This window comes from Cebus imitator, unplaced genomic scaffold, assembly GCF_001604975.1.
Source record: "Cebus imitator isolate Cc_AM_T3 unplaced genomic scaffold, Cebus_imitator-1.0 Scaffold193, whole genome shotgun sequence".
Lineage (NCBI taxonomy): Eukaryota > Metazoa > Chordata > Mammalia > Primates > Cebidae > Cebus > Cebus imitator.
Window position 1 is genome coordinate 3,724,988 of NW_016107508.1, and position 64,193 is coordinate 3,789,180.

At 43.6% G+C, this 64,193-nt stretch overlaps 2 protein-coding genes across 2 annotated transcripts; both read right to left on the bottom strand.

The window, feature by feature from the left end:
• Nucleotides 1–30,010: 30,010 nt before the first annotated feature.
• SERPINA11 (serpin family A member 11) lies at nt 30,011–42,307 on the bottom strand. Its single transcript, XM_017547027.2, has 5 exons — nt 42,167–42,307; nt 37,325–37,970; nt 35,551–35,824; nt 32,428–32,575; nt 30,011–30,356 (listed from the first exon to the last, which is right to left on the bottom strand). The coding sequence occupies exons 2-5, from the start codon at nt 37,965–37,967 to the stop codon at nt 30,153–30,155; spliced, it is 1,269 nt and encodes a 422-aa protein (XP_017402516.1). The 5' UTR covers nt 37,968–37,970; nt 42,167–42,307; the 3' UTR covers nt 30,011–30,152.
• Nucleotides 42,308–45,236: 2,929 nt separating this feature from the next.
• SERPINA9 (serpin family A member 9) lies at nt 45,237–60,642 on the bottom strand. The gene is made up of 5 exons (XM_017547040.2): nt 60,484–60,642; nt 51,420–52,064; nt 49,204–49,477; nt 47,131–47,278; nt 45,237–45,798 (listed from the first exon to the last, which is right to left on the bottom strand). The coding sequence occupies exons 1-5, from the start codon at nt 60,500–60,502 to the stop codon at nt 45,595–45,597; spliced, it is 1,290 nt and encodes a 429-aa protein (XP_017402529.2). The 5' UTR covers nt 60,503–60,642; the 3' UTR covers nt 45,237–45,594.
• Between the last annotated feature and the right edge of the window lie 3,551 nt (nt 60,643–64,193).

Below are 64,193 nucleotides of genomic sequence, written 5' to 3' on the forward strand. Positions count from 1 at the left end.
AGACGCTTCACCCAAATACAGAAAAGAGAGAAGAACATGAGGGAATATTTTCAGGAATGTAGAAGAATGTTGAGCTGGAAGCATATAGAAGTTCTCTCCTGATTGCTTTAATTTTCTCAGTGCAGCAAGAAGTAATGTCATTGGCTTAGAATAAGAATGGAGGAGGAGGTTTTGGAAATCTGAGGAAACAGGGAAAAACATGAACTTGTCACCTAGGAGAATGGGAAAGAATGGATTAGAGAATGGATTAGGGTGGATTATTGCAGAGAATGGATTCAAGAAATACAGTCTGATTGCTAAGTAGCATTAGGAGTCCTCTGCGATTGTAAAGTGAAAGCATGGCCAATCACGGTGGAGGTGCTGCCCTCCCATCTCTTTAGCTCTATAAAAGCACACATAGGACAGGGAAAATGTGGCACATATACACCGTGGAATATTATGCAGCCATCAAAAACGATGAGTTTGTGTCCTTTGATAGGGACATGGATGAACCTGGAAAGCATCATTCTCAGCAAACTGACACAAGAGCAGAAGATCAAACACCGCATATTCTCACTCATAGGTGGGTGTTGAACAATGAGAACATGTGGACACAGGGAGGGGAGCACTACACACTGGGATCTGTTCGGAGGAAATAGGGGAGGGTCAGTGGGGAGTGGGGAGTTGGGGAGAAATAGCATGGGGAGAAATGCCAGATATAGGTGATGGGGAGGAAGGCAGCAAATCACAATGCCACGTGTGTGCCTATGCAACAATCTTGCGTGTTCTTCACATGTACCCCAAAACCTAAAATGCAATAAAATAAATTTTTTAAAAAAGCACACATGGAGTACACGAACAGGAGGATTTAATCAGGCTTTGGTTTTGCTAGTACAATAAGGGAAAGAGGAACACGGTAGTTGAGCGATTATAATGCTGCGTCACACAGCATTGGCAATTATAAGATCAAGGCTGTGACCGTGGGAGTGAGTGTCTTAGGCAGAGTGAAGGGAAACATCACAAGAGGAAAAGGGGAGATCCAGGAACTAGGAAGTCCTGTTTCTGTGAATATTGACATTGCCAAGAATTAGGAAAGGAGGAAGGTTGGAGAGCATGACAATGAGCCAGTAGCAAAAAATCTTCCAGGAAGAGAAACAAATAATATAAATGTCAAGTTGTGTTATAGAGGAAATTGGTAAGAGGCTGAGGTAGAAAATAAGGATGTATATGGGAGCCTGCTTTAGGTAGGATGGTTAGGAAAATTATGAAGAGGTAAACTAAGGTTGACACCTACTGAAGGAAAGAATTGCATATGTAAAGGCCCTGAGGCAGGAAAGAGCTTATTCCAGAACTTAGAGGAAGATTCCTGTGGCTGGAAGATAATGACACTTGGGAAAATAGTGGGAGATATTTGTTAGATAGAGGTGTCTGCCTGACAGAGAAAAGCTCTCTAGAGGACGGTGAATGTATTCAGGAATGGGCACTGCAATGGGAACAAGCATGCCATATGTGTGTGTTCAGGGAGGTAAAGGAAGACAAAGCCTTTTCTTAGGAAAAAATGAAGAGAATTACACAACTGTTTTGAGACTATCCTTGGCTACAAGGATCGGTAACAAGGGTGGTGCCACTCTGAGGGTAGATGGGCAGTTGCTGGGCTGATGTGCTCACAAGAGTATTTTTTTTGTGTAACGGTGTGATAGCCTTTGTCCAAGGTTGTGGTTTTTGCAGTCTTTGGTGATAGTCCTTGTTATCAGGCATATGTTCATGTGAACCCTTTCTTCATGTCCTTCTCTGGCTCCATGTGTCAGGGATTTAGCACAAGTGGCTCCATTTTCATTCTGACAACTTCTACACTTCCCCTTTTGATCAAGATCTTTCTTTCAGAGTACTGCTGATCAGTCATTCTATAGTTAGGTTTTTGTTTTTTGTTTATTTGTTTTTGAGACAGGGTCTCTCTCCGTCACACGGGTGGGAGTGCAGTGGTGCCATCTTGGCTCACTGCAACCTCCTTTTCCCAGGTTCAAGTGGTTCTCCTGCCTCAGCCTCCCCAGTACCTGGGACTACAGGTACTCGCCACTATGCCTGGCTAATTTTTGGGTTTTTTTTTTTAGTAGTGATGGAGTTTCACCACGTTGGCCAAGTTGATCTTGAACTCCTGAGCTCAAGTGATCCACCCACCTTGGCCTCCCAAAGTGCAGGGATTACAGGCATGAGCCACCCTGCCTGGCCAAAATGTACTGTCTCAAGGAGAAAAAGAGGAAGAGCAGAAGGCCATAACTCATGACCTGTGAATCACATGCAGCAAACTCTAACAACAGTTGGAACTCTGGGATATGAATCTGAGAAGTTTCAGCAGGAAAACTCTACATTGAGAAATGAAATTACCAGTGTAGCTGAAGAAGACAGCATTTCTAACTTGAAGCCAGGGAAATTAAATGAAGACTGTAAAACAGAGAAAAAGCTGCCATTTCGAAGTTGCCTGAAAATTTAAAGAAACAGGTTTCAGAAATAAAATTCAAAACCTCTTGCAATTTTTGTAAAAAGCAAATCAATACTTCAAGAAGGCTGTTGTTCTAATATAGGGGAATCAAATTTTATTCAGAATATAGAAAATACTTTTCATAAATTCATCTTTCATAAACCTTCTACAACTTACTCAGATCTTTCATTATAAGCCTAGACCTTTATTTCTCACTCTTTCTTAAACAGTCATGTTATTTTAGGACAAAAACTTACTTTCTTTTTTATTATTATTTGAAAAATTATTTTTTAAACTTCTGTACCAAAAATATATAACTTATAACTTTCTTTACATCTTTCTTTTCTATTTATTGTTTTTTTCTATCTTGCTCCTCTTTCTTTTCTAAATTTATTTTTTGAAATGAAAATCTTAACTAGTCTCTGAACTTAGACTCAATTATTCTCTTTTCTCAATAAGAACATATTTTAATGTTTTTATTATGTTTTTTATGAAAAATACATCTTACTTTTTTAGTACATTTGTTATACAGAATTATATATATTAGAATTTTAACTTTCAGTAGCCTAAATTTCTAGTGAAAATATGAGAAGCAAGAAATTTTTAACTACCTGTGATGTATCAGTATTTTACAGATTAAAAACCATATTATAATTTTAGAAACATGTTTCCCCATAATGTAATTTTACGTGTACTAAAAGACCCAAATATATTTTAGTTTTTCTATAAAATTTAAGAAGCCAAGGACAAACTTACATTGATATTCATCAATTTATGTTTCAGTATTTTATGGAAATGACCTGAATATTTAATAAGTATCTATTGCTTAATTGACTATAACTTTAAGATTTTAAATTACATAAAAAGTTCATTTGTAATCATTTATTCCATTTACATTCACCTTTTTCATTTATTTATTTAACAATTATACCCAGATTACTTACAAAAACTAATCTACTAGACAAATTTGGTCAACATTTCAAGTTATATCCTTAATAACAACTTTTATAACTTGTGAGTATCAGATGTTTACCTACATAAGAAAACTAAAGTTAAATACCTGGGTATTTGCCAATAATTCAGAAGATACAGCTGTTTTTATTAAACCAACAATATTAAATTAGTCTTACTTATCAAAGAGTTTCACAAACGAAGATCATTTTGATTTTAGGCTGAGTTTATAGTTATGACTATAAAGCATCTAGCAGAGACGAATGTAATCTTGTCTGGCCAGTAAACTCAGGCAAAAAACTATGCTGAAAACTCTGAATACATTTTTATTTTATCAACAAATTTAAACCTAGCTTATTTATTAAATATTTACTTAAGTCAGGTGAACTAAAAGACATTTCGGTTAATTACTGTATTTTAACAATTTATATAAGCACTCACTTATGTAAGTCAATATTCACAGAATTCCTTAAGAGATTTCTACTTGACTATGCCAGATTCTTTATTATATGTAGATACAATACACAACATAATACATGAACATTTATGTAAAAACACCTAAACACACACACCTAAATACACACACACACACTCACACACACACACACACACACAGAGTTTATAGCTTTCATTTTAGAATTTTAGTCATGAGACAGTAAAACAGTGTATGACACAAACTCAAAGGATTATGAAAGACAGTTGGATCCAAATTATATTTCTGACAAAATGGGACCTTTCACATTGCTATTTGGCCAGATTGGTAATCTAAAGAAGGCGCATCAAAATTTTGAATAAAGTCATTTGGTTAACACAAATCTCTTTAACTGTTTTTTTTTAAATTAGTTTTACATGATTTTAGGAATTAAACTGTTAAGTGTTTACATTTTAGCTAGGGCTGGTTGAATTGTGTAGAAAACCCCCAAATCTCCAAGCAACCTTGAATTTTAGTAACAAATTTATCTTTTGTTTATTGGCCTCGTTTGCTTGACTAGTCAATGTGGGAGGGGAAGCGTTTCAGAAAAAATTAGTTGCAGTTTTGTTTTTTTTTTCCTGGCTTTTTCTGTGGTCCATGCATGGCAGACAAAGCAATTTTTATGGCTTATAATATTGAGATACCTTATATTATTGCTCTGAGCTCAAGATCTTTACCAGCTTGATTGGAAAGCCTAACATTTAAAAATATTTATCTAGTTTTTTCCTTTGAGAATATCCATTCATTAATTAACTGTTCCATCACCCACAGTGATTATTAGCCAGGTAACCTAAATTTATATTTCCAAAAGAAATGACTCAGGTGTCTAGGTTGTTGGTTACCATGGAATCATTGTAATTTGTAAAGTCATTAATTTAAAAGCCCTTTAAGAGCTTTTGGAAAATCTTGGCAGGGATGCCATAAGCAGTGAATTTAGCACTAGCAAAAAAAAAAAAAAAAAAAAAAGTCAGAAAATTAAAAATACGCAGAAAAAAGAAATAGACAACTTAGAAGACTCTAAATGTTAACTCTGTAGTTGGCTGCTGTTTCTATTTAGTTTTAAGAAAAGCGGGCGTGGGGAGTTTAAAGGATTCCCTTTAATGGCCATATGTTATTCTTGGTGTAATTTTTCCATTGATTAAAAATGTACATGAGAATGGGCCATAAATTTTGAATGGGTAGCCAGCTGGAGTCCCAGAGGGTTTCGTATGCTTTAGAATTTTGAGAATCTCATTTCAGTTCTTATTCATGTCTTGAGAGCAACGAACATCCTATGAATCCTCGTAGGAAATGTCATGAGTTTGAACCAGTGGTTTAAATGGTGGCGATTGCTCTAATGACGTTTAATTAGCTATCCTGCTCACATCATTTAGAATGCTTATTATTTTGCTCTCTGAAGGTCTTCAGAAACAAGAGGAGAAAAAGTTACAGAGTCAAATCATTTACAGATGTGTGTAACCAAAACAAAATGAAGCAAAAATAAGAGTGCTCGCAAAAATTTTAAGCCAGGCATCCAGACCAAACAGAATATTAAATTAGGCTCATAGAAAAAACCAAAAGTGAATTCACCAGAAAAGACACACCTCAGAGTCAGAATGCAGATTCTGTAGAAACCAGAGTACTCTCCAAAATGACACTTATAAGCAAGGGCTTGCCCAAACAAACTTTCATAGGCCCAGACAAATGTGAGGTCGTTCATATAAGGCAGCCTTATAACCCCAGGTCAGATCCTGCACAAAACAAAAACGAGCTCACCAAGAGGAGGGAGTCTGCGAATCCAAGATGGGATTCACTGGGGCAGAAAATGTGACTTACAGAAGCAGAGTGAGCAAAGGACTCAGCCCGTATCACAGCAGGGCTGCTGATCTGTCCAAGATGAGCTGACTTTGATCTTGCTTCTGGAACCATTTTGATAACCTCAATAACAGAGAGAAGCTCTTTAAAAGAAAATGATATTTATTTAAAAAATGGGCATCAAGGTGGGAATATGCATGCCACAGTAAGCTATGTGCAGACTCTGGAAAGTGAAGAAAGACAAAGGTTTTTAAATGAAAAATGAGGAGGATTACACACTGTTTTGAGATCATTATCCTGGGCTACAAAGATCAATGACAAGGGTGGCACCAGTCTGAGGATGGACAGGCAGGCAGAATACACGGCAGAAGTATCTTTTTGTGGCCAGACATGGTGGCTCACACCTGTAATCCCAGCACATTGGAAGGCCGAAGTGGGTGGATCAGTTGAGGTCAGGAGTTTAAGACCAACCTGGACAACATGGTGAAAACTCATCTCTACTAAAAATACAAAAATTATCTGGGAGTGGTGGTGCATGCCTGTAACCCCAGCTCTTCAGGAGACCGAGGCAGGAGAATCGCTGGAATCTGGGGGGTAGAAGTTGTAGTGAGCTGCGATCATGCCACTGCACTCCAGCTTGGGCAATTGAGTAAGTGACTCTGTTTCAAAGAAAAAAAAAAGTATCTTTTTGTGTAAAGTTGCGATGATCTTTGTGAAATGTTGCAGCTTTTGCAGAGTCTTCTGTAATAGTTCTTGCTCTAAGGTATTCGTGCACGGGAACCTTCTTTTTACTGTCTTCCCTGGCTCAATTTGTCAGAATTTTTAACACAAGTGACTTCATTTCAATTTTGTGAGCCACAAATACAAATATGGGTTTCCTTAACTTACCAAAAAAGTCTGGCAAACATTGGGCCTGCAGAATGCAGAAAATTCACGTTGGAGGTGACATCTTGACATGGCTTGGACCATTAAATCACCAGAAACCTCCTTAGTGAAGAGGCAGGGCCCCTGAAAATATGACCAATCCGATGCTTCTCTTCCCCCTCCTCCTTTTCTTCTTTTATTATCATACTTAAAAATTATTATGGAAAAATGTCAAATAGTTTCATTTTGTCAAATAGATGACCCTATTCCAAGTTTTAAAATTTCATTTTTTAAACCAATTACCGTATTTTTTTTTTTTTTTTTTTTTTTGGGGTCTTGCTCTGTCACTCAGGGTCAAGTGATTCCCCTGCCTCAGCCTCCTGAGTAGCTGAGATTACAGGCACATGCCCCCATGCCTGGCTAGCTTTTTGTTATTTTAGTAGAGACAGGGTTTGACCATGTTGGCCAGGATCTCCAGCAATTAATTGATCTCCAGCAATTAATGTCCTTTCACACGGAAAACTTGTGGAAACTCTGAGTCCAAATGTCATTGCTATCCAGCAACACAATAAATTAAATTTTGTGTTTGATTTTCTGCATTATCAGTCCTGCAACTAATAATACAACAAGCTGGAGTTTCTTCTAGGGCTGTTATGGAAATGCTCTATTTCTCAGATTGGGACTCAAACTGAGAACTAGTGGATCTCAGCTTGTCATTTTCATTTTATAAGAGCTCAAGTGCATTCAGAAGAATTCATTCATGTCAGGGCCTTTCAGACTGTTATCCTCCATCTGAACTGCTACTCATTGACCTTTCTCTCCTGGTCTCTGCTGACATTTATTCCAAAACCTCTGCTTTTTGACAGTTGTCACAGGAAGACCCTCCCTGTTTATATACAATTTATCCCAGTTTATACACAATTTATAAAGTGTGCTCACATCACAGACCTTGTTTGATCCCCAGAAGCCAGGCTCCTGGCTATTTTATCTCCAAAGGGTCCCTTTTGTGGCCAATGGGCTGGAATGCTAAAGGGTGGAGATGCTAAAAATATTTGCTGCTATAATTTGGGGAGGTCTCAAACATCATACTTTCTCCATCTAGAAGTTAGGGGCTGCTGCAGAAGCCCAGGGCACTCCCGGCATGCCGCCTTGAGCACCCCTGCAAGAAGAAGGCTGGGCCTCCAGCACTGCCGTCAGCTCCAAAGGACCTCCAATCTGCAGAGAATGACCCGGGATCACTAGACAGAGATGGGTCTGACACTTGGCTTCTCTATGGTTTGAACCACACAGATTTCCTGGGCAATGCTCACGCCAGCCGAAGTCCCATTCTTATACTGCGTCTCCCTCTTCTGCATGCTGGACATAACTTCACACCTGCTGGTCTCAGCACTGGGCCAGGAAAAAGAAAATGTTCAAAAGGACCTATTTGTGTTCTTATTAATCTACCCTCAGGCTGGATGCAATGCAAGGAAAGATACAGATCAGAGAGCAAAGAGGGCACTTCGGGTTGAATTTAAATTGGGTCATGCACTCTACGTGAATTACAGGGTTTCTACCCTTTCTGGGTCCTTGTTCTAAAGAGGATGATGAATTGACAATTTCTGGTACTGTTTATGCCTAGTTTCCCTGTGAAGCAGCTGGAAGTGGTAAGTAAATGATCTAATTTTCCCAACAAGGACATTCAAGTCCCCTCTGTATGGCTACTCGGTCAGTGGTTTGGCCAAAAGAGGTGCTTGGTATGACACCTCCTCCTGGTGCAGCTGTTTACTTTGCTCTGTGTCTTTGAGGCCCACTTTTGATCTTCCCTATAGCAGCTCTGTAGGATTATGAGCTCTTCTTTGTGTAGACACCTAGGTGACTTGTTCTGCCTATTCCATTAAGAATGTGCTTGCTTACATGTCATCTTCCTACCTAGATTGTATGGAAGAGCAGGCATTAGAATTGGGAGTAGAAGATTGAAACGTTCTGAAGAAAAGAATAGAAACCACACCAAGAACAGGGAGGGGTGTGCAGGACAACCAGCCACATGTAATTACTGGATGTGAAGGGAACCCTAGAATGTATTACAAGGCAATGGGTCAGCCGTGGTCTGGAGTAGAAGCTCAACAGCGTAGACTCAGCCCTTTGTCACATGGAAGATGGCATCACTGGATGGCCCCAATGGCTTGTGAGGGAGAGAGTGAAGAAAACTACAAAGAATGAGGATAACCATGAGCAAAATCAATGTAAAAGGAGGGGAGAAGAGGATAGTGTTTCTCATTGTCTATAAGTCAGCCATCTCCACCATGTTGGTAAGCCTGCCTCTGGTGATAACTTCCCTCGGGTAGCAAGGGTTCCCAGGGTTTATGTTCGGCAAACGTGATAACTAATACACTACAGAAACCTATGGTTCCCAGGTTTTAAATAAATACTTAAGAGGTCTGGGCCCTTAAGTATTTATTTAAATACCAATTTAAAAAAATTTAAGTTGGTATTTAAATAAATACTAAATAATTAAATACTAATTTATTTTAAGTATGCTATTTTACTATCTCCATCTCTGGGTGCAGTGGCTCATGCCTATAATCCCAGCACTTTGGGAGGCTGAGGCAGGTGAATCACCTGAGGTCAGGAGTTCAAGACCAGCCTGGCCAACATGAAGAAACCTGTCTCTACTAAAAATACAAAAAAATTAGCTGGGTACAGTGGCAGGTGCCTGTAATTCCAGCTACTCAGGAGGCTGAGGCAGGAGAATTGCTTGAACTCAGGAAACGGAGGTTGCAGTGAGCTGAGATCGCACCATTACACTCCAGCCTTGGTGACAAGAGTGAAACTCTGTCTCAAAAAAAAAAAAAAAAAAAAAAAAAAAAAAAATCTCAAAAAAAAAAAAAAAAAAAAAAAAAAAATAGAGGTTTTTAGTTCCTTATTGGAATGTGAGATGGCCAGAAGTCATGCCCACCAACCTGGTCAGAGCTGGTGCCTATAACTTAATGCCTTGTGGTGGTGAGGTTTTTGACAAGAGGGCACCATCGAGGATGCACCAAGCATTCACAATGCAAGGTTGCTTCAGATTGTCCCATTTCTAACCAAGAGAAACAGCATCATCCAGTAGAGGGTTAAGCATGGACCCTGTGCCAAACACAGGACTGTAAGGGAAATTCTTTCTTTCACGTCTTCTTGGCTAGACATTGCTCAGAGCTACTGGAGTCAGTGCTTTTCAGGCTTTGTCATCAAATTTCCCCAAAGTTCAGAGGAGAATGATATATTTCCCTGGGGTCCAGAGCAGGGTGGGGCTCCAGTGCATAGGTTCCTTTGAAAATTTGACCAATTTTGCCTTTTGCTCCACAATAAATCAACGTTTGTTTTGACATGAAAACAATGTTTTAAATTAGATACCATTGAATAACTAAAGTACTGATTACCCTCAAGGTTGGTTTAGGGTATGGTTTGGCTGTGTCCCCACCCAAGTCTCACTTTTACTTATAATAATCTCCATGTGTCAAGGGCTGGGCCAGGTGAAGATAACTGAATCATGGGGGTGATTTTTCTCATACTGTTCTCATGATAGCGAATAAGTGGTTTTATAAATGGGAGTTCCCTTGCACAAGCTCTCTTGCCTGCCACCATGTAAGATGTGACTGCTCCTCGTTCATCTTCCACCATGATTGTGAGGCCTTTCCAGCCATGTGGAAGTGTGAGTCAATGAAACCTCTTTCCTTTACAAATACCCAGTCTCAGGTGTGTCTTTATTAGCAGCCTGAGAACAGACTAATACAGTAAATTAGCACCTGTGGATCAGAGTGCTGCTGTAAAGATACCCGAAAATGTGGCAGTGACTTTGGAATAGGGTAACAAGCAGAGGTTGGAACAGTTTGGAGGGTTTAGAAGAAGACAGGAAAATGTGGGAAAGTTTGGAATTTCCTAGAGACCTGTTGAATGGTTTTGACCAAAATGCTGGTAGAGATATGGACAATAAAGTCCAGGCTGAGGTGGTCTCAAATGGAGATGAGGAACCTGTTGGAAATCAGAATAAAGGTGACTCTTACTATGTTAGCAAAGAGACTGGGGCATTTTGCCCCTATGCTAGAGATCCGTGGAACTTTGAACTTGAGAGAGATGATTTAACGTATCTGATGGAAGAAATTTCTAAGCAGCAAGGCATTGAAGATGTGATTTGGGTGCTGTTAAAAGCATTTAGCTTTATGTATTGACAAAGACGTGGTTTGGAATTGGAGCTTATGTTTAAAGGGGAAGCAGAGGATGAAAGTTTGGAAAATTTGCAACCAGACAATGTGATAGAAAGGAAAATCCCGTGTTCTGGGAAGAAATTCAAACCAGCTGCAGAAATTTGCATAAGTAATGAGAAGCCAAATGTCAGCCACCAAAACAATGGGGAAAATGTCTCTAGGGCATGTCAGAGGTCTTCATAGCAGCCCCTCCCATCACAGGCCTGGAGGCCAAGGAGGAAAAGATGGTTTTGTGGGCTAGACCCAGGGCCTTGCTGCTTTTTGCAGTCTCAGGACTTGGTGCCTTGCATCCCAGCTGTGGCCAAAAGGGGCCAACATACAGCTCAGGCCATTGCTTCAGAGAGTGCAAACCCCAAGCCTTGGTGGTTTACACATGGTATTGGGCCCACAGGTGCACAGAAGCCAAGCGTTGAAGTTTGGGAACTTCTGTCTAGATTTCAGAGGATGTATGGAAACACCTGGATGTCCAGGCAGCGGTGTGCTGCAGGGGTGGGGCCTTCATGGAGAACGTCTGCTAGAACAGTGCAGAAGGAAAATGTTGGGTGGGAAACCCCGCACAGAGTCCCCATTCGGCCACTGCCTAGTGGAGCTATGAGAAGAGGGCCACCATCTTCCAGACCCCAGAATGGTAGATCCACTGATAGCTTACACTGTGCACCTGGAAAAGCTGGAGACACTTAACACAGCCTGTGAAAGCAGCCAGGACTGGGGGCTGTTCCTGGCAAAGCCACAGGGCAGAGCTGCCCAAGACCATGAGAACCTGGATCACCTCCCAAAGGCTCCATCTCTTAATATCATTTTATTAGGGATTATGTTCATTAGGGGTCATGCATCAGCATGACACAGATGTGAGATATGGAGTCAAAGGGTATCATTTTGGAGCTTTAAGAATTTGGCCAAAACGAAGGTACTGTGGGCCCCACTGGATTTTGGACTTGCATGGGGCCTGTAGCCCCTTTGTTTTGGCCAATTTCTCCCATTTGGAATGGATGTATTTACTCAATACCTGTACCCCCATTATATATAGGAAGTAACTAACTTGATTTTGATTTGACAGGCTTATAAGTGGATGGGACTTGCCTTGTCTCAGATGAAACTTTGGACTTGGACTTTTGGATTAATGCTGGAATGACTTAAGACTTTGGGGGCTATTGGAAGAGCATGACAGTGTTTTGAAATGTGAGGTCATGAGATTTGAAAGGGGCCGGGGAAGAAAGATATGGTTAGGCTCTGTGTCTCCACCCAAATCTCACCTTGAATTCTAATAATCCCCACATGTCAAGGGCAGGGTCAGGCAGAGTTAATGGAATCGTGAGGGCAGTTTCCCCCATGCTGTTCTTGTGGTAGTGAATACATCTCATGAGAGTTGATGGTTTCATAAATGGAAGTCCCCTTGCACAAGCTCTGTTGCCTGCCACCATGTAAAATGCGACTTTGCTTCTCATTCACCTTCCACCATGATTGTGAGGCCTCCCCAGCCTTGTGGAACTGTGAGTCCATGGAGTGTCTTTCCTTTATAAATTACCCAATCTCTGGTATATCTTTATTAGCAGCATGAGAACAGACTAATAGTTTAGGTGCTGGCACACACTGTGGGCCACAAGCTAAGCATGTTGATTTTCTGCTGGGATGCAATCTACATCTTTCTGTCTCTCTCTCTTTCCAGAGAATCCTTATTTAGTTCCACAGATAATTAATAAAAGAAGAGATGAATTTGTTAGGTTGTGCCATGATCTGAATGCTGTGTCCCCCCCACCAAATTCATTTGTTGATACGTAACCCCTAATGAAATGATATTAAGAGGTGGCACCTTTGGGAGGTGATTAGGTCATGAAGCTGGAGCCCTAATGAATGGGATTTGTGCCCTTATAAAAGTGGCCTGAGGGAGCTTGTTAGACTCTTCTGCCATTTGAGGGCAAATAGAAGGCTCCGTCTATGAGGAACAAGCCCTCACCAGACACCAAATCTGCTGGCACTTTCATCTTGGACTTCTCAGGCTCCAGAACTGTAGGTAATAAATTCCTGTTGTTTGTAAATTACCTAGTCTAAGGTATTTTGTCATAGCAGCCAGAGCAAACTGAGACAGTTTGCTCTAAAAAAATTACCATTGAGTAAGTGGCTTAAACAAAACCATGTATTTTTTATAGTTCTAACCGCCGTAAAGTTCAAGATCAAGATGCCTGCAGAGCTGGCATCTGGTAAGGGCTACTTCCTGTTGTGCAGATGGTCATCTTTTCCCGGTATCCTCACACGGCAAGAGCAGCAACAGAGAAAAAGCTCTCTTGTTTCTTCTAAGGCCTCTCATTCCATTCATGAGATTCTATCCTTATGACCTTATTGCTTTCCAAAGGTCGTACCTTCTAATATTATCATGTCGGGGATGGGATTTCAACAAATTTTATGGGGATGCAAATATTCAGTTCCTAACTAGGGAACAGGCTTCCTGAACTGCTGAATTTGAAGAGCTTTTTCCCGAAGAGATGCTTAACTGTGCAACCTTACCCCCTCCCTTAAAATCCTGGTACTACTGCTGTATACTTCGTGCCAATGCAGGTGTCCCCCCTCCAACCTTTCAGCTGACCTTGCTCTCCTGTGCTCCAAGGCAGCTTCTTAAAACTTACTGTGTTCTTCTGGAGCCCAATCTCATCCTGCCTGCTTGGTCTTAGCAGCCAATGGTACCTGCCACTCTCCTGAAACATTTGGGTTGGTCAGGCAGGGGCAATATCATTTTCCCCTTCTTACCCTTCCCAACTTCCCTTTCCTCATCCTCCCAGCTTCTCTCCAATTTGGGACATGTATTGTCCCTTTAAGGCGACTTCATCCTCTAGAGCCATTAATGCCACCTCCCCAGACCTTGTTCCTCCAGACTTCCTGTCTCCTGGTTTGTTTCACTTTTTCATTAGTACTTGACCCCATTATTACAGCAACACGTGCCTGGAGTTGTGGTGTGAACAGCGAGAACCCCGATGCAGAGCCTAAAAAGGGACTCTCTCATACAACACAAAGGCATTACCTCGGTCATCCACAGCTGTGATAGCTTTACAAATAACCTTAATTCATCTCTTTCATCTTTTAACAACTCTTGCATGCCTACTACATCCTAGGTGATGGAGCTGCAGAAATCAACTATATGGATGTACTTTCTATTTGATTGGAGCTTAGAGGGTTACAGGAGAGACAAATTAGAAAAAAATCACAAACATACACATAATGGAAAATTGCTATGGTAAGTGCTATGCAAGAACAGATTGTGTTTTGAGAGTTTAACAGGATGCAATTTAGACTGTTTGGCTCGCCAAAGGGATTCTTTTTAATAAAATGAACTTATGTAGGGAAATTGGAAACCTAAAATTTAATATAAAACATGATATAGTAAACAAGGGGGAAGTTCAGTCATTAAAAACCAATTTTAAGATAGTAAGCCATTTTCATATAATTTCCTTTTCTCTCTCTAGCTGTGTGAGCATGCATGCTGAAGCACTGCTAAGCCTGTTAAACGTTGTGGTCCTAGCCCCATCTTTCAGCAGTTTATATATTTAAAATTTGGAAATATATAGATACAAAGATTGGAAAGCTTACAAATAGGTAGACTGATTAAATGCTATAAAAATAATATGGAGTTAACCAACCAGCTGCATCTCACTTCTTGATTATATAGAAATTGTATTTAGACTGTGTCATGGGTGGATTCGGGTGTGGGATATAAGGAGTTTCTAAGCCTCCTATACATGTATTCCTCAATTTCCAGGCTCAGAATATTCAGGAAAATATTCACTATCTTGTAAACCTCACCCTTTTCTTGTGTTTTAAATCTCCATGAATACCTCTGCATCCGGCCTTCTGTACAAGTCAGAAACCTGAGAGTTATCCTGGATTCCTGGCTCTCCCCACTGTCATCAAGTCTTTTTGACACATTGAAAGCTGTGCGACAGCATAATTATTGTCTCTTTTTTAAGTACGAAAATTTAAAAAAACATACTTGAAGGAATGATTTGGGGTCAAAGATAATGATATCTTCCTCCAGATAGCGTTTTGTTGTTGCTGTTCATTTCTACCAGGTGTTTGGGAGTATTAGTTATTTAGGATGCAATAGGTCTTGAAGTTATACTCAGCTCCTCCTAAATCTCACGGTAAATGTTCTTTGTGATCCCACATCAGGCCCCCTGGCTTACCAGGCCCCCTGCCATTGCAGAGTCTGGACTTCAACTTATGTCCATTGAGCTTGTCCATCCAGGTTATCAAAGACGCTGCTCAGCATCTCAACAGAGTGAGAGTTTTGCTTCTTTTTTTATTTACTACTTTCATATTATTTTTATAGTTATAAAAATCACAATTCCAAAATTTAAACAGAAAATATATGCAAAGGATTAGCATGATGTTGGGCATATAACCACTGCTCAAAATATCTTTTCGTTTGCTGGTTTCCTTTTCTTTTTATTCACTCTCTTCCTCATCACCACCAGGACCTCTGTGAGGCCTTATGAGGTCTCGCTCCCTTTTGGCCGTGAACCCTTCTCTGTCACAGGAGCCCCACTCCCGCTCCCTTTCCTCACTGCACAGCTCCGGTCTTCAGGTGTGGCTCACGCGCTGCCCTCACCAGGGACCTCAGGAATTTATTCCTCCCTGGAAAGACCCCGAATGACATGGCAGTGTCTGAACACACGGGGGCGCACGGATCACCTCGTTGTAGAAGAAGTCCCACAGCTCTACTGCAAGTCAACACCTGGGCAGCCTAGCAGTCAGGGAGCTAACTAAACCCGAAATCCATCACTCCAAAGCCTGATTGTATTGAGTCTTTGCCACGCTCTTCTGGGGTGTGTTTGCCAAACACCAGTTTAGTTTGTGATCTTCGCGTAACAATGACAGTGGCAAGACTTAAAACATTGGAAAGCATTTACTCCGGAAAGACTCCCGGAAACAAATCTCTAAGCACAAGTCCTCTGACTGTCCATAGAGAGGTTGCTGGAAGTTCTCTCCGCCTTTCTTGTGATTTCAAAGGCATCCTCCTTCCAGTGCACTTTACAGGACCTGCCGGGGTTCTCCTTTGGTGAATCTTGCAGCATTTACATTTTTCTACTTGCTTTTCCATTTAATATCAAGTTTTATTCTATTTGGTTTTTGTTTGAGAAGTTTGGAAGCCAGGAGGAAAGATATAAATTAAAGATAAAAGAATACTTCTGTGATACCCTTTCCCAAGGTAGGAGCACATTTCTGGGCACATTTGGTGGATGTTCACTTCTTTGAGGATGTAGACACCTCCAGGAAATGTCCTCTCTCAAGCACATCAGGAATTTACTTTCATGTAACTAACACTTGCATAGCACCTACTATGCACCAGGCACTGTTCTAGATGCTTAACAGTTTAACTCCATCATTTCCTCACAAGGGGAGCAGCAGATGGTAGATGTACTTGAAAGAAATTTCCAGAGCACAATTGTCTCCTTTGGCTGAAAGCAAAATGGAACAGGTGGGAGATACTTTGCAGGTCAAGATGCTGACTCAGGGATGAAGGCTGGAGAGAACAGCGCATATGACTGGTACCTCCAGTGACTGCATGGCACTGATTTAGGAACGATCATGATGTGGTTGGGACGTGCTTACAAAAGCGAGGTCAAGTTAGCGTGTCAGAATTCTGAGTAAGATCTTAGGAATGTGCTGTTGGAACCAATAAGGGCATTGATATCTAGCTCAGAGATCTGAGTTACAGCCAGATCTTGGCTGGGTGGGAGGGGAGCTCCCTCCAGGGAAAACCAGTTTCAAACTGAGGTTTGTGGGACCAAAGCATTTTGGGGGTGTAAGTGCAGGGAATATTATTTCAGAACCTCTTTTTCAGAATTCTGTGAGCTAAAATAGCATTCTAGCATACCATTTTTTACCTTTTTTTTTTTTTCCTGAAACTGACTTAATGTAAGACCTAGAACCTAGAAATAAAATAGAATATTCAAATACAATAAAACATCTTAATTTATACACAGTGCTAGGCTCTTTCTAAATAGCAAGTCACTAATTTTATCTGAGAGTTTTAAGTCAGAGTATCACTTTCTTTTCTCCCAGGTCTGATATGAGGTAAACCAATTTTACTATGGGGATAAGAAGGGTGAAATATGAAGAGAAAAAGCAGCAGGGGCCAAATCATCTAGCAGTATGTGGTTCCAAGAAAAAATCTGGTGATTCTCCTGGCCATTCCCATCAGTGTTCCAAAAAGAGACTTGGTTCTATTGACCTTTTCTGACTCTGCTGCACCCAGGAAACTTACTTTCTGTTCCTGTCTTTGAATCTGGGCACAAGAAAGATAAGTCAGACAGGTTTTTAGGCTCTTTCATCTGACATCTTAGATTATATTCAGAAGGCTAATAGATACTGTTAGCAGGTTATCGGTAGATGGAAGGTGAGGAGTCAGCCATGGATCACGAAAAGGGACATGGTTTCAGCTGGCTTTCAGGTTTTTATCTTTGAATTCGTTTTTTTATTAAAATAATTGGGTCTCTTGGTTGGGTGTGGTGGCTCACACCTGTAATCCCAGCACTTTGGGAGACCGAGGCGAGTGGACCATGAGGTCAGGAGTTCGAGACCAGCCTGGACAACATGGTGAATCCACGTTTCTACCAAAAATACAAAAATTAGCCATGTGTGGCGGCGCATTCCTGTAGTCCCAACTACTCAGAGGCTGAAGCAGGAGAATCACTTGAACCCGGAGGCAGAGGTTGCGGTGAGCCGAGATCACGTCACTGCACTCCAGCCTGGGCAGCAGAGTGAGACTCCGTCTCAAAAAAAAAAAAAAATTAAAAAAATACTAATTGGATCTCTTTATAATTCTGACTTGTTGAAGAACTAATCTGTGACAATGTTTCTGTGTGTTGGTTATCATGTTACTGACTCTTACCTCCAAATTCGCTTTTGGATATGTGCTCAGTGATAATGGAAGGGCCTCCTTCAGGCATTTCTTCTTCACAGTGAGCATGGTGTTAAGCACTGATGCCCATGTCCCTCTGCCAGCTTCCTCCTGCAGCATTCGCATGGGTCCTCCTTGGCCCTCCTGATGCTCTGGCCCTCCCAACACGGACCCCTCACATCCTCCTGCCTGCACCAGAGCCCCTACTTTCTCCATGTGCCTGAATAACCAGCCACTGACTGTGGCCCATGTGTGCTTTGGAGTGTTGCTTCCTGCTTGCCCAGGTTCCGTGGACCAGTTCTGGCCTATGAAAACCAGCATATGTCTCTGACACCCAGTGTATTGTGATAGCCCCTCCTCCAGTGAGGTCTGATCCCCTTGGAAAGTAGAACCTCCTTCCCAAGTTTGTCCTTTGGATATTCTCCATCAGACCTAGAATATTCTATAGAGTTCTCTTATATATTATAGTTACACTTTTACCATAACTTAATAATTACTTACACAGAACTTCTCTTGTTTAAATCACAATATGGTTTCTGTCTCCTGACTGTTCCTAAATTAATACAGAAATTCACATTTAATTAGCACTTACTATGTTCCAGGAAGTTCATATATGCTGTTTCACTCAAGGCAACAACGTGATGTAAGAGAGTGGATCAAAGCACAAGCTTTGGAACCAGGCAGATCAGCATTTCAATTCTGGCTCCAACTCTTACCATCTCTGTGACGTTTGGGCACGGGAGGCTGCGGTTCTACACTCAGATGTCCCCTCAGGACAAAATTTCTCATTGATTTATCTGCCAATAGTGTTAGCTGCTGACAGCTCATGGTTTTGTTTCTCTCTGAAAATGGTTTTCTACTGAAGGAAACTGCCATGCCTAAAGCGACAACCCCTCTGGGGATAAATCTGCACCAATGATGGATTGATGCGGGGATGCAAAAGCCCGCTCCCCTTCAACTTCATTTGGTGTATCTCTATTTCAGAGCATCCTGTGCAATCTGACATTGCTGTTGCAATTGCATTGAAGTTCTCTTCAGTTCAAACCTGCTTTTCTTGCTCCTTCACAGGAGTTGTTCCTGAGCGTGTTCCCTGATAAACTTCTTGCATGCAAATTTGTGTTTTCCAGGAAGCTGAACTGCAAGTTATTAAATGGCTCTGAGCTTCTGTTTTTTCACCTGTAAAAGGAAGATGATCATTGCAACCATGTCAAAAATTATTGCAGGAGTAAAGGAGATAACACATAAAAGTGCTTGGCAAGGTACCTGACACACATATTTAACACCAAAGGGGTTCATTATTAAGATCATTAATAAAATGGGAGCATCTTTATTCCCTTTATTTTACACATAAGGCAACTGAGGCTCAGAAAGTTTAACTTGGCCACATCATGTATGAAATAGTGGGGCTGGGATTTAAGCCTGTACATAGATATATATATATTTTCCTGCTGCCACATTATACTGCCTCTTGTTCCTTTAAGTTACCTGGTAGAAGTTTTGATTAGAATAGAAAGTCTCCAGGGGAAGCTGGGAAGGGCATGTAGAAGCTTGTCTTTGAGATTTATGAAAAACGTGTGGCAGTCAGCTTCAAAGCAAGTAGAAAGAGGACCCGCACGCACAATAGATCTGTGATAAAGCCTTCTATGTGCATCCAACTAAAGAGTGATAAAACACTGCAGTTCAACAGGCCCCACCCCCACCAAAGCCAGTGTTTGAGTCTGCCCAACAGTGCAGAAAATTAAAGTTGAACCAATGTACTTCCCAGGAATTTTAATGGTTTTCAGAGTTATTTTTAACTACTTGCCAAATTGTTAGAACTAGACAAAAGAGCCATTAGAGTCTTTGTTCTTTACACAATTTGCACAACCCCACTGCCAGATTATCTTTTTCTTTTTCCACTCCAAGGTAATGGAAATAATCATTCCATTTGTAAATAACTCTCCTGAGCATTTTTGTTGAGAGTAGAAGGGACATAAGATGAAAAGTTAAATTAATAAGAAAAACTCTTTCTGTAGAATTAAAAACCTGCAGGAAACAACAGATTTAAAAAAGCCAATATTTAAAATATCACTTAGCCAGAAAGAGAGGTTCCAGCCCTCACAGCCACACTGTTGAGTGTTATTGTTACCAAGAGACTATGGGCTGAAATCTCACCATTAGTCTCCGGGCAGGATAAGATTCAAGAGGGAATAAATGAATCCTTGTTCTGTTAGGGACTCAGCAGGTCACTTCAAGAAAGTAGCCTTGCACTTCAGATTGACCAAGCACAATTTCACATTGACCAAGTACATTGGCAAAAACGTAATTAGCTGCTCTGAATCTCATATTGGGGATAGGAGAGGCTGGGCAGTGCCATGGAGTGCAGACAGGCATCTTCCACCTGGAAGAAAGGTTGGTCTCCCAGGCTGAGTCAAGGGGGCCTCAGAAGCTGCCAGCATTCGTATGACAGAGGATAAAAAGGAAATTCTAACCAGGAGTTGTTTTGCACACACAGTCACCCCTCTCTATGGATGCATATAAATCGTGCCTCTACGGATTGCAGTCTTGGGACCAGGAGAGTAAAAATCCAATCTTCAAACTTTTCATCCAAGGCTACCTTTTGCTGAGAGTATTTGCTTCACTGCTATGCCCTCACCCTGCTTGCTAATCCAAACTTCAGGAAGCTCCCTTTCCTCCATCTCTGGCCCTGAGAGAAATAAATTATTTTGAGGAAACAAAATAATCATTGTATATAAATGGTTTGCATTACAGAGCTGGAAAATCCAAGAGAAAAAAAAAGTTATTAGATACAGTTAACGTGCTCAAAATGTTAAAGTGGTCATTTATGAAGTTAGTCAATAGTTTTCCTACCTACAGTTTAAAAGGCAGCCAGAAAATGGAAGAAGAGATCATCCAAGAATGATATTAAAAAGAAATATGCATGGGCTTTGGAAAAAGAAAAAAGAAAACTTGAGCCACATAAAGATGAGAGTAAGAGATGACATTCACTAGATTGGAAGACTCTATATTGCCTATAATGTAAATTTCTCTGAATTGATTTTTATATTTAGTGTAATTCCTATCAACATACTGGTAGGATTTTTTGGGGGGACTCTGGACAAAAGGATTCTAAAATTCATTGGGAAGTGTTACAGTGGAAGAGATCCGAGTTACCAGCAGCGAATACAGATGCCTCTGCAGTAACCTCAATTCTTGTCTCCTCGGAAGAAAGAATTCGCCAGAGGGACATAAAACAGAAAAAGAGACTGAGGAGAGCTCCCGAGCAGGAGTGGGAGTTTACTAAAAAGACTCTGGAACAGGGAAGAAAGGAAGGAGCTCTTGGAAGAGATCCAAGTGGGCGCCTGAAAGTCAAAGAAAGAAAAAGGGTCTGCTTTCCTTACCCTTTGGAACTGAGAGCCCGCAGTGTTTAGGGAGTTGTATGCACTCCCATCTGAGACTTTCTTCCCTTTTCCCGTGACATGTACCTGGAAGATCACACTTTGCCATTTTTGTCCCCCCCTTTCTCCCTCTCTCTCTCTCTCTCTCTCTCTTTTTTGAGACGGAGTCTTGCTTTGTTGGAGCTCTGTGGTGTGATCTCGGCTTACTGCAACTTCCGCCTCCGGAGTTTAAGTGATTCTCCTGCCTCAGCCTCCCGAGTAGCTGGGACTACAGGCACATGGCACCACGCCCAGCTAATTTTTGTGTTTTTATTTTTAGTAGAGATGGGTTTCACCATGTTGGCCAGGATGGTCTCGATCTCTTGACTGCGTGATCTGCCTGCCTCAGGCTCCCAAAGTGCTGGGATTACAGGTGTGAGCCACTGCATCCAGCTGTTTTTGTCTCTTAATGTGCATGCCCAGGAAGTTGTTTCTCCCTGGGGTCTACATTTAATTAACATTTTGATGTTAACAGGTGTGGACCGTCAGGAAATGGCTTCTTCCTGGTGCCAGCTGCCAATTTATCACTTTTAGAGAGGTGATGTGATCATTGTCAAACCATCACCCAACATTTCTAGTGGGTCAGTGGGAGATCCCTCTCTTGCCTGGCTCATGCTTATCTATTTATAACAGAAGAATTACTTTATTAAGAAATTGTGGAAAATCCTTTTAAATAAGAATAATATGAGGGACTTCTTTTAATACATCCATAGTAATTAACACATGAGGTACCAGGGTACAGGAACAAAGACACTCTAACCAACAAAGAATCAAGAAATAGATACATGTGTACATAAAAATTTGATTTACAAATTTGAATTAACTATGGCTACCCAGTTGATTTGATACAACTCATTTGGAAGATAATCTGAAAAACATGCTCCAATGTCCTGTAAATGACATATCCTTTCAGTGAGCAATCTTAATTCTATGATTACATTCCAAAGATATGCATCTTGGGTTTTTTCTTTTTCCCCCCAAAGACTTTATTTTCTTAGGGCAGTTGTAAGTTCATTGCAAAATCGAGAGAAAGGTACCAAGATTTGCCATATTCTCCCTGGCCCCACCAATGCATAGCCTCCCACATTGTCAACATCCCCACCTGAGTGGAGGATTTGTTATAACAGATGAACCTGCATTGACACATCACAGTAACTCAAGGTCCATCATGTAAATTAGGATTCACTCTTGGTGTTGCACATTCTATGGGCATACATGTATGTACAATATATAAAGTTGTACATTATATTTGTTGGACAAATATATAATAACATGTCTCATCATTATTGTATCATACAGAATATTTTCACTGCCATACACATTCTCTGCTCTGCCTGTTTACCCCCATTTCAATCCTTGCAACCACTGATTTTTTTTTTTTACTCTGTTCACAGTTTTTCCTCTTCCAGAATGTCACATAACTGTATTATCAAAAGACCAGGGGTTTAGTCTAGGTCCTTGTTGCTGGCTGCACAGAAAGCCAATCACTGAGGCAATGAGTATTGCCAAGAAGAAAGGCTTTTTATTTGGGTGACATCAGCCAGAGAGATGAGAGCCAAACTTCAAATCTACTTCCCTTAACTGACTAACATCTGGGGTTTATATAGCGGGGAATGTAGCTATGTGCAGGAAAACAGGAACTAGGGAGGGGTAAGAAAACAATCGTGATGAATGAGGCATCTGGAGTCTCATTGTCTGGATGTGGCGACCTGGTGAGTTTCAGTTCCTGGATTGAGGGTCAGTTTCCCAAGGAAAGAACTCAAAGTTAAGTTTCAAGTTTTAAGACTGGAAGGGTTAATTTCCTAATGAGTCTATTACATCTCTTTTTTTTTTTTTTGTAAATTGTCCAGTCTTGGGTATGTCTTTATCAGCAGCATGAAAACAGACGAGAACAACAACAAACCTTGGACTCCCATTTGCCCTTTGCACTTTATTCACACATCACCATTGGGAAACTCCTGGAGAGGTAGTTCTATGATTTGGAGTAGGACATGAATGTTTCCAGATCTGCCCTATTACAGTCTTAATGGCACACTGGCTTTTAACACATGCATGAATAAAGAGAAAATAAAATTCCCATTCTACAAGGTTGAAAGATCCAGAAAAGAAATAACAACATATCTTACTACCAAAGGATCATCTCACACAATAAGATATATATATATGTATATTATATGCATATGCTCACAATTTTGGAGACTAACAAGTTCAAAATCTGTAGATCTAATATCTCAGTTTGAGTCTGATGGTCAGAAGCTATAGAACTAAGAAGAGCCAATGTTCCAGTTTGAAGGATGTTAGGCAGGAAAGTTATCTCTCACTTGGAGGAAGATCAGCCTTTTGTTCTATTCAGGTCTCCAACTGATCGAATGAGGCTGGCCTGCATTATGAGGGTAATCTGCTTTGTGAAGTCTACTAATTTAAAGATTGGTTTCATCCAAAAACACTCTCACAGAAACGCCTAAAAGAGTGTTTAACCAAAGATCTGGGCACTCCGTGGTTCAGTCAGGTTGAAACATGAAATTATTGTTACATCAGGTTAGCACAGCTGGCACAACATTATAGATTGGGGTTTTCTTTCCTCTATTAAGACAAGATCTGGCTTCTGACTATGACAGAGAAGCTGGTGTCAAATTAACCTTTTCTTAAGAAAATTATTAAGGACAAATACAATATAAAATTTAGATGGCTGAAAATTCTGGAGCACAATGAGGAATACCATAACTTAAGAAATGGTAGGAGATTCCAGAGAGAGGAGAATTGCACTGAGGTGAGGCTTACATTTGCTGCTAGCTTTTTCCTCTAGAACTTTTGCTGGTTTTAAGTCTGAGGCATGCAGGTGAACAGAAGTCAGTTGCTTAGAGCGGGAGTCCCCAAACCCCTAGGCCATGGACTGGTACCAGTCTGTGGCCTGTTAGGAACTGGTCCACACAACAGGAGGCGAGCTGTGAGCTAGCAGGCAAAGCTTCATCTGTATTGGCAGCTGTTCCCCATTGCTTGCATTACTGCCTGAGCCCCACCTCCTGTTAGATCAGCAGTGACATTAGATTCTCAGAGGAACATGACCCCTACTGTGAACTCTATATGTGAGGGACCTAGGTTGCACGTTCCTTATGAGAATCTAATGCCTGATGATCTGTCACTGTCTCCCATCACCCCCAGTGGGACCATCTAGTTGCAGGAAAACAAGCTCAGGGCTCTCACTGGTTCTGCATTATGGTGAGTCGTATAATTATTTCATTATATATTAAATGTAATAAGGGAAATAAAGTACACAATAAATGTAATGCACTTGAATCATCCTGAACCTATTCCCTGCAGCACTGATCTGTGGAAAAATTATCTTTCATGAAATCAGTCCCTGCTGTTAAAAAGGTTGGGAGTTGCTGGCTTAGAGCCTTTAATAAAGTGTCACTGGGCTGGAGAAATAAAAGTTGAAGGTCAGAGCCAACAAGTAGTTAGGATTCAAGGGATCAAAGTTCCAGATAAAAGAGAATTATGATGAAGCAAATACAGTGTCCTGAATGCAATTTCCCTTCAAGGTAATTTTCTGCCTCGTAAGTGATGTATGTGTGGAATGAGATACCAAATAATCATGCGAAAGCCACCTACTAAAAAAGCAGAGGTTTGAGCAGCCTCACAGAACTAAAGAGACAAAAATTGGTATATAAACATATTAAGGGGAAGGAGCCCTCACAAACAGCCCAGGCTTTCAGCTGACATCTCCCAAAGCCAACATTGTGGGGGGTAAGGCCCCAAAGAAATGAACCAGACCCCCAAAGAACTGAAATCCATCTTCGGCTGAATCAAAGTAATCTTTTTATCCTCTATGTGCTGGAGAAGAAAATCAAATCTCCTCTTGAGGAAGGTAGTATTACCCATACACACTGTATGACATTCAGTAAAAATGACCAAGCATTCCAGGTAACAGAAAAACTAATTCACCGCCAAGACAAAAACATAGAATAGACTATAGAGATTGACAGGTGATCCAGATATTGGAGTTATCAAACACAGGGTTTAAAATAACTATGACTATTCCATGTAATAAGATGGAAGAAAATATAAAGAATTGCATAGAGAACCAAAACCCATTAAAAGAATAAAATAAAAACCTGGCACTAAATATTAAAATAACTGAAATTAAGTATTTGATAAATTTATTTAAAAGCAGATCAAACATAGCAGAAAAGACTAGAAGTGTAAGATAGGCATGCAAAAAAACATTCAGATTAAACACGGAAAGAAAAGCGATTAGAAAATGCAGAAAACAGCAAAAGAGACATGGCACATGATGAAGATATCTGATATATGTTCAATTGTCCCAGAGAAAGAAGAGACAATGGAATAGAAGTAATTTTTAAAGAGATAGTGTCTATTTTCCAAAACAGACATTAAGCCACATATTCAAGAAGGTGTATGAACCCTAACATTAATTAGGGTTAATTAATATTAAGATTCATTAGGATTAATACATGGAAAACCATACGTAGGAATATCATTTGAAAACAATTGCAAGACAAAAACAGAGAGAAAAATGTTAAAGCAGCCAAAAGGAAAAATGGGTTACCTACAAAGGATAATAATATTAATTATAGATAACTTTTTTTTTTTTTTTTTTTTTTTTTAGACGGGGAGTTTCGCTCTTGTTACCCAGGCTGGAGTGCAATGGCACGATCTCGGCTCACCGCAACCTCCGCCTCCTGGGTTCAGGCAATTCTCCTGCCTCAGCCTCCTGAGTAGCTGGGATTACAGGCACAAGCCACCATGCCCAGCTGAATTTTTGTATTTTTAGTAGAGAGGGGGTTTCACCATGTTGACCAGGATGGTCTCGATCTCTTGACCTTGTGATCCACCCGCCTCGGCCTCCCAAAGTGCTGGGATTATAGGCGTGAGCCACCGCGCCTGGCCATATAGATAACTTTTTAACTCAGACTACGAAAGTCAAAATGTGACATCTTTATAACACTGAAAGAGAACATCTGGCTACCTAAAACTCTGTGCCCAGCGAAAATATCCTTCAAGCGTGAAGGCAGGACAAAGGTGTTTTCAGATGAATCTGTCTGGGTTAGGAAAACAGAGACACTCCAAATACTTTGTGTAATAAAGGGTTTTAATATAAGACCTGAGGCTTATATAAGTGTGGGAGGAGAAGGGGTAGGGCAGCTGGAAGAACAGAGTCACCAGCCACTGCAGCCAGAATTGGTGGAGTGGGCAGAACAACAAACATTGAAAGCAAAATGAAACAACACGAGCAAAGAAGATAACTTCTATAAAACAAAGCTAGAGGACTGAATAGCAAGACTTATAAAGTTAGATTAGATAAGACAGTGTGGTATTGACACAATAAAAGACAAATCATTCAATAGAATTGTAAATAGAGTCTAGAAACAGACCTGCCCACTCATAGGAAACTTTAAAAGTCTCAGCTCTGTTCACAGCTAGAATAAAGGGAATAGAAAGTTTATGAACATTTTCATGGTCTCTGAAACACATGGAACCTTGAGGTGGAGTGACAGATGCCAGTGTCCCCAGTGACATTCTCATCTCTTGTTCCCGTGTGTTCATATAGGCTGTACCTGGACAGGGTGTTAGTTCCAACTTTCAAAGCCTACTTACCTCCATTCCAGGTCAAAATAAATATACCTGGGACTCTACGGTGTTACAAAGATGGTTCAATTCCACCAGAGAGAGCATTGCAAGATCTTTGAAAATATAAATTTTGGGTGACTGTTGACTTACCTTGAAAATGGTCTGTTCTTCTAGGTGGTTAAAAGGTTGGTTTGTAGTGTAAATACATCTGAAATGTGTGCTTAGGGAGAATCTTGCCTAATTCACAAAAGATTGAAGGAGACATCTTAGGAAGGAAAAGGAGAGGCAACCCAGTGGCCAATCTCTAACAATGATGCTTTTCTAGAGAAAATCACGTGGCTCTCCTTCACGTGGGCCTCTGCAATTTCAACCCTGATCCCTGGGCCAGCATTCCCCCACTTAGTGCCATAGTGTCAAAGCTGATGTTCCCGCAGCAAGAATGGTTCTGTCTTCCAGATGTCACCTTTAGTGCCCAGAGAAAGCCCTGAAGCCTCTCCATCAACACACTTGGGTTTTGATGTGCTGCCTTCACGGTTTCGCTGGGAGCTAGTTATGCAGACGGTGACCATTGCGGGGATTTTGACATTACCGAGCACTGAGCTCTGCAGGAGGAAACAGCACCCCTGATGGTTGGAGGAGCCAAAAGATGGGGCCAGAGGGAACCTTCATTGAACACTTAGCGTGTATCAAGTGCTTAGTGTTTCATGCTTTCGTCTTCATTTGATTTCTACAATTCTGTAAAGCAAGGTTTACACTTTCCATTTTGCAGAAGTACTTGAGGCAAAGAGGGGTTGAGCAGTGTGTCCAAGGTTGCCCAGTCAGTTGAAGGGTGTAAGATGTCACTAGAGTCCAGGAAGCCTGCCTCAACTGCCCTCCCAAGGAGAAGGGGAGGCAGGAGTGCTGCCTACGCAGCCTGGAGTAGAGTGGGGTCTCTTCCACTAAGTTCTCTCCCAAAACTTAGTTCATGTTTATAGCATGTCCTTCACCAGGCTGCTTTCTTTCCTGCTTCTCAGTCTTTGTCACAGAATTTCACCATGTGACACAACTTCCCCTCACAGCATTAAGGTAGAAAAGATTTTTCTACGTATTCTATGCCAGTTTCTGTACCAGAATACAGAAATAAACAACAAAGGGCACATCCCGATCCTCAATCAGTGCCTCTTAAACCACCAACTTTCCATCCATGCTTCTGGGTCTTTCCCTAGAACGTCTTCCCCAGATGCTCCTGCTCATGTGGCTTCTTCCCTTTCCTACTCCCTGTGACCCTGGGAGTTGGGTCCTTGCAGTGTGGTAGCCAACAAGGCATGGCTGAAGGGCTTTTGAGTTGTGCTCACAAAAAAAATGTGGCATAGAGGTGAAACATTTGGGCTATGGAGATGAACAGCCTGGGTTCAAATCCAGGCTCTGCATATGCTAGCACGTTGTGCTTCAGTTTCCCCGCCTGTAAGATGGAGATGTAGCAGTGCTTCCTCTCATGACTGTTGGAAATAGTTAAGTTTATTGACATCTGTCAACTGCTTTTCATGGTGTCTGGCATGCAGTGAACACAAGGCATGTCTCAACAGTGTATTCCCTAGGCAGCACTGGGTGCAGAAGACGGAAGCCTTGAAGGGTTGGTCCATACCTCCATGACAACTAATGAATATCTTTAGACCACTAACTACATTGGTCTCCATCAAGTGCCGCTTTCTCAGAAGAGATGACAGGGAGAGATCTTTCAGTTGCAGTTTTCTTTAATCAAGATGAATGAATGTACATGCATTGCAGCCTTGGGCTTAAATCCAGCTTCGCCACTGAGCAATCCACTTTGTCACCATCAGAGAGAGGGGCCAGCTGCCCCTTCCTATGCACCATATAGACTTTCTCGGGCACATTCTTGACCACAAAGACCTTGTCCTTGCTGCTGTCAAACAGTACATATTTTACGTACTGGTTTTGTTTACTGCCCGATTTTCTGCTAGAATGTAAGCCCCCTGGAGGCAGGACCTATCATGTGTTTTGTTCACTGCTGCATTCCCAATGCCTACCATAGGAGGCATTTAATAAATCTGTGTTGAAGCAGTGGATGCATGTGCTCCGATAGCCCTGCATGCAGCATGGTCAGTGGTCGAATGGACGTCACGGTGCCATCCTGGCTGGCCCTTACCCTGGCCTCACCCTACTCATTTTTATCTATGCCCAACTGACAGATGACTTCCCCATCACTACTTTGTTCACATCTACAGCTGCCCACAGGCCTACAGCCACTCTCCACTGTCTACAAGATCATGCTCACTCCTACTCCGTGGGGACCCAAAGCCTCCAGCTTTGGTGTTCTCTCTGATTACCTCCTGTAGCACTGCCTTCCACCATGACCCTGCCTGAACTTTCCATGGCTGCAAAGTTGGTTTTCTCTCATTTTATTGGAACATACCTTTTCCTCTCTTTAGTAATTGCCCTTGCCTATTGCATCTCTCTCCTGCCCTCTCCCAGACTGTCCTACCCTTTTCTCTTTATTTAAAACTTACCTCCTCTTCAGGATCCGAGTCTCATCTCCTTGGGGAAGGGTCAGGGGTTTCCACCACTATGACTTTCTGGGATGGCTCCTTCCTAGACATACACCACCTGTATCCTACCCTGCTGCGTGTCTGGGCACTGAGTCCATTGTAGTGATGGGTATGGTCATCCAAGTGGTACGCACATGCAGCTGGGCATCTTTTTCTGTTTCTCCACTAGTTTCAAATGAATGCCTCTTGGAGGGGTACACATGGAGAAGCAGGTCTTTCGATCTCTAATGGAGCCTCCATCGCAATTAAATATGGCCTCCAATTGACCTCGCTGACCCTGTCCTACATCCATCATCCCTCCCGGACATGTTTGTCTTCCTGCTTTCTTTGGTCTTCATGTTGCCCTGGGCTCTGATGCTCTGTTCTTGCTGCTTTACCTTGACCTCCCTCTAGGTTGACCTATAATTATGCTGGCCCATCTGCATACCTGCTTTTCTACATGGAGTGTAGTTTGGAGCCCAGACACAGGTCCAGCCTCCTCTCGAGGGGATCTAACCCTGATGTCTGGGCAATGACATTTTAGGACAACCTCTCTTGTCTGTACAGCCCATATCAGCCACTGTGAAGGGAGAGGCTCGCTTACTCCTGCTGATTCCCTCTGAGCTTTTTTACTATAACCTGTATGCAACGGATGCTCAGCAAATATCTACAATGGTGGCAGCAGTGGAAGACATATCCCGGGAGGCCGTAACACGAGGGTTGTTCTCCAACTTTGTAAGCACAGCTAACACCAGATCTGAGACAATTGTGAGTGAGTGGCTAGAGGCTGGCCCTCCCTTGTAAGCATTGCTTCTTAGTGTTCACAAAACCCAAGGTCAACTTTATTAGAATCTTGGCACACTGATTAGCTGGTCCGTATAGCAGCACCAGGATGCAGGCTGGTGCTGGCCAATCTGTTTGGTCCAGGGTGAGATAAGATACCCTCTGGCTTCCCACCACAGTTACCCTGCAACTGGGTTGACAATTTTTCCCAGGAAGAGTAAGCTCTGGGTGGTCACCTCCCAAAGGAGCAAGAGGAAAGGCCTGTTGAAGTGAGCATGTGGGGCCGACGTGGCGTTCAGAGATGGGGGCTGGGAGAGGAGGCCTGAAGCAGCCCCTGCCTCGGTTCCCTTCTCACTCATGTCCACCATTGCCTTGTGTGACACCTAGAAGACAAGAGGAGACAGAGACAGCATCAGTTCAAGGGCCTTCAAGGGGAAGACACCACCTTCTGCAGCACGGGGAGACGGAGAGAGAGCCACCCCATTATGGCCCCTCAGGCCCTACCATCCTAGGAAGAAACTGCAGCCTTTATTCCACCTCTCCCTTCTTTCCATGTTCCCCCTCCATCCTGAGGGTTTACACTGACAGCACCCACCACTCTTTAATGGGGAGACAAAAGAGCCTGCGCCAGAGGGCTGCTAAATAGCCACCAGGTTGCAAAACCCAACAGGGACTTTTAGGAGCATCTCTCCAGCCCCTGGGTGTGCTCGTGGCCCAGGCCTGTTGTCATCTCTGCTATCAGCTCCACGTAACCTTTCTAGCCTCAATTTTCTCAACTATAAAATGGCTCACTCAGCTTAAGTCAATAGTGTTCAGAAAGTGCTCAGCCTGTCTGATGTGCCAAGCCTCCTACCAGCCTCTGTGCAAGAAACTTCCTTTTTAAATCCTCATTTGCACTCTAATTCCAAGGAAGAAAGTATTTTGAGGCTTTGAAAAAAGTGAAGAAAACATTGGCCTTGATGATCCCTTTCATTGAACGAAAAAGCTATATGAAAAGATAGATCTAGCATTTAAGGTCAGTGTGAAGAAATTTCTTTAAAAAGTTAGGCTGGGCACAGTGGCTCTCGCCTGTAATCCCAGCACTTTGGGAGGCTGAGGCGGGTAGATCATCTCAGGTCAGGAATTCAGGACCAGCCTGGCCAACATGATGAAACCCCATCTCTACTAAGAATATAAAAAATTAGCCGGGCATGGTGGCAGGCACTTGTAATCCCAGCTACTTGGGAGGCTGAGGCAGGAGAATCGCTTGAACCTGGGAGGAGGAAGTTGCAGTGAGCCGAGATTGCACCACTGCACTCCTGGGTGACAAGAGAGAAATTCTGTCTCAAAAAAAAAGCTAAACTACTTTTTTTCCTTTCTTGTTAACTCTCCAACACACACATGCACACACACACACATGAATGCCTGCACACATGCATACTTGCACATGTACACAAGTATATGCATGCCTGAACACGCATGCACATGCACATGCATGCCTGCACACACATGCACACAGGACCATGTCCCCGTTGCCTTGGGTGCTCTTTCACCCCTCAGCTGCTCTTTTCCAAATAAAAGACAGAATAGCTTCCTTATGAAGTTCCTAACAAAGACTCAAATGGTAATGCACAACTCTATCCTAAAACAAAGATGACAGCTGAAGATTAGGGAAGGGCCTTTGTGTCTTCCTTTCCATGGAGAAATACATTGTTATTCCCAAATATAAACCCTCCCATCCCATTAGAGGGTTATCAGTCCTTGGCTATTCCACAAGACTGGCAGTGCCTCCTGGAGGGGGAGACAATCTGGACTTTGGGACTAGCTTCAGCTGATGGCATGTGAGTGCCTATGGCACAGGCTGTGTGTGGGGCAAGCTTTTAGAGCCATTCACACATCTTCTTTTGCTTCCCCCCTGCCATGAAAATGGTTTGCCCCAAATAGGGGCTTCTTTAACCTACATCCTGGAAGGGAGAAGACATGTGCAGCAGCCCTGTGACTGAAGGCAGTGACCTGCTTCTGACAGGTAATATGACCAGGAAATAAGCATTTGTTATAGTAAGGCACTGAGATTCTGGGACATTTTGTTACTGCAGCAAAGCTGACTGAGGCACCTCTAGTTTAGACCTCATTACCCTCTAGAGCTATAACAAAGACAGATAGAGTTTCACTGCTGCTCTGGGAGGAGGTATCAGGAATCAAAATAAAGCTATCCAATACCTGGGGAAATTCTGGCTCCATGGATGACCCCAAATGACCACCAATTCTATTTAGAACCCTGAAGAATAGAAGGGACCTAGAGAAAGGGAGATAGAGAAGGAGCTGTCCACCAAGAGATGCCTTAAAGACTGTGGTGTTAAATAGTCTGCATAAGAAAAAGAACAGGGAACTTGACTTTTAAACGTCCTGTATGCCAAAGGAGAGACCTCCTCCCTGCCCCCACTGGCTCACACACATCCATATTCACCACTTTACCCTGGAGATGGTTTTGTTGAGCTGCCCAGTGACTCCTGAGAAGTCAGCTTCTAAGTTGAGTATGTTGATGAGACCAATTTGGGGAAGTATGTCTTCCAGGTTATATGTTCCAGAAATCGAAAACCTTGGCAAGTGCAAATCCAACAGACTGGAGAGAGAATCAGACAGAGAAATGGTGCTCTCTTGTTATACATGCTGCTCTTGCCCTGTCTATTGGCAACCTGAGCTGTGGGAGGGAGAGGCATTTCCCAGTGTAAAGGGCAATCAGTCTTCCCATGACACTATTTGCTATGACGGACCATTCTGCCACCCACACCCACAGCTCTCTTCCCTTTGGACCACATGGAATATCTTGTGTCTGGATCTGAAAAGGCTCCAGGCACAGCTACATGTCTTTCTCATCCTCATCACATTTATAGAGGGCTTTCTAGGTGTCAGATATTGGCAATGTTTCTTCAAGGCTGAGCGGATGGAATCCACGTCACGACCATATAAGGTAAATACTTGTCAACATCTTCCCACTTTCATATCTGATGAATCAGCAAGTTCTGTTGGCTCAGCTTTTGCACTATGTCCTAAATCCACCTCCTGTCATCCCCCAGTGCAAGCAGCCATCATCTCTCTCCCTTCTCCGCTTCAGGTTCCTCATGTGTTAAATGGCATAGTGATGCCCCCTCCTTGAGGCTGTTGTGAGGATCTGATGGGAGATGGTGTATGTCGGGCACAGGGCACAAACAAACTCTCCCTCCTGTGTTTGGGACACCTTTACCATCTGATTGCCACATTCCCTGGGTTAAGTTCAGAAATTTCTTTGCACCCACAGCAATTCTGCCCTTTTATTTCTGGTGTTATTTATCTTTTTAATTATGGTTTGGCAGCTACCCAGACACTGGAAAGCATGACTAGCTCATAATCAACTTGAACACTTCTGCCTCAGAAAATCAAATTCATGTTAGAGAATTGTGGCTAGTTTGACTTTGGGCAATATGAGGGTCCGATGCCTAGTTGAAGTGGGAGGACACCTTGGGCTACTTGACAAGTTTCCCACAGGTAGTACTTGGGTGGGAAGCCCCAGCCAGTGGGTTGGGGGGTGGAATAGAGTCTAGTAGGGCAGGGGTCTGACAGAGAACCCAAAACAGTGGGTGTTCAACATGTGAATGAATACATACATGAATGGTGTGCCAGCAAGCGCAGTTCCCCTTGGCAAGCCAACCTGCCTCACATCTGAGTGGAGTGAAACATGGCAGAGTCCAAAGTTCTTATACCTAAAAGCCCATAAAAATGGCTACTAAGGTACTGTAAGTCTCTGGCACAAGAAACATCTGAGATTTAGAGGAGTAACTTGGATCAGTCTTGCTTTTAGAATGTCCAAGTGGGAAGAAGCCAAACCAAACTCTCCCTGAGGGAGAATCTACTAGTCTAGAAGAGTCTATGGCACTTCCTTCTGTAATGGGGGCAAGGAGAAGGCTCACCCCAAAGGAGCCAGGGACTATGGGGCTGAAGTTAGCAACTGACCAGAGCCGTGTAGCTTCATAGACAATAGGAATATTCCCTTCAATCCTGACCTCTCCCCTTGGCCTGTGTCTCTTATTTGGTGCTTTAATCTTTGCCCAAACACAAAACGCCTTCTCTATCCCTGGTGCCTCAGTGTGAATGGGGTGCTGAGAGAAGCCACCTATGAGTTGTGGGGTGGCTGGTGCCTACCAGGTTGTGGTGGATTCAAGATGGCCATCAAAAGTGGCATCTGTGCACCCTCCCCTTGAATCTGGGTGGGCTCTGCAACTGGCAGAAGTGCCACTGTGCTGATTTCTGGGCGTAGGCCTTAACAGAAGTATTCTGTCTTGGAGACCCTAGTCGCATATACCAATATTAACTATGCTGAGCTACTGAACCTGAGCTAGCCTCATGGAGACACCACATGCAGAGAGCGAAAGATGCTTCCCAGCCTTAGTCTCTTTCAGCCAGCCCAGCACAGGTGCCAGGCACACGAGTGAAGAGAGCTCAGTGACTTCAGCTGTAGCTACCATCCACCCCAACACAAGAAAACTGCCCAGCTGCGCCCAGTTAACTCACAGAACCAAGGAAGCAATCGTCTCAAGTCATTCAGTTTTGGGGTGGCTTGTTAGCAAGAATAACTAGAACTCAGTACCAGATTTCATCTCAGAGTACCTCACAAAAGGAGATGCACCCCCAAGAAGGCGTTAGCTGGTGAAGGCGGTCTAGGGAAACTAGGAAAAGCTGAAGCTGCTGTGATAAAACTACAAACCGAAAAGCAGGTGAGACGGGAAATAGTTTAGAGATCACACAAAATAGGGACTTTCATGTTTCCAGTGTTCTTAAGATTTAATTTTAATATATGTTTTAAATAAAACAGAAGCACCCTTTAACAATATAATGATAGGGATAACTTTTTATTAGAGATAGGATCTGGCTTTGTTGCCCAGACTGGAGTGCAGTGGCACAATCATAGCTCACTATCACCTCGAATTCCTGGGCTCAGGTGACCCCCTTGCCTCGGCCTCCTGGGTGATTGGGACTATAGGCATGGGCCGACATGCCTGGCTATTTTTTTTTTTTTTCTTTTTTTCACTTTGTGTAGAGGCAGGGTCTGGCTATGTTGCCCAAACTGGTCTCAAACTCCTGGCCTCAAGCCATCCTCCCACCTTGGCCTCCCAAAGCACTGGGATTATAGGTGTGAGCTGCTGCAGCTGGCCATGATTATTCTTAACCGTCTTTGATCTGATTTTTTGGCTGCACTTAACCACCTTCTGGTAGTAAATTGTTATGAGGGGAGAGAGGAAAGCAAGAGGAAAGGTGATGGGGACCAGACAGACACCAGGAAGGTGTAATAGCAGTCAGTGCCTGGTGAGCACTTCTTACGCTCCATGTACCAGTCTATGTTCTCTTAATGAATCCTCTGAGCAACCCAATGAGGCAGGTATCATGTCCTTAGTTTTACAGTAGAGGCCCAGAAGAGGTGAGAAAATTGCCAAGATCACACAGTTAGTAAAGGACAAGACGGTGAGCCTAATCAAGACGTTGGGCTTTTGCAGCTGAAGTTGATCAAGACCTGCCAGGGTTCTTGAGCAAGATCAGCCAGCGTCCTTCTGCTGTGACTCTTACCTGGGCAGGGACAATTGGCCCCATTTTCTCAGGATCTCTGGCTGCAGAGCGGCCTCCACCTGCTTCATTTTCCCTGGGTCAGGGAGGACCAGCAGGGCCAGGGCATTTCCACTGTATTCAATCTGGAGGACGGTGCAAGCCAATTCCTGGTCATAGAGGAATCTGTGCATTTCCTTTTGGTGCATCATGGACACCTGGAGAGAGGTCCTCTCATCCACGAAGAAACTTTCATGCTTCTGGATCTGGTAGCGACTGAAAGGGTGCTTCCACTTGGCTTAGGACACAACACCCACAGGGCCATGAGAACTCTTTTCAAGAGAGCAACTCTGGGTAGACACACCCAAAACCACACTGGTTTGGTGACTTCCTCTTGGCTATGCAAGTGTAAGATACAGAGCCAGGAGACTAAAATTCAGGCCTGGCTCAGCTTCTGGGACAAGTCACCAATGTTTGAACACTAACAGCCTATGATTTGTTCCACTTCAGAGGAACTTAGCTTCTAAGAAGCCAAAAGGTATTTTTCCATCTACTAAGCACCTTTCATGTGTTAGATATCTTCTCTTGTAATTGTCATAAAAATTAATAAAAATAAGTATTATTATTCCCATATCAGGGATGATCAAACGGAGTCTTTGTGAATTTATTTACACATACTAATTTGCAGAGCTGGGATGACTGACTGCATAGCTCAGGTTGCTTGCAAACATTGAATTAATCCTTCTCAACCAAACTACCTCTAGTCAACAACCTTCTACAGAGAAGCTTGAGAACTTCTTCCTTCACCCACACACCCCAACTCCCTCATCTTCAAACTGAAAAAGGAAAAAGAATTCAATTAATAAATGTTGTGCATTAGCAAAAGCCCATTAAGATGTAGTTGGAAATGAAGAATGCTGGGGTCATCGTTATATTCACACGTGTGGTATCTTCCCTCTTCTTATAAATCTGTCCCCACAAACACTGGTCTTGATAACAGAACTAGGTCATCCTGTCCTACATACCCACACCCAGTCAATGACCAAGTATTGCAGATTCTACCTCCAAAACCACAATATTATTTTCAAGGCCACCATCATACTTACTTTGGAACACTTTGAGAACCTCCCAACTTGTCTCCTTTCCCACTCTTCCTCCCTTCCAAGCCACCTTTCAAATTGCAGCCAGTTTGATCTTCCTAAAACATATATGATCCTATCACTTCACACTTAAACTCTCTGGCAATTCTAAGTTTCCCTGCATAGAGTTGGAAACCCTCAATGTGGCCCTGTTTCCCTCTACAGTGCAAAGCCTGGCTTCTTCCTATTATTCCACTATTGTGTTTGATATCCTATTCCAACTAAATTTGTTTCAGTTATTTGAAAATGCAATGGTATCTCTTTTCCCTGGACCTTTAGATATGCTGATTTTTTTTCATCATGCACCCTCTTTGCTCCACCTCTCCCAAGCTTTTTCACCTGAGTAAATACAACTCACTCTCATGTCTTAGCTTGAGTGGCTATTTTTCCAGGAAGCTTCCCAAGTCTGGATGGGTGTCTCTTTTGAGAACTCTGTGGCACTCATGGCTACGCAAGGAGAGCATCACCATCCCACTGAGTTATTTTGCAACTGTACTTACTTCCAACCCACATGGACTGTGGCTGTGCAAGGGCGGGAAGCTCTATCTTATTCATGGATTTCCCCAAGTGGTTAGCAAAGAGCCTGTTGGCTAGCTGTCTGCTGTAAGAGCATTTACATGCAGAGGAGGTGGCAATAATTTTGTCTGAGCAAGCCTCACCTTTGAAGAAGATGTAATTGGCGAGAACCATGAGCGTGTCCTGGCTGAACTCCGGGAGGCAGTCCACGACTTGCCCGTATGTTTGCCTTCTCACATAGTCATTAATCTGCCTCTCAGTTGTAACAGAATCTGTGAAGTTGGCAGAAAAAGCAAAAGCTCCATAAAGCTCCTTGATGGTGTCCAAATAGCGCTGCCGAGGCTTTAGTCGCTTGTCTAGGAACAGGGAGTTTCCTACTTTTAGTTCGAGTTTGGGGCTGGGCAGGGCAAGGGTGTGGAGGAGGCTCTGGAAGCCCTGGTGGATGTCCGCTTCTGGGGTTTCTGTGAGGTTGAATCCTAGGCCCTCCAAAATCAGAGTTGAAGTGTCAGCTTGGGCCCCAAGAGAGAGCAGGGCCAGGGTGGTGGAGATGCTCACCGGCGAGAAGATGACATTTCCGGAGGTGTCTGCTGCCAGCTTTTTATACAAACGCAAAGCAAAATTGGTAATGGTGGATGTGATTCTGTGGTAGGCGGGGGCTGGCTCTGAGAGGTGATGCCTGGGAGGTTGAGGCCCCTGCAGACTTTTATGTCCATGGGCAGGAAGGGGCTGACAGTGGACAGAGGCCAGGATCCCTGCTCCCAGCAGCCAAAGCCAAGCTGGCCCCATTCTCTGAAAACAAGAGGGTGAACATGTCACTTTTCTTCATAAATAATGTCATGATTCTCTATTGCTTATACAGCAAACCCCACCTTCACACTGTGCCCCGCAGGGCTGCCATGAGCGGCCCTGCAGAAGACAAGGCCGTGGATGATTAGGATTCTGTGATTAGGATTCTGGACACTCTCCTCCAGGGCTTCAGTGAAGGTAGAAACCCTTTATCTGCTTTGCACATAGGTTTCTAAGATTTTGTTCTAGGATTTTTTTTCTAAGATTTTGTTGAGTGAAAGTCTCTGGGCTATAAAACAACAACAATAACAACAACAACAACAGCAACTCCTGGCGAGGCACGGCGGCTCACACCTGTAATCTCAGCACTCGGGAGGCTGAGGTGGGAGAATCACTTGAATCAAGGAGTTTGAGACCAGGCTGGGCAACATAGGGAGACCTCTCCTCTAAAAGAAACTTTTAAAAATTGGCTGGGTGTGGTGGCGTGTGCCTGTAGTCCCAGTTACTCTGGAGGCTGAGGTGACAGAATCGCTTGGGTCTGGGAAGTCGAGGCTGAAGTGAGCTGTGATCGCATCACTGCACTCCAGCCTGGACAACAGAGTGAGAACCTGTTTTAAAAATAACAACAAGGCCAGGTGTGGTGGCTCACGCCTGTGATCCCAGCACTTTGGGAGGCCGAGGTGGGTGGATCACGAGGCCAAGAGATTGAGACCATCTTGGCCAACATGGTGAAACTCTGTTTCTACTAAAAACACACACATGCACACCCAAATTAGCCAGCCGTGGGGGCACATGAATATAGTTCCACTACTCGGGAGGCGGAAGCAGGAGAACCTGGGAGGCAGAGGTTGCAGTGAGTCAAGATCGCACCACTGCACTCCAGCCTGGGCAACAAGAGTGAAATTCTGTCTCAAAACAAACAAACAAACAAAAAAACCAACCAACAAACATACAAACAAAACAAAACAACACAACAACCACAACAAAACAACTTTCAGAGTCTAGCCTCTGTCCCTCTTTTCTTCCCTTCCTCCCTTCCTTCCTTTTTCTTTCTTCTTTCCAGTCAATCTTTCAATCATTCATTAACTTTCAAGGATCTGCCTGGTCCAAGAGGTGCACTAGGTCCTCAGTATTTAGTGGGGGAAAGAAGTAAACAAAATTTCAGATTCCCTAGAATTTAGGGTTTAATTGACACTAGCTTAGGTGACACTCAATAGCTAAATAAGCAAGTACATATGCACATGTGATGACAAATTGAGAAGCACGTGCTTGGAGCCAATGTCCTGGCCACGCTGCCAGTGATGCTAGGCCTCCCTCACCTCCAGCGTGGCTATTGACAATGATCGCGCCTACTGGAAGGGACAGGATGATGTGTAAAGCCTCCGTCAGGCCTGAAGAGTGAGAAGAATGCTATCCACCCTTCCAGTCATTCATTAGCTGGAGGGTGGATGTGAAGATCGGCCACCTGGACTTGCGGGTGAGGACAGCCCAGAAGGGACAGCAAAGCAGCAGGACTGATGGAGCCTAGAGGAGCGGCGAGAGAGATCAACTCTGTCTCAGCTCTGATATCTGGGATGCCTCTTGTCACATGCAGAGGTTGAAACCTCTGTATTTTCTTATTGCTGCAGGGCTGTGGGGTTGATACCTGTTGTGGGCTGAATTCGTATCTGCCCGAAATTCATATGCTGAAGTCTTGACACCTAGTATCTCCAGATATGATCTTTTTTGGAAATAGGGTCACTGAAGATATAATTGGTTAAGATGAGGCTATTAGCGCAGGCTCCTAATTCAATGTGACTGGTGTCCTTACAAGAAGGAGAAATGTGGACACGGACAGCACACAGGGAGAATGGCGTGTGAGGATGAAGGTAGAGATCAGAGTGATGTTTCTACAAGCCAAGGAATGTGAAAGATGGCCAGCAAACCAGGAGAAAGGCAAAGCTAGGAAAGGGGCCTGGAGCAGATTCTCCCCCGCAGCCTCAGAAGGCACCACGCCCGCCAACCTTGTTCTTGGACTTCTAGCCTCCAGAACTGTGAGCCAAAGGTTTCTGTTGTTGAAGCTGCCCAGCATATGGTATTTATTAAGATACACCTTGCAAACTAATGTGATATCTCTTGTGTTTTATTTTAAGTTGTAAAATGTGCCAAAAGAGCCTTTAGTCCACTACCAGGGGATCAAAGTGGTACAGGAGCAGGAAGATCTCTTGTTTTAGGGCAGGGGATGCAGCCTGAGCTGGAGGGGAGATTGCAGTGCAAACAGTGTTGTCTCTACTCACCCTGCCCTGTGTTCCATACTCTCCTTTCCCTTTCAGTCCCATCCCCCACCCACCCTGCACACATCCTCAGGTTCTTGCAGAAGACTCACTACCACATAGCTGCTGGGGCCCTCCCAAACCTTGGTGTCCTCAGTAAGGAAGGCAGCCTTCTCTTCTCCCTTCAAATCCACCCCTCCCATCGTCCGTTCACTGTACAGCAGCCATGCACTGCTGACTACCCTTATCACTTCTCATTAGTTTGCCCTGATGACATTTGTGTCTTAACTGGCACCTTTAATAATTTTTTGCCCAAACCAATGACTTCTGGATCAATTGCAAATGCTGTGACAGTGCAAGAGAGATTGTATTTTTGCAAATGGTTTATAGCCCCTGGTGCCCTAAATAATCTGCCAAACTGCAAAGGCCAGGTGTCAGGGATGGACGAAGGTGCTCTCATTATCTGCTATGTTGAAATGCTTTTGCTGGTCAAAGTACTGTGAGCACGGCCCCAAGGTTATTTCCTCCCTTCCTCCAGCACAGCTTAGTGTGGGCTTGCTTACTGACAGCTTCCACACACTTCAGATTTTCTTTTGATGGGAAATTTGGCAGATGCAAAACAATTTAAAAATTGTTCTTCCCCTGCGTAAAATAAAGCGACTGTGATGAAACTATTTCTGGTTTATTCTTTCTATTCCGCTGAACTCAGCACCATTTTCTACCCCACTGTACCCCAAGGACTCCCTGACTTCAAAGGACCTATTTCCCAAAGAGGATTGAATTGTAAATGAGGGGGCCTTGGAATCAAGGTTGTACAGTAACTCACTGCCTGGTACTGTGCAAAGGCAAGTCTCTGAAATCAGTGTCTCCATTTACAAAATGTAAATGATATTGCCCACCTCCCAGGTGTGGGGCCATTTCAGGATTATACAACAGTCAACGTACAAAGCTCTTGGCATGTCGAAAGTACTCAGTGGTAGTTTTCTTCCTTTTCTACCAAGCCTGGGAGTAATAATGCCCAATTCTTTTCTTAATTCCTCTTCCAGAAATGTCCCAGGGGAAAATTAAGAACTGTATTCATAAAGTATAATATTTTCACTTACTAAGGGTTTATGAAGTGATGGGGATATTACATGCATTGTAACACTGGTTCCTGACAAAGGTAGGGGGAGGGGCGTATGTAAAGCAGATAGGGGTGAGTTTTTGGGTCAGCTCAATACCTGGAGGAGGGATGCTGCTGGAGATTAGCTGGGGAGCAGCCTGGGTTCCCGAAAGCTTTCAGAACAGTCCCATTCAGTGAAGAGTGGTCCTGCCCAAATACCGGTGGTGTCCTTTTTGAGAAACATTGCTTTGTCTTATTGAATTTAATCCTTAGGAGAACCTCAAAGCACAGGGTTTGTCAGCCCTACTGTACACAGGGGACAACTGACGCAGGGTTAGGACAAGACAGCTGGTGAGGGCAGGAGCAAGACTCAGATTCCAGACCAGAGCTCCTAAGCACCCTTTTCACAGGGCAGCTCCTAGTAAATCTGCTGCAGCATTGTTGTCATTGTGCTTTGGGTTGTATTGTTTCATTTTCTTGTCTAATGCCAGAAATATTTGGGGTTCTTCTCTCAAAACTCTTAGGGGCCAAGTTTTCCCTAAAAGATGATTGAAAACCTGAAGTCCTTCCTTGAGGACTCAGAGAGAGTACATGGTTGTATTTCTTCTTCAGGGACTTACTTCTCCCATCCCTACCACCAAAGCCAGGAACATGCACACACACACACACGCACACACACACACACATGCACACACAGAGAGAGAGAAAGAAACAGAGAAAAAGAGAGAGAGAGAGAAAGAGAGAGAGAGAGATAGAGACAGAGATACACAGAGAGAGAGAGAGAGAGAAGGGAGGGGGGCAGCTGCTGCCCCTGCCCTCATTTTAGGCACAGGCACAGTACTCACAGAGCAAAGTCACTGAGCGGGGACCCGGGTCTTCAGCACTGCATCACGTCTACCCACAGGAAAATGGTGTTTGAAGATTGCAGCAACCTGGTCAATATTTGTCAGGTCAATTCTGGGAACTGGTATGAACATATGCACAGCAAACAGGAAGGGCTCTTTTTTTCCCCAAAGTATCTGCCCTGGCTGCCTGTCCCACAAACAAATGCTGGATTATGACTCAAGCCAAGGCTCAGTTTGAGAATATTCTGATGCTAGGAGTGGGTGGTGGTGTGGTTGCTGCTGATGCCTGTATCCATGCTTATGTGATCCAAGCTGTATTCTTCTTTTTTCTTTTTAAAATTTTTTATTTTGATAGGTTTTGGGGGAACAGGTGGTATTTGGTTACGTGGGTAAGTTCTTTAGTAGTGATTTGTGAGATTTGGATGCACACATCACCCAAACAGTGTACACTGAACCTAGTATGCAGTCTTTTAATCTTCACCCACTGTGCACCCTTTCTCCCGAGTCCCTGAAGTCCGTTGTATCATTCTTATGTCTTTCTATCCTCATAGCTTAGCTCTCACTTATGAGTGAGAACACAATGTTTTGTTTTTCATTTCTGAGTTACTTCACTTAGAATAATAGTCTCAAGTTCCACCCAGGTTGCTGGGAATGCAATTAATTCATTCCTTTTTATGACTGAGTAGTATTCCATTATATATGGAATATTACTTTATTCAGTTTCTTTATTCAGTCATTTATTGATGGGCATTTGGGTTGGTTCCACGATTTTGCAATTGCAAATTGTGCTGCTATAAACGTGCGTGAATAAACCTCTTTTTGGTAGAATGACTTCTTTTCCTCTGGGTAGATACCCAGTCGTGGGATTGCTGGACCAAATGGTAGTTCTACTTTTAGTTCCTTAATTTCCACATTGTTTTCCGTAGTGGTTGTACTAGTTTACATTCCCACCAGCAGTACGGAAATGCTCCTTTCACCACATCCATGCCAACGTCTATTATTATTTTTATTTTTTGATTATGGCTCTTCCTTCAGGAGTAAGGTGACATCACATTGTGGTTTTGATTTGCATTTCCCTGATCATTAGTGATGTTGAACATTTTTTCAAATGTTTGTTGGCCATTTGTATATCTTCTTTGGAGAATTGTCTATTCATATCCTTAGCCTACTTTTTGATGGAATTGTTTGTTTTTCTCCTTGCTAATTTGTTAGCGTTCTTAGTAGATTCTGGATATTAGTCCTTTGTCAGATGTAAAGATTGTGAAGATTTTCTCCCACTCTGTAGGTTGTCTGTTTACTCTGCTGATTGTTCCTTTTGCTGTGCAAAAACTCCTTAGTTTAACTAAGTCCTACCTATCTTTGTTTTTATTGCATTTGCTTTTGGGTTCTTGGTCATGAAACCCTTGCCTAAGCCAATGTCTAGATGAGTTTTTCCAATGTTATCTTCTAGAATTTTTATAGTTTCAGATATTAGATTTAAGTCCTTGATCCATCTTGAGTTGGTTTTTGTACAAGGTGAGAGGTGAGGATACAGTTTCATTTTCCTACGTGTGACTAGCCAATTATCCCAGCACCATTTGTTGAAGAGGGTGCCTTTTCCCCACTTTATGTTTTTGTTTGCTTTGTTAATGATCAGTTTGCTGTAAATATTTGAGTTTATTGCTAGGTTCTCTATTCTGTTCCATTGGTCTACGTGCCTATTTTTATACCAGTACCATGCTGTTTAGGTCACTATGGCCTTATAGTATAGTTTGAAATCAGGTAATGTGATGCCTCAAGATTTGTTCTTTTTGCTTAGTCTGGCTTTGGCTATGCAGGCTCTTTTTCAATTTCATGTGAATTTTAGTACTAGTTTTTTTTTTCCAGTTCTGTGAAGAATCATGGTGGTATTTGATGGAAATTGCATGAATTTGTAGATTGCTTTTAGTGATATGGTCATTTTCCGCATTATTGATTCCACCCATCTATGAGCATGGGATGTGTTTCCATTTGTGTGATTTTTTTCAGCAGTGTTTTGTTGTTTTCTTTGTAGAGATTTTTCACCTCCTTGGTTAGGTATATTCCTAAGTATTTTATTTTTTTGCAACTATTTTAAAAGAGGTCGAGTTCTTGACTTGATTCTCAGCTTGGTCACTGTTGGCGTATAGCAGGGTTACTGATTTGTGTACATTAATTTTGTATCCTGAAACTTTGCTGAATTAATCAGTTCTAGAAGATTTTTGGAGGAGTCTTTAGGGTTTTCTAGGTATACAATAATCAGCAAACAGTGACAGTTTGACTTCCTCTTTCCTGATATAAATGCCCTTTCATTCTCTTGTCTGATTGCTCTGGCAAGGACTTCCAGTACTGTGTTGAATAGAAATGGTGAGAGTGGGCATCCTTGTCTTCTTCCAGTTCTCAGAGGGAGTGCTTTCAACTTTTTTCCTTATTCAGTTTTATGTTGGCTGTAGGTTTGTCATAGACAGCCTTTATTACATTAAGATATGTCCCTTATGTGCAGATTTTGCTCAGGGTTTTAATGACAAAGCAATGCTGGATTTTGTCAAATGCTTTTTCTGCATTTATTAAAATGATCATATGGTTTTTGTTTTTAATTCTGTTTATGTGGTGTATCACATTTATTGACAACCATCCCTGCATCCCTGGCATGAAATCCACTTGATCATGGTGAATTATCTTTTTAATATGTTGTTGGATTCAGTTAGCTGGCATTTTTTTAAGGATTTTTGCATCTATGTTCATCAGGGATATTGGTCTGTAGTTTTGTTTTTGTTTCCCTCCCTCATGCTCAGTCATCCTATTCAATGCCTTCGTGGCACTTAACATAAACTGTCACAATCATGTGTATAGGTTTGGTTTTATTGTTGTTGCAGGGGGTTCTGGCTCCCCCATTTAGGCCTAATAGTCCAGGAATTTTCTCTGTCTGATTTACTCCTAACATATATTAAGTGCTCAATGAGTTTTTGCTGAGTAAATGAAGAAAAAAATCATGCAGCCTGTGAGATGTCATGGGAACACAACCCTGCCACTGAGAGTTCACCAGTAAATCACTTTCCGATTAGAACCCTGGTGACAAGTGAATTCATATTTTAGTTTTATTGAATGTGTTAATGTAATTCTGCAGTAGAGGTTCCTGGCCTGGGTTGGTGTATTTTCATTCCCAAGAGCCCCAAGGAAAGGAAATATACCAACCCAGCAACATCCCATGAAGCTAGTTCCCTGGGAGAATTTGTGGAAAAGAGCACTGACTGGGGTGAATGGGTGTTGGCTTGTGACAACAGGGGTCCCTGTTGATGGTTTGGTGATTGATCCCTGCCAGCGAATGCAGTCCCACTGGGGTCAAGTGCGCCCTCAGAACAGAAAGAGGGATGTGGTTTGTTATTTCTTGTGCATTAGAATGTGCCATCAGTCAACAGGCCATTTCCCACCTAGGGTTTCGTGGGATTTTCCACTTTCCCTAGAAAGAAAATACTGTCTATGGCTTTATTTGTAATCATCATCAGGAAGGTCCTATTGAAGGAGACAGTGAAGTAAGAGGGACCATCCTTCGATCGGACTATGAACTTGGTGGCGGTGGCTGCTGTGGCCTCAGTACCCTCCTCACTGACATCCAGCACAGCCTTGTGGGTTGCCTGCCAAGGAAAAAGCAAACATCAGTGTCCCCAGTGGAGACATTTTACTTAACTGAGTAAACTAAAGTGAGTGTTTTGCCCTGGAGTGGTGATGTCTGCCTTGGAAAGATTCAAGGTTCAAATGCCTGGCATTGGGTTTGCTCAATACATTGCGGTGGGTGTTGACTATGGCCCATTAGCCCTTATACCTGGAGTGAGATGGTTACAAACACTGACTCACTCACAGATCCAAGTGAGTCTCAGTTCTGCCACTTATTGTTGCAAAAGTTATTTAGATGCTGCAGGCTTCAGTTTCCTGCATGTATCCCACAAGGTTATTGTGTAAATTAAAGGAGATCATACAAAGCACGTGCTCACAGACTTGCCAGCAGTAGTAATTGCTGCAGTTCTTGCGTGGCAGACATGGGTTTGTTATTACCAAGGTTAGATCCCTTCTTTGTCTTCTAGGAAAGAGAGTATTAACCTGGAATTCCTGTACTTCTAAGCTTCAAGGAGGCTTGAGCTCCTGTGACTACAGGCATTGTTTTTTGTGGGGTCACAGATGCACTTTCCGTGAGAAGTCCATTATGCTCATCATATTCCAGTGGGGACTCTCCGCATTTTCTGAAATCCAACAACAAAGGTCCCCTTCAGTGGTCCCAGGCTCACTTCTGACCATTATGATCCATTACCAAAATAAAATTTTAGGTCAGAGATCAGTAACCCATATGTGGGCAGGGGCTAGGCAGGTAACCCCCATTAACTGAGGGAGACCTCTTGTAAGAGCATGGGGTGCCCACGTTACCAGGAGGGTACCATCATCCCCAGTGATGGCTGCCGTGTGGAAACATGGGCTCACTGTTACCATGTGGGAATTGGACTCAGTGATTTTTTTTCAAGAGGATCAGAAATCTAGACTTTTCGATTCAATATACTCGTTTTTAAAAGTTCTCTTTCTCTCTCTCCTTACACACTGAAGGCCAGACAACACGTCTACAGGATGCAGATGGTCTACGGGCAGCCAGGCTGTGATGCCTGTGTAAGCTTCTAAACTTCAGGGAGGAAGAAGGTGAGGTCAGATCCCGGTGGGTCACCTGCTTGCCTGCAGCAGGCATGATGGAGCAGTTGCCTGCTGAGGATGCCTTTGGAATGTTTGTATGAAGAGGGAAAACAGATGCTGTGTGCCAGAGGGATGGTGGCCGTAAGCCACACAAGGTTTGGTTCTTCTGGCCGCAGAAGAACCTCACTTCACCTTCCAGGCCTCTGTCTCCTTATCAATAAATAAGAGTGCTTGATTAATTCTGCAGGTGCTTGCAGCTTGGACTTTTTTGCAAATATTCTTATTCAACTCACTTTGGAAACCTGCAGGGAATCTCTCTTTGTAATTCCAGAAAAATCAGCATTTTTGTCAAAGGCATTTTGGATGCCCATCTTTGGGAGGATGGCTTCCAAACTGTAGGAGGCAGAAATGGAAAATTTGGGGATGAACACCTCTATCCACCTGTGGAGTAGGGAAAAGGAAAAGATGAGGTCACAAGCCTGTGGTGTCTGCATCTCTGCTCCTAGATGCCATTTTGGGAGACTCCATTCTTCCTCCAGCCATTGTTAGTTGATGCTAAAAAGGTCAACACATCCTAGCCAAGCAACCCAGGTTGCTCTTGAAGTAAGCCTCCCAGCTGAGCAGGCCCAGCATGGAAGACATACAAGGAGACAGATGGGCCCCTCACTGAAGTGGGTGCAGAGGTGAGAAGGTGGTCAGCAAGAGTCTATGGCAGAAACCAGCAGGAGACATCAAGTCGCAATGGAAGCTCATCAGCCACCCACTGTCTGGAGTACCTCCTCACCAGCACTTCCTGACACAGGCCCTGCTGACGCCCTAGAGGAGCAAAGTCCAGCAGAACTTCCTGCGATGTTGGGAAGATCCTGTTCCCGCACGCTCCACTATGGTAGCCACTAGCCACGTGGCTATTGAGCAACTTGAAAAGTGGCTCGTGCAAATGAGGGGCTACAATTTTAATTTTACTACATTTTGGTTAAGTGTAAATAACTGCATGTGGCTTAGTGGCTACTACACTGAACACCACCACCTGATAATTTCACACAATATGTTGTGTTCCTCTGCAAGGGTTTCCCTGAACCAAGAGTAAACAGCCTGCATGTATTGAACATTTATTATATGGCAGACATTGTCCCAGGCACATTCAATAACATTACCCCCATTTTAAAGATGGTAAAGCTTAGTTTTAGTGCTTTGCCCAAGGTCATGTACTTAGTGACTCACAGCAATGAAAGCACAAAAATATTGGATGGACACATTTCAGTCCTCATCTGACAGGCGAGGGACAGATCTCTCTTCTCTGTCACTGTCCACTTTCCCTGTCTTCTCTGTGCTCCATTTGCTGCTCTGTGCTCATCCCTTCCTCCCCAGCCTCTGAGCCACCTCCCCTTCCTCTCTCCAGCCCCGGATGCATCCTGAGAAGAGAAGAAGTTGCTGGTACACCCTGCAGCATCTCTTCATCCTTAATTTTGAGATTTTGCCGATGCCGTGTCCTCCACCAAAGCTGCCCTTCCCATGCTTCTGTGTGCTCATATCCTACCCATACGTGTGGGGCTAAATGCCGCCACCTCCTTAAGCTGTCCCTGAATCCCAGCTGAAAGTGATCTCTCTTTGCTCAGAAGCTCCTCAGCACTTTGCCTGCCCTCCCCTGGGGCATTGCCCAATCTCTTTCTTGAATTCTGGTTATGCTACAGCCTTCCTTCTCTCTTCCTAGACTATGAGCACCAGAGAATGATGCTAAAAAGTGTTCTATGTTGCCAATCACATAGCTAAGAGACAGAACATAAACCTTTGACATTTTTTATCTCATGAGTGATCTTTTTGATATTCTCCATACTTTTGATATTATCCGTAATAATTACAGAACTAATAACAACATTACTAGCTAACATTTACTGTAAAGTTACTATCTTCTTGGAATTCTTCTAAGCACTTTGTAAATAGCAGGTTACTTTATCTTTTCACCAACCTTTGGATTCGGTAATATTGTTATCCTCATTCTTATACATGACCACCAATGCTTTTGTTTGCTTGCTTTTATGGGGTCATTCCATAGAATTCAACATCAGATTGGCTTCTAGGGCAAGCTCTGCTAGCATATAAGAGCTACATAACCTTGGGCAACTAGCTTACCCCCCTGGAACCTCCATTTCCTCATCTGTGAAATGAGTGGAACTAAGACATCAGGTGATAGTGAACTTCAAGTGAGAACATGTATAGACAGCCTCAGGCTCTTTGTCTTGTATGCAGTTGGTGCTGACTGTGCAGAAGTGATTATCTAACAGCTGTTGGCACAATCTCTCCTTCATCCTTGAATGTGTGCGTCCCCTGCCCCAGGGCCCAGCAGATTGACTGACATAGAGGCCTACCTCTTCTGGAGTGAGCGGCTCCACTTTCTCAGTGTTCTGGCTGACAAGGTCTGTTCCAGTTGCCTCATTTTGCCCTTGCCAGGGAGGACAAAAAAGGCCACGGCATCTCCCCTATAGTCCATCTGCAGCACAAAGCAGTTCAGCTCTGCATCCACCCCAAAAGCAAACTGCTCCTTCTGGTGCATCATGGGGACATGCACAGTGGCCTGATTGCCCACCAGGAATGGGAAGCTCTTTCTTGTATATTCAGGGTAAAAGGGCTTCTCCCATTTGGCTAGCACAAAGAGAGAAAAGAGGTCTTTATGTCAAAGTGCAATTGGTGAAGTAAAGACAGCAAAATGAAATGGAGAATTACTGCTAATGGGTATGAGGTTTCTTTTTGAGGTGACAAAATAATGCTCTGGAATTACACAGTGGAGTAGCTGCCCAAACTTGTGAATATAGTAAAAACCAAAAATCACTGAATTATACACTTTAAAATGGTGGATTTTATGACATGTGAATTGTATTTCAATTAAAAATAGAATTAAGTTAAATAGAACAACATAGGGTGAAGGCAACTTAGTAAGGGCTCAAGGCATATCAGTTTTCTTTCTTTCTCTTTCCTCTTGGCAGGATGGATGGATAAATGGGTTGATAACTTGGCAGATTGAGGGTGGATGGATAGATGAATAGCTAATGGATAGATGGTTGGCTGGCTGGGTAGATATATGGATGAATGGAATTGATTATGAACTGATGGAAGGATAAATGGGTGGGTAGTTTGCTGAATGGGTCAATGGAGGCTGGAGTGATGAAGAGGTTAATGGATAAATGATTGGCTGGCTGGGTGGATAGATGGATGCATGTGTGATGAATGGATGAATGACAGATGGATAAATGGGTGGATAGTTTTGTGAATGGGTGGATAGATAGATGAATAGGTTAATGGATAAGTGGTTGGCTAGCTAGGTGGCTAACTAGTTGGCTAGCCAGGTGGATGCATGGATGGATGGATGGATGAACTGATAGATGGACAAATGGGTGGATAGTTTGGTTAATGGGTAGATGGAGGGTGGAGGGATAAACAGGTTAATGGATAAATGGTTGGCTGGCTGGGTGGATAGATGGATGCATGCATGGATGGATGGATGAATGACAAATGGAAAAATGGGTGGATAGTTTGGTGAATGGGTGGATAGATAGATAAATAGATTAATGGATAGGTGGTTGGCTAGCTAGGTGGCTTTCTGTGTGGATGAATGGATGCATGGATGGATGGGTGAACTGATGGATGGATAAATGGATGGATAGCTTGTTGAATGGGTAAATGGATAGATAAACATATTAATGGAGAGATGGCTGGCTGGTTGGCTGGCTGCATGTCTGGATGGATGGACAGATAAACTAGTGCATGGATAAATAAGTGAACAGATGGATGAAGGGAGGGAGGAAGGAAGGGGAGGAAAGGGACAGAGGAAGGGAGGGATGATACGAAGGCACCCAAGAAAACTCTGCCTAGAGACCCCAGGTACTTCCACTCAAGCACAACCCTATAAAGTTGGCTTCATCATCCAACCATGCAGTCAGCTCAGAGACTGGCACAGGTCAGGCACTCAGCACATGGTAGATCTTTTAGAGACATATGCTGAGGATCATAAAGCAAGTATGGGGCAGAGGTGAAATTCAAATCCAAGTTGTTTGTCTTCAAAGCTGATGTGTTGCAGAGGCAACACAGTGAAAACTGTAAAGCTCTAACATCATCTATCTATCTATCTATCTATCTATCTATCTATCTATCTATCTATGGGGTGTGAATGACAGTCACATCAGCTTGTCTACATTTCTATACCTATGAAAGTGTTCTCACTCTTGGATTTGCTTCTTAAACTGCATGGTCAGAGAGCTCCATGTTCCTTCTCTAAAACTTTCAAGGGGCAGTGGGACAGCTGCTGGTAGCAAGAGACGCTTTCTCTCAAGTAGTTTCCAGATTTCTCCTATGGGCCACCCACTGAGTCAAATGTAACACCTCAAATCACCTAATCTGTCTACCTAAAGAGAACTAAATGAGGAGCTATCCCAGGTCCTGCAGCCAGCTAATGCAATGCTAATTAGAACTCAGGCTCTCCCATTTCTCCACTAGTCTTGGGTTTGTCTCGCTTGCATATTTCACTAAGCAAAAATCATCGTCTTCATCATAAAATAAAGAAATAAAAATCAACTTCTCAAATCCTTACCTTTAAAGAAAATGTGGTTCACCAGCACCATGGCTGTCAGAAGGTCAAGGCCTTGGATTATGTCTACAACTTTCCCTTGGGTCTTCTTTTCCACATGGCTATTGATCCTCGCCTGGGCAATGGAGGGGTTGGAGAAATCTGTAGAAAAGACTTCTGCCTCATACAGTCTCTTGACATTGTGCAAGAAATTTGCCTGCAGCTGCAGCTCCTTCTTGACGAAGAGGGCACTTCCCATCTTCAAGGTTAGGTTTTTGCTGGGGACAGTCAGTGAGTGGACCAGGCGCTGGAAGCCCTGGTGGATGGCAGACTCTGGTGTGTGTGTGAGGTTGAAGCCTAGGCCCTGGAGAATCTGGGTCTTGGTGACTGAGTGGGCCCCAAGGGAGAGCATGGCCAGGGATGTAGAGACACTCATCGGGGAGAAGAAGACATTCTGGCTCGGGGTCTCTAAAATTAGCCTATGGTACAGGTGGAAGGCAAAGTCGGTGTTGAGGGAATACACCTGTGAGGCAGGGATGCTCTTTGTGGAGGAAGGCTGGGTGTATCTGCTGGGGGCATTGGCCGGGGCCACACAGTAGATTGGAGCACAGAGACTAACAGCAAAGAGAACTCCATAAAAGGAAGATGCCATTTTGGAACAAAGTACGTCTGCAAGAGAGGTAAGAACCGTTGAGGGGTAAACTGAGGGTCCAGGCCCTGAATCAGAGACCCTTCAACACCTATGCCATCAGCAGCAGAATGAGGACAGATAGGACGATTGGTAGAGCTCTCTCATGTAATCTCCTTTGAGCCTCGCAATAGCCCCACCATGTAGATATTATCATTGCTTTTGTTTTACTTGCAAATAAGTAAACAGGCTGCAGAGAGCCTGTATAACTTACTGCAGATCACACCGTTCACTTGTCTGTGTCTGGGGTGGGCTTCAAAGTCAGGTCTCAAATTCCAAATCCCATGCTTTTTGCTGTTTCTGCTTCATAGACTTATTTCTTAAGAATTGAGAGTGTGAGAGCAGATCGCAAAGTCCCCCCTCTTAGCAGCCAGAAGTGGTTTCTCACCCTTCGGAGGTCCCTCCACACATTCTTTATCCATTTTGTGTAGATCTGATTATTTTCTCACCCTGGCTTTCTGTTCCCAGACACAGACATTTACTAATGTGTTCATGTCTCTCAAAAAGTGGAAACCTGGAGCAAAAGGCTGTCCTTTCTGTGGTGGTCCTCTGGAGCACTGAGCACTGGGGTTCAGTTGCTGATGAGCTACAGCTCTAGCCACATCTGTCTGCTCCCCATTCAAGCCTCAGTTGATAAGTCTTTGACGCCAAGGAGACTTCAGACTAAATGACCTGATGGCAATTTCAAACCCCAACAGGGCTGGGCTTGCATTCTACTCTGACATTCATGGTGAGCAAGTAACCTCTCTGGACTTCTCTGTTTCACCTTTGTAAAACAGAGCTAGTTACCTTACAGAGTTGTTCAGAGGATTGAGTGTGATAAGGCACATAAACTGTGCGTGCTCAATATATTACTTTTACCATTGTTCTGTTGAAGTCAGAGAGAATTTGATTTGGGTAACTCTATCAAGTGATGCTCGCAGGTCTCACCAGCCCTGCCTACAGCACCCTCACTTGTTCAGTTTCATCAGAAGGATTTCATCTGCTTTAACACACCTTTACAGAGGAGCTCCAACTCTGTGGGTTGATCCTGAGATACAGTAGTAAATAGTCATTTTATAGAAGGAAGGTGTATGAATCTAATGCAAGGTGGGTTCTGTGCTCAGCCATAGGGGAAAGCAAAGCAGGTACATGCTCCAATAGGTTACATCTGTCTGAAAGCTTTTCTCTCTCCAATTTTATAATTTCTCCCCCATGACCTGGATGTCCTTCCCCCCCATCACCCTTTTCACAAGCACAGTGCCTTTATAACCCCCCTTGCCCTTCATCAAACTTTGCTCTTTGGTCATTTATAGAACAGTGTGAATGACTGCTACCCACTCTTCTCCTTGGGGCACTGGCATGAAGTTTTACTCCTGATTGTGAAGGAAAAACTTTATCCCTGGAACAAGAATTCAGTCAACAAGTGAACAATTATTTCGCCGGAAATGGAGAAGGAAAATACAAAAGAACCTTTGCCCAGAGTGACAGAAATACTGGCACACACAGCCACTTGTCTATGTCAGACTAAGCATCATGTAACAGCAACATTCCCAAAAATTTCTCTGTGGAAATGAAATATGCTAATGAATCATATTTCATTATACCAGGTATAATTTAACTTAGATGGAACTTTTTAAAGAACCCTTTTGCTGAATGAATAATTCTTTTGCAAAAGTGTTCATTTCTCTCTATGTCCATTTATGTGTTTGGGCGAGTCCTGTTTTGTAGTTTTGTGTTTTCCTGTTTGACCGAAGTGGGGTTTTTTCCCTAAGTTATGCCTGTATCCATCCATTCACCTATTGGACTCTTTGCCCCATGTTCTGAACTGACCTCTGGATCTGCCCCCACCCTGAGTGCCGCATCTCTCCCTTTCTCTGAGAAGGCCATTTTACCCATGCTGTTGTCTTCCAAGTCAGGATACTGATAGTCACTCTGCCTTCTGCAGCCAGCTCCTTCCCCACACTGTTCTTCCTCCCCAGGACATTGCAAGCCCCAGCTTCTCTCCATCTCTATGCCCTTTTCTTGGTCCAGCCCCTCTTAATCTCCCCCACGGACAATCCTGAAGGTTTCTGAACTCATCTCCCTTCTCTGGTCATGTTTCCTCAAAATATTTTTCTTAAGAAACTTCACCAATTTGAGAAGAGACGATCTGCTGGGAGATAGAAGTGTTGGGGCCACAATGGGGGACAAATAGCCAGGGTCCTGGCTCTTAAGGAGCTCACTGGGAACCCTATGACATACGGCATTAAGCGTTGACCCCTTCCCCTCTCTTTGGCCCCACTGCCTTTCCGTGTATTCATCTGCAGTCTCTCTGCAGTCAACACCAACAGCAAACAGCCCAGGGTCCACCTCCCTCCCTCCTCTTCCCACTCACCCATGCCCTGCTCAGGTACAGTGTACTCGGCTACAAATGCCCCCACTGGGCGCCACCTTCCTTTGCATGTGGGAAAGCCATTGTTTCTCACTCTGAAAGACTCTACTTAGCTATTACTGGCTTGAGAGGCCCTCTCTGGTCCCTTTCCCCTGTCATGACTTCATCACTCCCTTCTGTCTTCTGCCATCTCTGAAATTTACTCGACTTCTATTACCAGATGAATTATCACTGACCACACACCTGCCTTTCGATAACCTCTAGATTCTTTGAATGTGTAATTCATGCATTCAGTCCATTGTGTTGAACATGTGCACTTATTATGCAGGTACTACAGGAGGTGTTGGGGCTACAATGAGGGACAGAGAGACAGGGTCCTGGTCCTTAAGGAGCTGACTGGGAAGATGGGCAATTAGCAAACACCACTAGGCACAAGTGTGTGTGTGTGTGTGTTTGTGTGTGATAAGTAAGTACAGGTATTGGCACACCTATTCCATAACAAGAAAGGCTTCCAGAGGCAGTGACAGCTGATTGAGACTTGAAAAATGTTAGCAAAGTATAGGGGAAAAGCAGAGAAGAGAAAGATTCTGGCTGGGAGGACTCAGAGGGAACCCAGAGCCAGGCAGCTTTGAGGGACAGAAAAGGTTCTGTGACATGAATCTCAGCACCAGAGAGGCTGGCAGGAAGGGCTGGGGAGTAGGAGAGATGGGCTGCAGAGAGAGGGGGCCCAGGCAGGGATATACTGACTTGGTTCCAGGCCCCGGTCCCCACTGGGGGATGGCTGCAGAGAACCTCAGCAGCAGAGAATTCTGAAGACTATCCTGGCACCTGTCTGTGTTCTTCGCTGCTCTACACAACTGCTTTCTGTCCTCCTACCCCCTTCCCCCACCAGCACAGGGAAGTGCCCATTATAGGGGCTCAGTAGACACTTGATGTGTTGCCGTGAGATGGAGAAGCATTTATACCAGCCTCAGAACTGGGGTGGTGGCTGGGCACGGTGGCTCATGCCTGTAATCTCAGCACTTTGGGAGGCTGAGGCAGGTGGATCACCTGAGATCAGGAGTTTGAGACCAACCTGGCCAATAGGGCAAAACCCTGTATCTACTAAAAATACAAATGTTAACCAGGCATGGTGGTGGGTGCCTATAATCCTAGCAACTTGGGAGGCTGAGAAAGGAGAATCACTTGAACCTGGGAGGCGGAGGTTGCAGAGTCGAGATCGTGCCATTGCACTCCAACCTGAGCAACAAAAGCAAAACTCGGTCTCAAAAAAAAACAATAAATTTAAAAAAAAGGGCTGGAATGGTGAAATGGAAGGCACCTGGAAGAACATGGGACTGAAACCTAGAGTGTCTTTTATTTGATGAGCTCTGTGACAGACGGGGGTTTTTCAGGAAGCCGTGTAAGAATGTGACATCTGTAGGCTTCCCTGTGACAGGCTGGGGTCTACTGTGTTAACTTGGGGTCTGCAGCCCTCTAGACTCAATCACAAAAGGGCAGCACTTGATCTTGTTGGCCACTCAGAAGTCAGAGCCTAAGCAAGATCATGCTTACCTTCCTAACCTCAGAGCAGTACTTTCTGTTTAGAGAATAACGTTGTCCTTTCATTGCTTCACCTTCTGAACCGCATCAACTGGATCTATAAGGAGGGCAGCTCTGAGGAGAGGTGAGACAATGTCTACAGAATGCCCAGTGTGGCATCTGGCCCATGGTGGACAGGAGACCAAAGCTGCTTCTCTCTTGTGGCTCTTACGATTTTGTATTCCTCCCTTGGAAGCAGGGTGAAGGAAATTGATTGTCCCTGGCAACTCATAACCATGGGAGAGGGGATCAGGTGAAAGAAGAGGATATCAGCCACATACAGGGGTATGCCACAACCACCAGGGGTCTGTGCCCCTTTTGGGGAGGCTGGGGCAGGTTGTTCTCAGGGGCCCCCACTGACACTGTATTGTCCCTCCCAGAGAACCTCCATCCCCATCAGCAGAGATGGCCTATTAGACATGGCCTCCATGCCCCAAGTCTTGTTTCTTCTGGGCTTGGGTTGAGTAGGGGAGATCCACCTGAAGTCGGGGAGTTGGCTAGTAAGTGTCTTGACCCATTAATGGTACTGCCTCCATGTGACTTCAGGTAAGTCTCTGCTTTTCACAAAACCTCAGGAGGAGGTGGTCTCAAAAGGCCCCCCCTCTCTTCTGAGTCTGGGATCTATGTCTGAGGGCCCCCAGGTCATTACATTCTTGGGGGAAAACCCTGGCTGGAGCTCATTCAGTTGGCTTTTAAAATCCACCATACTTGGCCTCTCCCCACCCTGAACTCCTGTCATCCTGTGGTCACCCCTTCTTTCTCCCAGCCCTGCCAAGGCCCTTGCCCTTCTATTGGCTGTGGCCTGGGTTTATGTGAGTGTTCAGCCAGTGGGCTCTGCTCGTCGTTGGGGTGACAGGGACACTCTGCCATCCCCAGGGCTTACCTCTTCTGGGCCTCTCCCTCCCAGCTACTGCAGCCTGCATTCCACCTTCCATTGTCTCTCACCCATTCCCATCTCCAAGTGCTCATCCACCCAGCAGACAGGGTGAGCTTTCTAAACGCTGATCTGGTGTGTCATTCACCTCAAATTCCTCAATGGCTCCCCACTGAGTTCAGGAAAAATGCTCAAGCTCCTGGCATTCAAGGTCCTTCTCTATTTGGCCCTGACTTACGTCCCCATTCACCTTTGAGGACCCAGTTGTTAGCATTTCTCAATTCCACCCCATCCCCTGTCTTCATTTGCCTCTTTATCCAGCTTGGGTGTCAGGGGCTTCATTTTAAACCAATGTGCTTCACCCCCAGACCTTTGTCTTCATGTCCCGGTCCAGCAGCAAGTCTCCACGTGTGGCAGAACCTACCTGTTTGCCCCTTCCCTGCCAAGTGCTGCTGGACAAGGGTTTCTGTAAGGCAGCCTGGTCCACTGTGGGTTCCCAAACACCAGCCTTTATCTGCCTGGCAACATGTAACTCATCAGCTCACCCTCCCATTGACTTCAGGGAATACTTTCGCCTTTTCCATGTCCTTAACCTTTTTATTCCAGGGTGGAATGGATGCTCACCCTACTACATATGCGTGTGTGCCCACATGCATGCATACACACACACACACACACACACACACACACACACACACGGCAGACAACCTTGCCTCCTATCTCACATAAAAGAGATTCTATGAAAAGGAATTGTCTCAACTTCCCTAAAAGGGCATCCTCTCTGCCTATCCCTACTTGATCTGCCCTCCTTTGATGACCAGCCCCACTTCCTGAGCCTTGGAAAGTATCTCTTCTCTTCATCTCAGGACGCTTCTGCCTCTCTTTTCTGCGCTTAAACACGCCCTCTCAACCTGATTCTTGCTGTTAGCTTGGAAACATGTTCAAGTCTTGCTCGTTAAGACAAAGAGACCAACAATGCCACAACAAAAACACTCCTTTCACCCTCTCATTTGCTTCTAGCCGCTGCTCTATCTCCACACTCCTCCTCTTGTGGCCCAAATTTTCAAGAGCTGTGTATTCATGGTCTCTGTGGCCTTACCTCCAACTCACTCACTGGTCCACTCTAGCCTGGCTTCTGTATCCACAAAAATGTGACTCAGGTGCTTCTAAAAGCCAACTAATGTGTCTAGGTTCTCATCTTACTTGACTTCCCAGTAGCATTTGACACTGAACACCATGCTCTGATCCAGTCCCTCCCTCTGGCTCAGACATTCCCAATATCTCTGTACCTCCTCCTTACCCATTTTTGCAGGTTCCCCTTCTCCTGCTCTGTCGTTGTATGGTTGGCGAGTCCTGGCACTTGCTTACTTGGTTGTAGCTCTCTCCTCACTTTAATCTCTCCTCTCCCTCCAGCTGATTACATGCCACAATACCCATGGCTTCATTATTAAGACAAGCAAATGTCTTAGTATTCTTTTTAGTCTCCAGCTCAGTCCTTTCCTCTGATCTCTGTATGTCTAATTGTCTACTTGATATAGCCTTCTGATGTTGAAATAAACCTTCCATGCAGTATGAACCACAATGAACTCAGATTCCTTCCCAAAGAGCATCTCCCAGCAACAGCCACAGCTGAAACCCCCTTTCAACATTTCCATCACTGGCTCTACCATTCACCTAGTTAGTTAAGCCTATGAGACATCCCTGTACTTCCTTCTTCTTTATGTCAACATATTCCCAGTTTTGTCAACTTTACCTCCTTTAAACGTTGCTCAAGTCCATCCACTTTTCTCTGCCTCTACTCTAACAGGCTAGTTGTGCTGTCATTGTGTCTTGCCTGGGATACTACAAAGCCTCCTAACAGCTCTCTCTGCATACTCTATCCTGCTCTTTCAATTCACTCTGCATGTGACAGCTAGAATAGTCTTTTAAAACTCAAACCTGACTATGTCATTTACTATTTTAAAATGTCTCAATAGCCTCTGATTTCCCAAAGTAAACAATGAGGTCTTAACTTGCATAGCCTGGGCTCTGTTGACCCCTGTAACTTCATCACAGATCATGGAGGCCTTTGCCTTTGACATGTGTGTTAGGCCATTCTGCCCTGTTTTTTGATGCTCACATGTGACTGGTAATAAGCAAGGGGAACTCAGGGTGATGAAAAGTCCTGTAGCTACTTAAAGGAAAGTTATGCAGGTAGGTATGTAAAGTTTGAGTTGACTTACACTTTTGGCCAATACAAAGTAACTGATATTGGTTGCAAACAGTTGTAAACAGATAGAAAACTTGACAAAATTTATGACACTATTGAGAATTTGAAAAAATATATAAAACAATTCAGACATTAGAGAACAGGCAGGGAAGGAAAAAAATGAGATAAGCTCTACAATTGTCCCAATTTTCTGCCTAAGGACACTTTCTGGATGTGTTGAAGAAAACTCAAGGAAAGCATGGTAGGCTTGCTGAGCTTAGGAGACAGACATCAGAGTTTGAGAAAGCTGAGGAAGCTACAATTTGTGCAGTGAAGTGCTAGAGGAGAGCTTTAGAAATGTGTATAGAGGTCTCCTTAAGTTCAAAGCTAAGTGCTAAGCTCTGCATGCATAAAGCGAAATTCCCCATGGCTGGTCAATGTGCATATACACACAGAAGAACAAAAGAAACCTAACGTGAAGGTATAAACAGAACAATTCCCAGAGTTCACAAAACATTAGGATATATTAAGGTTATGACCATCCAAAGTAGAAAGACCTGGAACATTCAGTAGAGACCCAGAAGTGTCACATCTTGGCATTATGCCTAAATTAACTTTGAACTAAAGCTGCACTCGACCCAACTAACAAAACTTAAAAACATGCCTTGACAAGTTCAAGCAGATCTGTAACTTATTGACTTTTAAAACAAATGTCAAACACTGCAAAGGAAGACAACAAAATCCAGACAATAAAATTGTAATGTTATGATGTCCAGCATCCAATCAAAAATTGCTAGACATTCTAAGAATAGGAAAATGTGACCCATGACCAGAACAAAAATTAAGCATCAGGAACAGGCTCAGACATAATAGAGATTAAGGAATTTACAGATAAGAACTTTAAAACAGCTACTTAAAATATGCTTAAATAATAAAAATGTTACTCTAATGTGAGAAAAATCAAACATCTAGAGATGAAAAACTTAATATCTGAAATGAAAAATTCACTGACTAGGTTTAACAGCAAATTTAGTACTATGGAAGAAAAGATCTGTGATCTTGAAATTATATTAATAGAAACTATTCAAACTGAAGACAGCAAGCCGGAAAATAATAATAATAATAATAAAAAGAGTCCCAGTGACTTGTGGGACAACATCAATGGTCTAACATATGTGTAATTGGAGTTCTAGGCAAAAAAGGTTGGGGAGAGTGGAGAACAGAAAATTTTGAAGAAACAGTGAGCAGAAATATTTGTGATACTTGTGTACTTTATGTGAACTATACTTAAATAAAAGCCAAAACACAATGCATTGAAATGAATGCCACCTGCTGTTTCTTTCTCTACTCTCTAAGATCACACAATTCTCAGTTGGCTTGGACCACCCATCCCAGTCTCCTTACCTGACACACTCCTTTTCATCCTGCCAGCTCCAGCTCAGAATCACCCACTGCACCCACTGCACAGTCTTCTCTAGATCCCCTAGAAAGTCTGCCTCTCCCTTCACAAACACCTGGAGCAAACCACAGCAGTTTATCTACTTGTATGTCTGTCTCCCTGATTAGACAGTCTGGACTTTGTGTGGCATCCTCCAGGGCTGGGACTTTTATTAGCAAGTGATAAGGGAAAGCAGTAGCAGAACACATGGAAATGTGAAGAGGGAGGAAGAAGTGGGAGGGATGTTGGGAACCCTGAGGGCCAGTCACTGTTGACTAACCCACACCCAGGCACTTTTGTAAAGACTCATAGTTGGTGAAACACAGAGAGGCAGGCTGAAGAAGTATTGGAAGTAAGTATCAAGCTTAATTGGGATCTCATTAAAATGCAAATTCCCAGGTCACATGCAGAACTACCCAATCACATCTTTCAGGGAAAGATGAGAAGACTTGAGAGTGGGGAGGGCTGGGTGCTTCTTCCCCCTACCCTCACCTCATCCTCTGTCCTTGCCCCCGAGAGAAGCTCTTCAGGGTTTCCACTAGGTCCGAGGTCATTGGTGCCTGGGGCCTCAGGACCACCTGGAAAGTAAAGATCTATTTATCTCCAAATCCATAAAACCAAGGCTGCTGGAGTAGCAACCAGCCGGGAGAAGTTCCCCATGGGCCCATAAAAATGGAGCCTTCTCTCAAGTCTATCCTCCTTCATGGAGCCTCTCTTGCTATGTCCAGGCCTTTCTGGGATCCTCTTGGGTCCCTGGCTACAGGATCTCTTGCCTGTCTCAAGCATTCTTATGTTTCTGCTCCATTTCTGATTTATTGGAGATATTCATACTACTTTTGAAACTGGCTGCATCTTTATACTTTTCTATTTCAATACTTATTTTAATATTTCACCCATTGTTTCTCCTAAGAGTGGAGAAGATTGGGTGCCTCAAGGCTTCCCTTGCAGTGCCATCTTAGCTAGAGGCTACCCTTTGGATTGTCAAGAGGCCTCCCCAGCTGAGATCCGCAGTCCCCACCGTGGATCTGTCTCAGGAAGTGCAGCTCCCTGCCACCCCTTCTACTGCAACACTGTTTGTTTCTTAGCCTGCCCAGTGTGATCACCTGACTTCCAAGAATCTGAACCAAGCTGAGGGTAGAGATGGGGAAGGAAGATAGATCCAGACCGGACCCCATACCCTGAGGAGTTTTGTCTGTCTGTTAATTAGTCTATTTTTTGTTGTTGTTGTTGTTTTGTTTTTGGCAAGGGGTCATTATTTCAACATCATGGGACACATGGGATTCCTACCCCAGCAGGGATCTTCATCCTGGAGGGCCCCTTTTCCTGCCTTGCCCAGGAATTTGTGATTCCTCCGTTCACATCATGGTGAAAGAAACAACTATCAAAAATCTGTCTGTGCTGGAAGAACATTCAATGTTCATGGAAGTCCATCCAGTGGACTGCCCTTCCCACCCTAGAGGCCTCTAAAAGCCAGTACTCTATGGATACCTGCTCAGCAGATGCCGAGTGGGTGCATGTGCGCTATAGCATTGAATCCTCCGAAGACCCTGAAAGATCAGAATTACTATCCTCACATCATAGAGATGCAAAACTAAGGACTGGACCACCAAATGACATGCCTAACATCACAAATCAAATAAATGGCACAGCTGCGAATTTGACCTCCGCCTGTCTGACTCCAGGGCTTCCCACCAACCTCCAGCCTTTGCTCAAAGTCCTTAAAATGAAAGACCACTGTATGTGACATGTATCCTGTATTGGATTCTGGAACAGAAAAAATATATTCATTTAAAAAGGTGGTGAAATTCAACTAAAGTTTGCAGTTTGATGAATAGTAAGCTACCAACATTGGTTCCTCAGTTATGACTGATGTGTCATAGTCATGGAAAATGTTAGCATTAGGTGAAGCTGTTGAAGGGTGCATGGAAATTCTGTGGACTCTCTTTATATCTTTTACCTGAAGCTAAAATTATTCCAAAATTTAAAAAAAAAAAAGAAAGAAAAGCCAATCAGTCAAGAACATAAATCAGGAAAACATTCCAACGTTGGCCAAGCATTCCATGGATCAGGGAGATGACTGCTCTGTTCACAGGGTAAACAATCTCATGTGGTTTCTGCCCATGACATGGAATCACTCAGTGGCAAAGTCCTCCCTCTTCTAGTTCTCTTTTGATCATTCTGAGCTCCCCCAGGAGTGAGTCTTGGCTTGGTGCCAGCCCATCTTTACCACCATCTTAGACTTGGTGACTTTCCTTTCTAACAAGGGTAAGCAAACCAGAGGCTGGGAGTCTGCAACCCGCGACAGTCTTGGTGGAATTTAGTCACCGCATTAGTTTTGTTGTGTGCATTGTACTTTGTACTGTGGCGAGTTGTGCTAGTTTCTATGTATGACTGCAATATTCGTTTTTCTATTTAAACAGATTTCCTTTTCTTAACATGAATTGATTTAAGGATAGGTCTTAAGTGAGTAATAGTAAAAAAGGGATGAGAATTCAGCCCTAATCACAAAAGTGGTTTGGAAATGAATACAATTTGAGAAACAGCACCAAAGGAGAGCTGATTTCCAGAAGAGAAAGGAAGTCTTGGCTTTGCACTCTGTGGAAAAACCTGAGCACCGACGTGGTGGCCCAGCAGGGCCAGGAACATGCTCCTGGCTGGTTCCGAAGGCGACACTGGGAGACGGGGAGGAAGCAGGCATGTGACCACACCTCTGCTTGAACCAGGTCTCTGTCTCTCCTGTCCACCCTGGCTTCTCCATCCCCGGAAAGCATGCCTGGCACAGAGTAGATTCCCAGTATTTATCGGCTAAACAAATGAATTTTACTATTATTATGATGATGTATTATTGACTAAACAAATGCATTTTGATATTCATAAAACTTTGGAGCCAGTTCTATCACTTCCCACGTGAGCATCAAAGTATTGCCCCAAATAGAAGGATCTTCTGGGGGCATCCAGGGCAACCTCATTACTGCACAAATGGACAGTGTACGCCCATGAGGAAGAAGGTATTTGCTCCAGCCACACGGTCAGTGTCTGGGAAAAACTGGGCCAGGAACTAGTACTTCCCATCTGTTATCACCCTTGCCAACACACCAGTCTGTCACTTCCGTCATGTGCCCACGGGAATGACCTCAGCCCAGGCCCGCGACATTACAGGCAGAGTGGGGGCAGATGGGAAACCAGACTCCTGGCACCCAACCCCTGCTGGAAGAGGCAGAAAGCCTCCTGCTTGAAGGCTGCACAGAGGATTTCTGCCTCGTGTAGGAGGCCAAGCTGGACCACACCAAGGCAGCCTGTCTATCCTGGGCCTCTGACACTGGGCACCTTCATTCTTGGTTGGGGCAAATCTCTCTCCTATGTGTCAAGTCCACCTTTGCATGAGCATCACCCAGGCCAAAGTCTCCAGAGGACTGTGCAGTAGAGTCCTTGAAGGGGAGAATCATACAACTCACTGTCTCAGCCCCGCAGGGAGGCCAGCTGTGACCCCTGCCAGCATCACTGGCACCTCTAGTCGCCCTTACCTGCTCCACATAATGTCTCCTTCCTTCCTTCCTTCCTTCCTTCCTTCCTTCCTTCCTTCCTTCCTTCCTTCCTTCCTTCCTTCCTTCCTCTCTCTCTCTTTCCTTCTTTCTTTCTTTCTTTCTTTCTTTCTTTCTTTCTTTCTTTCTTTCTT

Excerpts from the sequence above, each read along its gene's own strand:
- SERPINA11 (XM_017547027.2), bottom strand. The coding sequence starts at position 37,967 with ATGGGGCCAGCTTGGCTTTGGCTGCTGGGAGCAGGGATCCTGGCCTCT. Across the intron at positions 35,825-37,324 it reads CAATTACATCTTCTTCAAAG|CCAAGTGGAAGCACCCTTTC; the intron begins GTGAGGCTTGCT and ends TTGTGTCCTAAG. Across the intron at positions 32,576-35,550 it reads GGCCAATTGTCCCTGCCCAG|TCTGTTGGATTTGCACTTGC; the intron begins GTAAGAGTCACA and ends TTCTCTCTCCAG.
- SERPINA9 (XM_017547040.2), bottom strand. Across the intron at positions 47,279-49,203 it reads AGCCGCTCACTCCAGAAGAG|GTGGATAGAGGTGTTCATCC; the intron begins GTAGGCCTCTAT and ends CCTACTCCACAG. Across the intron at positions 45,799-47,130 it reads ATTCCCTGCAGGTTTCCAAA|GCAACCCACAAGGCTGTGCT; the intron begins GTGAGTTGAATA and ends TTTCCTTGGCAG.